The 72,089-nt window shown below is 39.0% G+C and overlaps 1 protein-coding gene and 1 non-coding gene across 2 annotated transcripts; one reads left to right on the forward strand and one right to left on the reverse strand.

Moving 5' to 3' along the window:
- Positions 1–9,916: 9,916 nt before the first annotated feature.
- Positions 9,917–26,676, reverse strand: CLDN1 (claudin 1). The gene is made up of 4 exons (XM_081537032.1): positions 26,218–26,676; positions 17,154–17,318; positions 14,248–14,332; positions 9,917–12,533 (listed from the first exon to the last, which is right to left on the reverse strand). Exons 1-4 carry the CDS (start codon positions 26,438–26,440, stop codon positions 12,374–12,376), a joined length of 633 nt encoding a protein of 210 aa, XP_081393158.1. The 5' UTR covers positions 26,441–26,676; the 3' UTR covers positions 9,917–12,373.
- TRNAR-CCU (transfer RNA arginine (anticodon CCU)) lies at positions 23,973–24,045 on the forward strand. Its single transcript has one exon. It is a non-coding gene; the product is annotated as a tRNA-Arg (tRNA).
- Positions 26,677–72,089: the final 45,413 nt, after the last annotated feature.

Consider the following 72,089-nt stretch of genomic DNA (forward strand, 5'->3'; position numbering starts at 1 on the left):
AATTTATTGGTTTCATTAAGTTGATTACTCACATAATTATTTATTTGAACTTTACAATGAGACAGTTACTATGGGGTTTTAGATATCTGTGATACAATGTGAACAAACTTAAAGTATATAAATATATAAATACCTTGCCTCCATAAATAGAGTGGGACAAAGCAGGACAAGGAAAGAGAGTGATAGGGTCTATTTTGCATATAGTGGTCAGACAGGTCTTTTCTGATATGGTGATATTTGTGATTCTTCTAGGAAAAAAGTGATGCTGGGAGAAAACAAATCAAGAAACTTATTGTGCCCTGGGAATAACAAGGGGACTAGGGTGGTTGGAGCAGGATGATTTAGGAGGAAAGTGGCAGTACGAGGATAGGAAGGTAGTGTCAGGTTTTATTTTTAGTTAGACATTCTGGAAGACTGATAACAGTACAGAGAGAGGAGAATTATCCAACTTATATCTTCAAAGGATCATTCCTGTTACTATTTTGAGAATAAACTCTAGTACACAGGACTGGAATGTAGGGACCATTTGGGAGGTTATTCCACTGGTTTTGGTAGAAGATGATTGTGATTTAAGCTACAGTAGCAGGTGGAAAGAAATAGTCAGATTCAGGATGAATTTTGAAGGTCGAGTGGGTGGGGTTCAGTGATGGATTTAAAAATCTTCCTTTAATTGAGAGACCAAGAATCATGAATATTATTCACCAGACTCTCCCATCTTCCTTGGCACGTAATGTAGGTGTGAAATTGGTTACAATTCTTTAAGTGATTCTTGAATATATTTCTATATTCTACAATAACATTCATAATGATATTTACAACACTGTTACGGATATGGAATATACTGTTGCTTCTCTCCCCCACTGGAAGTGGGTAGTAGGGCAGATTATTTGAACCACACCTACTGAGAGTCATGTACAATAGTCTCTGAAACTAGCCATCGGGCTGTTACTAAGGGAGCGTGAATGCTGGACACACACACACGAATCACAGAAAATTTCTAGTGTAAAAGGTGTTTAGTGTAAAATTTTCTTAAACTCTAGTGCTTATACATATCTTTCCATTAATTCTCAGAAAAAAAGTTGTTTTAATTTTTATTGATAGTGAGGCATTTACTCAAATTCCTTAATCTGAAATTTGAACCCTTACATGTGCCTCATCTCTATTACACTTTCTCTTCCACGTTTGCTTCAAGTAAACTGAGTCACTTTCCATAACTTACACATTTTGTTCACTGCATTGTTTACCCCCCACATCTCTGTACACCCTTTTCTCTACGGGGAATGCCAGTGCTTCTTTTGTCCACCTGGTAGATTCTTTATTCCTCAGTGTTTCCCTCTCTATCAACTTTCTCAGACTCTCTAAAGCTCCTCCCTCCTCTGGGCTCCCCTTAGCACTTCAATATCAATAGTTTCACCTCTATTATACATCATCATATTATGCATATGCATTAGTTTCTCAAGGATATAGATCTCAGGTTGACTTTGCTGAATCACAGTGAAAGAATCAGCTTTTACTAGATATTTTAAAATTGGCTCTCTAAAGTAATTCAGCAATTTACTCTTTTAAATGAGAGTGAGAACCCCTTTCTTCATATCCAAGCCAAATCTTGTCATGTAGATTTTAAGATTTTTTTCCAATCCAAAGAATATGAAATGAATGATTTTCCCTTTGAGTGGTCGTTCAAGGTTCTTCTCACAAACCTGATTTGTAGCCTATCTGACTTATGTTTCTTTCTTTATTTTTTTCTATTATTTCTGTTTTTAAGATCCCCGTGTGTAGGCACTGCCTGCAGGGGGCATCATTCATGTAAACTACCGTGGTTACAGTTTATGCTTCTGCAAAAAGGTAGCCCTGAGCAAAGACAATGTTTTACTCATCTCTCTATACTAGTTTTGTTTAGATCAGGATTTGGCATAGACTGAAGCCTGTATGCAGGTCAGGAAGCAACAGTTAGAACTGGACATGGAACAACAGACTGGTTCCAAATAGGAAAAGAAGGATGTCAAGGGTGTATATTGTCACCCTGCTTATTTAACTTATATGTAGAGTATGTCAAGAGAAATGCTGGGCTGGGTGAAGCACAAACTGGAATCAAGATTGCTGGGAGAAATACCAATAACCTCAGATATGCAGATGACACTACCCTTATGGCAGAAAGTGAAGAAGAACTAAAGAGCCTCTTGATGAAGGTGAAAGAGGAGAGTGAAAAAGTTGGCTTAAAGCTCAACATTCATAAAACTAAGATCATGGCATCCGGTCCCATCACTTCATGGCAGATAGATGGCGAAACAGTGGAAGCAGTGGCTGATTTTATTTTTCTGGGCTTTAAAATCACGGCAGATGGTGACTGCAGCCATGAAATTAAAAGATGCCTACTCCTTGGAAGGAAAGTTATGATCAACCTAGATAGCGTATTAAAAAGCAGAGACATTACTTTGCGAACAAAGATCCATCTAGTCAAGGCTATGGTTTTTCCAGTGGTCATGTATGGATGTGAGAGTTGGACTGTATAGAAAGCTGAGTGCCGAAGAATTGATGCTTTTGAACTGTGGTGTTGGAGAAGACTCTTGAGAGTCCCTTGGACTGTAAGAGCTCATTAATAAGATTGAGCATATTTTCATACTTTTAATGACATTTTAATATTTATCTTTTTGAAATGACTTTGCATAATTTTTGCTTATATATCTATTAGGTTGTAATTTTTGACTGATTTATTGGTGTTCTTTTTATATTCTGGATATTAAATCCTTGGTTATTATATACTATGTGATGGTTATCTCCTCCCCATTATAGACTGTTTTTTCATATTCTTATTATGTCTTTGATGAACAGATGTTCTTCATTTTAAAGTAGCTATATACATTCTTCTTAAAAAATATGGTTTGTTTTTTGTGTTTTATCTAATAAGAAAAATTGCCATAATTCATCCCCCCACATGGATACACAGTTTCCCTACAACATATTATGGAAGAATCTCTAATTTCTTCACTGATCTGCTATACTGCCATGTCTTATATCACAGTTTTTTATATGCTTGGACTGTATTGGACTATTCATCCCATTATTCCCATTCCACTAGTCAGTTAGTTGTTCCTTGCAGTTGGGATTTCTGAGAAAGTTTTGGTTTTCTAATATGCTTGCTATTGTTTCTCCTTTCTTCCTCTTTTTCTTCTTCATCTGTGTATGGTTAATAAGGTAATAAGGATGAAGGAAGAGAGGCATTCTTGAAGCCATGAAGTAGCTATGGAAGCCACAGGCTAAGAATGATAAAGTAAGAAGACAGAATATGCATGGTTATCTGGCTATATTACATATTCCTCATGCAATCCTTGGATTATCTACTTCTGGATGACTTGTTACATGAGATGAACAAAACTCGATTTGGTTAATTCTCTGTATTTTTATGTGAAATCCAGGAGGTGCACTATTTATATTTCTCTTCAAATAGGAATTTGCCATAGTGGGAACAGTTTGCCTGCAGCTTTCAGCTGCAGTGCCGTTGGGATCTGCTGCATCCTTCCAGTTGAAGCCAACTCTTGCTAGACAGCTCTCAGATGAAGACTAAGTGCCACAGGGGTACTGGAGCCTGGCCGTTTCTGCCCAGTTCAGGACTTTATATGGACTTCCTTTAAACCACAGCTCCCATGGGCTGGCTCCAAGGCTTTCTCAAAGCTACACAGCAGGTTGAGGCTTTTCCTACAGAATTTCCCCTTAATGCTCTTCTTTCCCAGGTGTTAGACTAGGCTATGTTGACTAGTTATGGCCCACAGATCAAATTTGGACCATGGCCTTTTTTTTTTTTCTTTTCTTCTCTTTTTTTTAATCTCTATGGTCTACAAGCAAAGAATAGTTTTTGCATTGTAGACAGTTAAAAAAAAAAAAAAGGAAGAATATGTGATACAGGCTGTATGTATCCCATAAAGCCTAAAATATTTACTATCTGGCTCTTTACTGAAAGACTGCCTGCCCCTGTATAGGCTTTCCTGTCTTTTCCTGCTTTCTTTACCCTTTCTTTCCAACAGGAATTAACATTCCATCTCTTGCAATCCTAACTCCATCTTGACATCTTGCTCCCCAGAATACTTACACTGAAACAGTTAGTCTTTGCTACTACATTAAATTATTAAAATGTAATCATTAAAAAGATTAGTAAAGGGCAGAATTGGAACCAAAATCCAGGGCAGGCCTATGCTTCTAATACACCAGACTTCCATGAGGATATTTTTGAGAATACTAGCATGAAATATTTGGAAGTTAATAAAAGATTCAATAATAGGTAAAATAGATTTGGTTTCTACTTTTGTTGAATTTTTAACCTAGTGATTATAGGTATCAACTTAAGTGTCTGAAGTTTGGGGCATATTTTTAACTTGTTAAGTCATATGAAAATAATGATTGATTACACTCTTCTTTTGAAAGTCCTTTCTTCATTTTAGAGTTCCACAACCCTGTCTTCTCCCACTGCCTCCTGATCATCTCTACTTGAATGTGCAATAGGCATCATAAACTTAACATGTCCAAAATAAAACTTCTGATATTCTCTTCCAAACATACTTTCCTGCAGCCTTCCATCTCTGGCTTTTAGCAGCTCCATCCTATCAATTGCTCGGGCCAAAAATCTTGGAGTCATTTTTGACTCTTATTTTAGCTTGCCATCTCACATTCAGCTAATTAGCAAAACCAGCTGGCTCTACTTTCAAATATTATCCAGATTATAATCACTTCTTACTACACGGCTATCACCAAGCCATATATTGCAGGATTATTGGTAATAACTTTCTATCTGAACTCATGCTTTTCTCCTTACCCTCCAATAGTCTATTCTCAACACAATAGAAAAAAGGGTACATCTTATTTTAGATCTCATGTCTTCTCTGATCAAAACCTAATATTATCCTTTCCTTTTATTTAATGACAGATGAAGTCCTTACAGTAGTCCACCATGCCCTATAGTTTAAATTCCCCTTCCCTTCAAGCCTTCATCTCCTATCAGTCTCTTCCTAGTTTAAAGCATTCAAACTACACTGGTGTTCTTACTCTTTCATCCCTGGTAGCTCAACTGGTAAAGAAAGTGCCTGCAATGAGGGAGGCCTGGGTTTGATCCCTGGGTTGGGTAGATCCCCTGGAGAAGGGCATGGCAACCCACCCCAGTATTCTTGCCTGGAGAATCCCATGGACAGAGGAGCCTGATGGGCTACAGTCCATGGGGTTGCAAAGAGTCGGACACAACTGAAGGGACTTAGCACAGTGTATATATGTCAATCCCAATCTTCCAATTCATTCTACTTCCTCTTCTTCCCTTGGTGTCCATAAGTTTGTTCTCTACATCTGTGTTTCTATTTCAGTTTTGCAAATAAGTTAATCTATCATTTTTATAAATTCCACATATAACTGATATTATACAGTATTTGTTTTTCTCTTTCTATTTCACTCCACATGGCAGTCTCTAGGTCTATCCATCTCTCTGAAAATGGCACTATTTTGTTCCTTTTAATGACTGAGTGATATTCTACTGTATGTATGTATCACACCTTCTTTATCCATTCCTCTATTGATGAGATTTTTAGGTTGCTTCCATGTTCTGGCTATTGTAACTAGTGCTGCAGTGAGCACTGGGCTGCATGCGTCCTTTTGAATTATAGTTTTCTCTGGGTATATGCCCAGGAGTGGGATTGCTGGGTTATATGGCAGTTGTGTTTTTAGTTTTTTGAGGAACCTCCATACTGTTCTCCACAACGGCTGTTCCAATTTACATTCCCACCAACAGTATAGCAGTGTTCCCTTCTTTTCACACCCTCTTCAGCATTTATTATTTGTAGATGTTTTGATCAGAGTCATTCTGACCAATATGAGGTGATACCTCACTGTAGTTTTGATGTGCATTTCTCTAATAATTAGTGATGTTGAACATCTTTTCTTGTGTTGGTTGGCCATCTATATGTCTTCTTTGGAGAAATTTCTATTAAGGTCTTGTTGTCTGTTTATTCATTGGGTTGTTTGTTTTTCTGATATTAAGCTGCATGAGCCATCTGTATATTTGTAACACTTGTCCAAGCTTCCCAGTTCTTGCCTACTTTAGTTTTTATCTATATAGTTTATTACCATTTCTTACACTATATGTTTAGCATGTTTATCTTATTGTCTATATTCCCCATATAGAATGTAAGTTCTAGAAGTGAAGGGCTTTTTGTCTATTTTATTCATGGTTGGTTACATTGTACAAATCCAGGTCCACTGTTTCTTTTGTGGCAGAAAATATTTGGCTTCTTAAAATTATTATCAGAATGAAAGAATGAATGTTTATGAAATCTGAATGGTAACAGTATATTACCATACACTTGAATGGAAGAAGAAAAAGAAATCAAAATTATTTTTACTGTGTGATACTATGAAAACAGTGAAAAGGTAACAACCTCCAAAGCTTATCTTTGGGAAAGAAAATATGATTAGAGAAGATTGCATCAAATTATTAATAATTTTTCTTTTGAGTAGCACAGCACAGTATAGCTATTACAATATTTAAAATAATTATTTCTGCCTTTCTATATTTTTCTACTTTATTATTAGCATTAGTTTTCATTTGTATTAGTTTTAATTTTATTATCAGGAAAAATAAATATTGTGGTGAAAATAATCCTCAAAAATAAATTCTTTTGTCCATGCTCTATTAGAGGTCATTTTTCTGCTTGTATTCCACTCTCATCTAGAAGGAAATGTTCTCTGCTATCCCTGGCCTTTGTTTCAGATGTCTGCTTCTTTCAGAACTCTCTTAGGTTGTTGGATTTTTTTAAAAATTAAGCAGCATCAGTAGCTACCTGATGAAACCACAACATTAATGGAAACAAGAAACTTAACAGACAAAACGATTAAAAGAAAAAAAATGCCCCTTTAGGAGAAGAAAGCGCTCTAGTTCAGGTCATCTCATTTAAGAAATATTTGTACAGTTTTCAAACTTTCTCCCTGCAATTGATTTGTGTGTGTGTTTACTTTTTTCTTTTGGAGGGAACAGACAATCAAAGCAATAAGTTAAAGAAATTATGACATAAATAAAACCACAGATATTTTATACAATTAAAAATAAATGCAGCAAGATTATGCTTTGGCTAAGGACTTTTCTGAAATTTTCATATAACAAAGGAAAATAACTCAGTGATTATAATACAATAAACACTTACTTCCTTGAACTAATATTATTTGTTAAACAGAAGGCTTTCTTTAAAAGAGAATTTGCTTTGTATTAATGACTATTATGGTGAATGACTTAAAAATGATAGAAAATGACAAAAAAGAAGGTTATTTACCAAAGAAACATGACAATAGCTTCTGAAGACTACCTCCTTGTAACTCCTTCCCTTCTTCAGTGAGCAGGACCCCTTGGGGCATTGTGGGGGACAGGGACAGGTCTTTCCCCATATCCTCCGTTTTAGCTCCTCTCTGAAGTACCCAGTTTTTGATGTGATTTCCAGAGTTTTGATATGATAACTCACATGATGTGATTGTTTTGATGTGAAGTATTTGATGTGATTTCCAGAGTTGTTTTGCAGATGAGAAAACCCCTCACCAAATAGGAAATGTTCATTACTCGATGACAAAGAGCACATAACACCAGGCCTCCTAGAGCCTGAAGACTGTCAATATTAACCTCTATTACACCACCCTGTTACCTCACCATCAGCCAATCACAGAATTGTGCACAAGCTGATCACATACCCTGTGACCCCTACTCCCCCATCTGGCTTTTAAAAGTGCTTTGCTGAAACCCTTCAGGGAACTCAGGGTTTTTAGGACAGGAGTCACCCTTGCATGGCCCTGCAATAAAGCATTCTCTGCTCCAAACTCTGATGTTTCAGCTTGTTTGGCTTTACTGAACTTGTGCTAATACTCTCACCAAAACAAACAAAAAAATCTAGAATCATAAAATAGAACCATGACCTTAGAGAAAAAGTAAATAAACAACATTGTCGTCTATGAAGTGCTTGGATGTGTGTTTACACAGAAAATTTTTTGAGCACACTTGGTCCTGAGAGATAACGTAGCCCAGTGGTTTGCAATTCAGAATGTGAATGTGCATTGGAATCCCCTGGGAAACTCATACCTAATATACTTTTCTCAGAAATTCTGATTCCCCTAATCTGGGTTTAAGTCTTTGGAAGTCAGAGGTTTCAAAAACCTCTAATAGTCAAAAGCTTCCACGTTGTTATGCATAAGAACCACCGAGTGGGGCCAAGCTCTTCCTTTTACAAATGAAAAAATAGAGAATAGAGATCTCTATAGTTCACCAAGGCTGATCATTGGCAGAACCAGTGCTGATTTCAAGTTCACTTTTCTTCCCACTTAATACTTTTCACTCTGCTGGGGCCTAGGAAAGGGTCTTATTTATTTCCTATACCCTTTATCCTTCTCTGCATTTAATGGCACTAGTCTATGGTAGGTATTTAATAAATATTAACTGAATAAATCCATATCTCTTGCCTAATTGCTGATATTGGCCATATGGGAAAAACCTGTCAATGGAAGATGAATATTCAAAATACCATGAGTTCCCCAGAGTTTCAGAGCATTTAGAATGTTTCTCATTGTGTTTTTAAATCCAACAAGCTGTCCCTACAAAACCCTGGAAACTGCAGTAACTTCTGAGTTTCCATGGTACCAGCTAATTGTAGAGATTTTAGGGCAGGTTGGGGATACCTGAGGGTATATCTGGGGTAGGAAGAGAGACTGCAGAAATCTTATATCTGAGCCACATTCAAAAGGAAGGAAAAAAAAAAATCCATTACTAGATTTTACTAGGACCAACAGCAGGCTTTCAAAGGTGGGAATATGGGGATGGCACGGAGTTGTCCCTGGACACAGATTCACATAGAAAGTACTAGTTGATGAGGAGGAGAGACTGCTTGGTTTGCAGGACAATGGCATCCAGAAGGAGGAGCCTACACAGAGGTGGTGTCTACTTGGTGTGACTGACAATCCAGCTTTTCTCTTCAGAGTTTTTATCAGCACCTAGGGATTTTATTTCCTCTCAAATTTCATGGGCCTGGACCCATCCAGGAGATTTCAATTTTGTAGAAAGAGTGGAGATCTGACACATCTGTGTAATTTAAAGAGACTGACAGTAATCTTCATCTCTCACCCTTAAGGCTAATGTCCCCACAGAGCTCCACATAGAACTCAATCCTTTGTTTACTAGTCTGTCTCTGTACTATGCAAATTGCTTAAGGAGTGGTTACAACTAAGGCTGTATCAATCATTGATATTTTTAGATAATGAGTGACTAAGTTTCATCACTTGCTTTCCTGAGAAGTAGTTTTGGTAATGTGTGTGTGCTCATGTGTTCAATCCTGTCCAACTCTTGGCAGCCCCATGGACTGTAGTCCGACAGACTCCTCTGTTCTTGGGATTTCCCAGGCAAGAATACTGTAATGGGTTGCTATTTCTGCCTCCAGGGGATCTTCCTAGCCCAGGGATTGAACCTACATCTTCTGCATTTGCTTCACTGGCAGGCAGATTTTTTACCATTGTACCACCTGGTAATTATTACAAAAACAATAATGGATTTCTAGCTGTCTTTCACTCTGCCAACTTGTAGGAAACACAATCAACTTAAGTTTTCACTGTGCTTTACAGTTGACTACTTTATCACTTAGTCATTTATTGTAGTATGTCTCCTTTCTATGGATGAGAGAAATGAAGCAATCTCTCCTGACATTCTCTTCTATCACCACCCTTGATGAGGAAGAAGCACAGTTGGAGAGCAATAGGGCATTCCAGGGGGTGGAGTCACTCAAATACTTGACAAGTGGCCCAGAGGCACCATGGCTATTTCCCAGAAATACATGGTGAGTCGGATCCTATCCTGAGCCATCTCGTCTTCCACGTGAAATAAATGATGAAAAAAAAAGAAAACAAAAACTAAAGATTTATATTAAAAAAAATTTATTGAAAAAGAGTAATGCTTTATACAAATTCCCATTACAAAACCCTGAAATATCTGTTTCCAAGTAGGGTAGCAGAGTACAAAAATATCAAAGTCAGACAGATTCTGGTGTCACAATTCTGTTGGCCATTTTGTACTATGGATTTCTTTTCAGAGTTTACCAACTAGTAACCACGTGTATTAATACTTGCCCATCATTAGGATTTATGAAGGTAGCAGAGATTCTTTGAATTATACATTCTAGGAGCATAGACTTTCAGGTTTGGAAGACACACTAAAATTTACTAGTTTCAAGTCCTATGATTCAATCCTTTGGATAACTTCCCCTAGGTGATTTCACTATGAGCTACATTTCTAAACTACCTATCCTAGCCATGTTAGCTGCCAGCTAGTAGCAATACCTCTGATGACATCACTTAACCAATATCCATCTTGTATACCCTTACAAGTTATTAAAACTCAAAAAATCTTCCATTCTTTGGTCAACACTTACACTTCTATTTTACCCATTACATCTGCAAACTTGTTCTAGGTCAAGTCTGCATTCCTGAAAGGAGAAAACCTTAGCTACACAAAAAGCATCAGGCCACACTGACCAAAGAAAACTAAGACTTCCTTAAAGTTTTTTTTTTTTTCATTTAGCAAGCTGAAATTCACTTGTCTCCTCACTTGAGAGGTTGGTTAAGACAGGAAATCCATTTCTTAAAATTTCTCTTTTCAGTCATTTGAAATGTAGTCTAAAATCTATGCACTTAAATTCCTTAATTCTTTCCCCCAGTACAGTACTTTTCACCTTACAAAATCACATTTACATCTATCCTGTCTCACTGGATCCCCACAATAGCCCTGTGAGGTAGGCAGGTCAGACATTACAATCCTCTTTTTAGAAATGAAGCAATAAATCTAGGGCAACCTGTGCCTTGCCCAAACTCACACTGTAATTGATAGCACCAAGACTCAAATCAAGTCTCCAGACACTGAAGTCAACACCCTTTCCATTACAACATCTTGCTGAAGTAAAGGAGTTATTTTCCACAAACTGGAAAACTAAGAGCAATTGTTAAAATGGAAGAGTGCCAACAAAATGGTGGCCACACCTGAAAGGAAGGGAACAGGCCTGTGGAGAGAGGAAGGTGCCTAGCCATGGGAAGGCCTGTGTGTAGGTTTTGTTCAACGACTTCTTAACAGCCAATTTAGCAAATAGAAACACTACTTAGGCATATTTCATGTTCAAAGAATGAGCATAATATCAACTAATTAATACTTACACCACTCTACCAGCTGGTTAAGTATCATTATCTCAATTTGACAGATGGGAAAAGAGGAGAAAGATTAAGTGACTTGCCTATAAACTACAGAGGGAATATTTGTCATCAGATTATCACTATAGAAATTATAGTACTTCATTCAAACAGTCTGTTCCTCTCTGGAAAGAGGTAAGCTATACAAGAAAACAATACAGTAAAGGGGACAAGAACAAGGTAGTTTGGGAGGGTATATAACTGTGAATGAGTAGCTCAAAAAATTCAATCAATAGAATTGTGTTACAATACTTGGAAAAGCAGCACACAGTTCCTCAATGGGACAAATATTTTCAAAGCAAATAAGTGTGTTAGAGGTCAGGGTACAGGAGGCGTATGGGAAGGTCAACAGGAACATACCATCTAGTCACACACACACAGATTTGCTCCCAAAGCTCTGGTCTGCGAGAGACTCTTATTGACTTTAGGAATTAAACTACAGGCATATAAAATGTGTTATCAGATTCAAGAGTTAAGCTCAATCTCACAAAAAACAAAGGCATGAAGAATGGCTGAATGATGACACAGCAAGTGCTAAAAGATCATGGTAAAAAAAAAAATGATACAAACATATAAAGAGGGCACATGTGAAGAACTGAAATAATTCACACTTGGTAAAGCAGGTCAGATCTTCTGTGAAAGACACTAAAAGCTGATGAAGGAGGGTAAATGATATTTGACCTATTATATATGTATACACAAAGAAAGAAGAATTTGAAAAATACCAAATAAATGACTTAATCAAGAATTAAATATTTTTTTCATTTTTTAGATATATTTTAAGAATGCTGGTAGCAATATAATGAGAATAAGAATTCTTACTATCTAATTTTTTTTTAGAAAAACATGTTTATGTACATATCTATATATATTTAAGGAATGCTCTCTCCCCTCATTTGAGATGATTACTCAGTGGGAAGCAGTAATACAAATGGAAAAGGCTTCCCTCTGTATTGAGGAAAGGAGAGAAGATAAGGCTAAGTTATTTTTAGCAATGGATATTTAAAAAATATGGTTTTTGTTTTAATACCACAGTTCAGACTACAATAGTCAAAAGCTGAGATCTTAATGTCAATGCCAGTATTTCAATGTCCATTTTCTGTTGGTTTCAACAGGGTTGTCAGCTTTCTCTTCTGTGTCACACATAGTCTTTCCCACTGGAAGGTGCTGGCTTGGGATAGGGCCTGGGTGTTGGGTAAGATGTTTTCCGGGGACAGGAGCAGCACAGCAGGGCGCCTCCCAGAAGGCAGAGGGAAGCAGCAGCCCAGCCAATGAAGAGAGCCTGACCAAATTCATACCTAAAAAAGAAAAGGTGATACATTTGCTTAATCAATGACCCATTGGAAACTTCTCTAATGTAATTAAAGAATAAAATCAATATCACACTCATATTTTTTCCACTGAAAAAAATCCCCTGTGATCCCTTTAAGTTTTATGAAGTACATTAAGGTTTGTGGACACACACACGAGAACGTTCACATTGCAGCTGTTGACAACTTGCAACAGTAGATCACGCAATGTGGCATGTAACACCAGGTTAATTACACAAATATTTCCAAAGACTTTTCCATGTGTAGGGGACTTTTAAAGCATGCTATATACCTTAAAATCAGGTTTGGAACATGGTTCCTAGGCTAAAACTTAACAAGTCATGCTATCACCAAGTAGCAATAGTATTCTATAAAAAAAAAAAAGAAACTGCCAGAGTGTTTTGGAGACTATTAGACTTTTCAACAGTTAAACCCTAATAAACACTGAAATCTGATCTATGGTTTTGAGGAAAAAACTTCTAAACAACCCATAGATTGTTCTAGGTTAAACTGATTCGGGTGGATGTGTTAAGCCATACTTCCGGGAGAAGATCTGTGACTGATGGTGGACAATAAGGAAAGAGAAGGGTTGGATCTAAAATGATAAGGCCCGAGTTTGAATCCAGATGCAAACTCTCAGCTGCTGAATTTTAGGCCATGAACTCCGTGTCTCAACCTCAGCAGCTGCTTCTCTTAAAGCACAATGATCCCATTTTCCTCACTGTACTGCTTTTAGGATCATGTGAGACACTGTAAGTAAGTATACAGTGCCTGGCAATTTATAAAATGCTTTCATATCCAATAGGTAAAATTTTAGCCTATTGACCTCCAGCAGTTTCTGTCCCTACTTTGTAGTCCTATGGGATGGGTTCCAACACCATCATGGCAGTATGTGTTTTCCTATACATGGGTGATTATAAACAAAGAAGCACACCTTATCTCCCACCACTAGCATTTTTCATCCATTCATCTTAGCACTCAACAAACAATAATTACACCTTAACATCCCAACTCTGAATATAGTTATTAGGCTTTAAAGAAGTGAACACAGTGAGACAAAGAACCTTGTCTCTGATCAAAGGGTGTCATTACATGAGAGCCAAGAGTCAGCTCTTTAACTTCCACAACGTGCAATGTTAAGAAGGATGATCTTTCTAAAACTATTTTATGGACTTGATGAAACACAAAATTTCATAGTGGTAACTCATCCTTTTCATAAATAAAATTGTTTTTTTCATAAATAAAATTGTTAGGAATGAAGTTTCTAACTGTTAGAGGTTATTAACCTCTACAATAGAACTGTGTTCTCGATCAGTCATAAACTGTGTTTTGTTACAAATAATCACAATTAAGTGTTGTATCAGAATATACTTCAAAAATGAAATTTCAAATATATTGGTATCTTTATTAATATTAAAAAAAATAAAAAATATGAAAAAAGGTCCAGCATACATTTGGAAAGTATACAGCTTGGAACTTTTCTACTTTGAAGTTTATTTTGTCATCAATACATGCGGTTAAAGTAATTATCAAACTATTTTTAACATGTCACAGGCCATTCAAGTTATTGTCAGTTTTGGCAGAAAATTCCATAAAATTCTGGATAGCAAGTCTGGGAAGTCACGATACTAACTGGACTTTACTTTGCAGAACATAAAAGGGTATTTTCTCAGAGAACAATTTTTTATGTCACTATCATTACCTGGCATTGACCGGGGTCATGGGGTCATAGAATTCTTGAACAATTCTATTGCCATACCATGCTGTGGCAACTAAAATAGCCAGACCTATGGAAATTCAAAACAAAAGACTGTTAATCACCATGCAACACGGAGCATAAATGCATGGCTCACTAAATTTATAAGTATTTTACAAGAACGAAATTTCATCAATAATGCTGACATTTTTAATTTAGTCCATTTTAATTCAGACGTTATTAATCTAGGATGAATAGAGGTTCAAACATGATTTTTTATAAGTGTTCTCTTAAGACAGACAAAAATACTAGGTTGAAGTTAGGCACATGACTGTTCATGTCATCTTATTCACTTACAGTTTAAGGTCCCTGGCACAAATAACATTCTTTTGGAAACATTCAGGAGATGCATGTCATTTAAGATCTCTTTTAAATACATTGTTATAAACTAGTGTGCTAGACTACTTTTGATAAAACCAAAGTCCTTATTTGTAAAGCTCGTCATTTACAAAAGGGAAGATGAGAACTCTTCTACATTCTTCTTGGCCAAAACTCAAAATTCACATTTCTGAAGGATCAAAATGAATATAAATAGCTAGATAGTGGGAACACGTTGGACCTGGCTCAGAGTACACCAATCATCTAAATTCCTACACACCTATTGGCCAGATGTTCCAGGTCTTGCCATGAGATTCACTGAGGCGCCCCATCAGATCAATGTATGCAGCACACTCTCAATTTCTCATGTCTCTCACATTTCAGTGCATGTGTGCATGCTCAGTCTTTGTCTGGATTGTAGCCCGCCAGGTTCCTCTATCCATGGGATTTTCCAGGCAAGCATACTGGAGTGGGTTGGTATTTCCTCCTCTAGGAGATCTTCCAGACCCAGTGACTGAACCCACGTGTCCTGTATTAGCAGGTGGATTCTCTACCACTGAGCCACCTGGGCAGCCCCACAGAAACCACTTAATCAAAATAATCTGCTCTATCATTTATTAAAATAAGTATACAATACCTCAATTTTTCTTATCCAAAGAACTTAAATAATTTCTTTTATAGTCTGGGCTTAGGTGGTGCTAGTGGTAAGGAAAATGCCTGCTGACGCAGGAGATGTAAGAGACATAGGTTTCGATCCCTGGGTCAGGAAAAACCCCTGGAGGAGGGCATGGCAACCCACTCCAGTATTCTTGGCTGGAGAATCCCACGGACAGAGGAGCCTGGCAGGTTACAGTACATAGGGTTGCAAAGAGTCAGACATGACTGAAGTGACTTAGCACACAGTCAGTCTAAAAATTCATCAATTTAGACAGATTAAATATTTCTGTGCTACGCCCATTGCCCTCTTCTTCCTACAAGAAAAAGTGGTCCAACCTAATTGCCTCTAATACTTGAAAGAAAACACTGCTGCTTTTGGCTGCTCAAGTAGAAAATATGAATGCTCTGGAACTTGCAACCCTCACTCCTAGGAAGTCCGTGAGACTGCAGGAGTGATGGATGGGAGTTATTAGAAGATCAGCAGAGGACAGGTTCTACTCAGTAAGTGTATTCTTAGCCTTTGGTATAAAACCTAAGTGTTGGGAATAAAATGCTCTGCAGTAGTAATTTGCATAATCTTTAACCAAATGTTTAGTAAAGCCACAGGCATTCTTCCTTTATTGTTCATGATATCCACATACTTTTCTTAAAGAGAAAATGAGGAAAAAATCTAATTCTAGTTTTTCCTAGTGGTAGATTATACTACTAATGCCATTTCCAAAAACAATAGGCTACCATATATAGTTTATGTAATAGTCTTATTGTTGCTGTTTAGTCTCTAAGTCATGTCTGACTCTTTGTGACCCTATGGATTGTAGCTTGCCAAGCTCCTCTGTCCATGGGATTTCCCAGGCAAGAATACTGGAGCGGGTTTCCATTTCCTTCTCCAGGCAATCTTCCCATCCCAGGGATCAAACCCGTATCTTCTACATTGGCAGGCAGATTCTTCACCATTGAGCCATCAGGAAAGCATATGTAATAGTCTATTTCAAAACAATAGACACCTACTATATATGACATATAATAGTCTATTATTTTATATACATACACAATTTTATATGCACACATTATCGTATTTAATATTAACTTTATTATAAGACTTTACAAATGAACTGTCCATGTGTTCTTCTGGCTCTCATTTTCTCAAAGGTCACATAATAAGATTTGAATAAAGCAATAAATATGCATTTATTTATTATGGAAAATGTAACCTCACTCTTTTATCAAGGTTTTTATTTCAAGACTTTTCTGTGTTATTTTCTTTTTTAACTCATTTTTTTCTCATTTCCTACCATTCCAACATTCCACCTGAACTCCAAATGCCCTTTCTCTTCATTGATCTATGGGTAAACCCTGTTCATTCCAGAATCAGTCCTGCTTACATGGAATAATGTCCTCCTCTTCCTCCAATGATCCCAGCTCCATTCATTCCATTCATTCACACCTGTATGATTACACTTTCTTCATGGTCTCTCTCATCATTCCCCATCTTTCCCACGTAGTATCAGTAGAGACACCACAGAAATTTTCTGAATTACACAGAATTGGTCTTCAGTATTTGCTAGATAGAAAAAATCTCTCCCTCCACTTGAGGAGACTGTTTTTAATGAACCAGTTGGCACCTGAAACCTCAGGGAATAAACCTGTCCACTGTGAACACAGATCTCAGATTTTTACTCAGTTCCCGTTTGCGAATGTGAAAGTCAACTGGATTTGAAGATTCTTTGTCTTCATATTTTACAGGAACTGAATTCAATTGATTCAAGAGCAATAAAGCCAACATAAATCCAACATAATCTAAGGAAGCTAAAAACTAGACCTTAAAAAATGTCAGAAAAGAGTTTAATAAGGTCTAAGAGGGACAGGGCCTCTCTTACCTGAAATAAGAAAGATCACGCCCCCAAAGACAGCCATCCGCATCTTCTGTGCCTCGTCGTCTTCCATGCACTTCATACACTTCATGCCAACGGTGGCGACAAAGATGGCTATTAGTCCCAGCAGGATGCCAATCACCATCAAGGCGCGGGTTGCTTGCAGAGTGCCTGACAAAAAACATTTTAGAACAGGTAACAATCATGCCTAGACCAATAAGAGAAGAGTGGTAGAAGACCAAGTATATTTCAATGTTGTATGGAAGACAGAAAACATAACCAGGAGTCAGGAGACCCCAGTTCTAGTGATGCCTTTGCAGGAAACCAACATAGTTTCTCCTCCAGAAAAACAAATGGCTGAATGGTGAATAAGAATTCCTCCAGCTCTAACAGTTTATGTTTTTGACATTAAATTCAAATCCTCTGGAAAATAATTAATGATTTGATTGAATAGGCTTAAAACACATTAATTCTTACTAATGGAGAATTTTAATTTTGAAATAACAATCATATATTATCCTTAATGTTAAAACATTTATACTTTAAATGGTTTACAATATATCTTGGTAACAGTCAACACCTTTACATTCCAGTCTTCAAGCTGGGGAAAATCTGGGAAGGTGAATTTGGCAGACAAGAAATGAATTTCTCATAGATTATCTTGGCTGGATAAGCAACACATATCTCCAGTGATGGGGGTGGGGTGGGAGATCTGAAAACCATTTTCTCAGAACAAAATTATTTTGGAACATAGTAGGTTTATATTCAGAAATATCACTGGTGTTTAAAACTGTTTAAATTACTATGTTGTAAAATAGCTGACAGTAATTCAATGTAGCACTTCTTAGGATTCCAATAATTTTCTAATTTCTTGTTCTTGTCATTGGCATACTAAGTCATGATCAAATATATAGGGCCAGGTTTGAGATTACACCAGTAAATATATTAAAGAGTAAAAGCGTGATGCCATCCCTATGGCATAAAGGCACAAATTCTCAAAGAAAAGTGAGTTGAAACTACGCTGGTTAGATGAGTTTGACTTTAGATTTATTTCCTCCTTCAAATAAAGATCATTATCTCTTTGACAGTGTTAACATGTCAGTGACAAGTCTCAGTGACAAGTCTTTTTGCAAATATAAAAATTATTTACATTATAATAATAAAGTGTGCTATCATACGGGTAAGCCAGATACTATTGTTTGGGACCATGTTTTTATTATGTAAAATATGAATGATGATATCTCTAAGGAAGGAAGGAACAATTGAAGGAAGGAAGGAACAATCAAGGAAGGATGATATCTCCAAGGAAGTTGGAACAATTGACTTCCTAATGGTCTCAAAACTGGCTGACATGAAAAAAAGGTTTTATATCTCAGTATCTAATTTAGACTTAGGCTCGGTGTCAGTATTTTTAGGGTTGAGAATTTAGGCTACAAATCAAATTAACACTAAAGATTTCTAAAACATCAATTTATTTAAATTTGTTAATATTTCCATCCTTGCCATAAACAGGCAATCTATGATAAAATCATAGTAACCTCTTTCTGAAAGTATCAAAGACATTTTTTGACTGTATATGAGAGATATTTGGGAAGCCAAGATAAATTTTTACTTGTTTTAATCAAAAAGCAAACCAAAGGCACTCTCATGCTCCCCTCATAGATTTACTTCCCCATAAATGCATGGGGGCAAGTGTGCACCCAACTTATACACTTATTTGAAGATGGAAGGTTGGCACAAGAACTTCTGAATCAAAACACGTTTCATGGATCATGGATTACCAGGAACTATAGCTGCTTATGAGATTATTGTGAAACCTTCCTTGAAATCACAAACGATACTGTGGTATGAAGAGAAAAGTACCAAGGACTCCATAATTATGGTGTGTCCTTCCTTCTGGTTTGCGAACAGTTTTGCAAAGGCAATCATGCTCAGAAGGAAAATAAAAAATAAAATAAATAATCTCTCCTACATAACAGAGATTTCCAATCTGGTCCTAAGTGCCACTCCGAAAGAAAGCATTTCAGTCAAAGGAACACTGGAAAAGGAGATGCTGAAAGTCACTGAGATGATCCATGTGGAGGACAGGGTGACCACTCATCCATTTGGCCTGACTCGCTAGGTTTTAAAACTACAAGTCCTGCCTTCTGAGAAGGTCTTCAATCCTGGACAAACTGGGAAAGCTAGCCACTATTGGAGGATGGTTGGATGTGGAAAGTAAAATGAAGAGGGTTAGCAAGGTAAGCAGAAGGCATTTATCATGTATGATTTTGCAAGCTAGGGAAAGGGGTTTGGAGTTTATTCTAAATGTGAGCAGGAGCCATTTAGGGTCTTAAAGGAGGAATGAAAAGATTTTTTACCCTCTGTCTTCCTCTGACAGCCCTTCAAATATGTATAGCCTTTTACTTCTCTCAACCACCTTTTGCTCTGTCTGTCCATTAAGCTCAATTTTCCAATCTTTATTCATCACTTTCGTTGTTTTCTCTGATGTCTAAGTTTTCTACTTTGAGTTGTAGGGCTTCAAACTAGATCCAGCTTCTATAATCATTCTGATCTGTACTTCATGTACAAACAGCAGGCCACCAGCCCAGCAGGTCTGAGCACTTGGATCACAAGGTACTCTTCACGAGGAGTCTGCCGGGCCTCAAGCTCCTGAGTCAGGCCTGTATAAAACCACCCAGGCAGAGAGCGTACATGGATCAACCACTTCAGGACTCCACCTGCACTCGCCTGGGATTATCTCGTTTTCACAGTCTTTGTCTCTGAGTTTGTTCTCCTTTCAGTTCTCAAAGAAAACACATTCAATTCACACCCCATTTTACTCTTTCCACTACTTTACAAAATTTCTAAGGGGAAAGGAACAGATATTTTGTTCTGTGTGTTACAAACCCTAGTAAGTCTTATTTTATAGTATAATGAATTGTTTGCATAATTCACAAAAATAATGGAGAAAATGGGGGAAAACCTATACTGAGGAATCATATAAACCGTATATTGCAAGGAGATCATGTTTCATTTTTAAAAATCTGATAAAGCAATAGTGTTATTTTGTGAAGCAGTATTTTTTCATTTATGTCCTGACATCCACTGACTTAGGAAATGTCTGTATTTTACAATACTAGATGGGCATCAAACACAAAATCTCATCTTGCATCACTGGAGACATTTGGATGAATTCTTAACTATAGTGATATGTGGGGAGAAATGTAAACATAGGGAAAAAAAGGCTGAGAATCATAATAGCATGAAAACTCACTAGTTGGGTACATGGAATAGTGGATTACAAATCAAAGTAAGCAAGTGTTACGTTACAAGTTATGAGGGTTTTACATGCAGATAGAATCTAAATTGCACAGTTTTAAGCTGGAACCAGATGAATCCTTCAAATTAACATCTTATGGAAGCCTTCTAAGTCAGACAGCAAAAATATGTAATTGTGGGCTCCTTGATAACTTGGCCAAATATTTGTTCATATTTCTATTCAAGGCACTTATAACAGTACCTGGCAAGCTTCATGGATTATTCAATCTGGGATCAATTAATTTAAATTTTTATCTTTTAAAAATTCATATATAATAGGTAAAAATACCTTTTGTGTTAAGCTTAATTTTTGAAAAATAATACTGAGAAACACCTCTTAGAAAGCCTCAAGATACTAAAATCTTGCTACATAAAGCTAGATCTAGTTTAGATTATTAAAAGCTAGAAATTCACCTACGGAGGAAAAAAATCATACTTTTTGTTTAACTGAATCTCATTTTTAGAAACTTTCTAAATTATGCATCTAATGAGCTTTCAAGATGAAGTTTTTTTCTGGTGGAACAATGACCAGCAGGGCAGAGAAGTTGAGAAATATTTGAAAGCCACCAAATATTTTAGGCCAGAGAGATAAAGTCTTGAACTATTAACTCTGAGTTGACCTGAGTGGCTCCAATCTGAAGCAAATATGTTCCTTTCTGGCCCATTAAATTTACCTCTACAATATTATTACCACCAATTAAAGCCGTCTTTGGAGAAAGTGGTTAGCAAACATGCAAAAAGGTACACTATTTATTGTTCCTCATAATTATTCAGCAGTACATGGAGAAGGCGGTCTTTTAATTATACTTAGCTAGACTGATAATCTTGAGATTAAAGACTCCCTAAGGAGTTCTTAACACTTGCAACCTGAAAGTATAATTTGAAAACATACTTACAAAGATCTCTACTTACAAGACAAGAAATGAGTTAGAAGTTACTGATCTACTACAGTGAGGTTAATCAACATAAACGTAGAAAGACAAGCAGAGACAAGTCAGTGGAATTTTTGTTTTTTTAAGCATTTCTAAAGTCTTACTATACAAGCAGCAGAACTTCTTTAAATACCTGACATTGTTCATGCTATTTACTAGCCATATTACTATATTATTACCCTATTATATGTCATAAATAAAGAAGATTTTAATTATATCTCTATCTTCATGCAGACCCTCTTGGCATCAGTAGGTGCTTAACAAGTATTAAGCAGATAAACTGACCACTGGGTGACTAGAACAAAAATCCTCTTTTCTCTTCTGCAATTAAATGAACTCCTCACAGACTGTCACAGAGCTATACTCCCATGACATCTTCACTTATTAAATTGTTCACTTTTAGTCAAGTTCAAAGTTTCTCAAGAGTCTTCACTGTTAGCATTTCCATTTGATTGATGTATGAACTGGTGGCCACTGGGTGTGACCTTAAGACTCCAGCAGAGTCAATAACTGTGGTCTGGGATAAGGCAGGACTTAACCAGTTTTCAGGATGTTCCAAACATTTTTGCTTTTTTTGTTTCTTAAGAGAAATTGTCTCATGATTAAATGTACACTTCTATGTTACTTCTGTGCCACTTAGCCATCACTCCAATCAAGGAAGCCTAAACTCTGCCACTTGCCTATGCCCTTCGCATCACTGCAGTTAGTAACAAAGACTGTTGGCACTGAAAGGAATCAACATTTGCACACTATCAATCATCTTAGCTGCATTTCTAGGAACAAGGATAGGGCCTGGCTGATGCTGGTTGAATGTATGAATGAGTCATGGATTCATCTCCCTGTTCCTCCCACTCTGCCCTACTTTATAAGTGGGGAAACCATAGTCCAGAATGATCAAGTGGCTCACCATTATAAACATGGCTAGTTAGTGTAGAACCAGGGTCAGAACTGAGTACTCAAGTTTGCGTTTGGGATTTGACTTTCATCATTCCAAAAATCAGAACTAATTCTCAAAACAGATATGAACACAAATGGCCCCTTAAACATCAGTGGTTCAGCAGGCCTAATGCAGTCTAGGGAAGTGTAAGGAGGTGCCCCCCTCTCTGCCTCTGCGTCAAAGACCATCCAAGTCACTGATTTTATTCTTTGATTGAGCCTGACATCATGGTGAGAGTTCTGGGAAACTTCACCGACAACCAATACTCATTAAAGCACACCTACACACATGCGGATTCATGTAAAGCAAGTTGAACAGGCCAGAGGAGCTTATAAACAAATTACAGAATCCTAAGGTTAGATGAGACTTACAGAGAGTCTAGCCTAACCTCCCATTTGTCTGGGACTTGGATTTTCCCTACAGCATTCCTTCAAAATGCTTATTTATTCCTCTGCCTGCACACCTCCCACCACGCAACCTCCTGGGGCAATCCAGTCTTTGGACAGCTCTAGCTATTAAAGTCAAGCCAGGAGAAGCAATTAACTAAGCACATGAAATAGGAACTAGCTTGCCAAAAGTTTGAAAACTGAATCAAAACAAGGCAAGATGTACAGTTTAATCAAGAAAAGCAACTCTATCTGGCACTCTCTTTTGCATATTCCAACTATCAGTCATCAGTGTCAATAAACATCCATTCTTGGATGGAAGTGAAACTGTCTCAGCCATAGTAAAACTACAATCCATGGTGTATTATTTGTTTACCCAGGAAGTTCCCCAGTTACATTTTCATAAACTGCTTTGCAAGAACCATCTAAAGAAGCCTTGCTGTATCTCATTTTTGACATTGCCTTAAGCACATCGTATCCCTTTAGACACTGCCATGTGCTCTTTGTAGCTGACACTAGTTAAAGAAGGGGAACCGGGGATTTTAACACATCTAGTGCTATAACCTTTATAAATCCCAGAATCTGAGCCCCAAATTGCCAACTGGGCTCCACTGGCAAAGAGAACAAGCTACAATTTTAAGAAACTTCTAAGTTTTTCACCTAAAAGCACTTTGTGGAGTGCAACTCGTTTCAAGGAACTCTAGTTATATGTACAGATAGGCCTGTTCACCTCTGGATATCATGGTACTAAACCAAAAACAGCCAATGAATTGCCTCCCAGGTCTCTACATCAGGTGGGCATAAGCACAACTGTCCAGATGGAGAAACGGAGACAGGTAGGTTCTCTGGGCTCCATACAAAGGCATCTAGTGAGTCACTGGCAGGTTGGGAAGTATATCTGTGAGTCAAGACTCTCTCTTCTGAGAGTCAGTTTTGAGAGAAAGGCCTCAGCCCCACCTTTGATAAACTCTGGCATTAACCAAAAGGAAAATAGGAATTGACATGGAGTTAAAAAAAAAAAATTTCATCAGAATGCAATCTCCAAAACGGGTAGAGGAAAGGTATTGTTTAGATCTTCCACCATAGCTTTAAAAATCATAACAGTTATGTTAACTAGGAATAAATGAAAATAAAAAATTTTAACACATCCTCACGTGCAGGGATAACCTGTTTTGCTATTTATAACATGGATCGATCTGATTTCATTTGGCCGTTTAAGGAAGGTAAAAGGAAGTCTATTTGAACATGTTGAAAATGGACTACTAGTACTTCCCTGGTGGTCCAGTGGCCAAGACTCTGCACTCCTAGTGCAGGGGAGCCAGGTTCAATTCCTGGTCAGGGAACTAGATCCCACATGCCACAAGTAAAACATCCAAGATGCCCCCAAAATGATTGAAGATCCTGAGTGGCACAACTCAGACCCGGGGCAGCCGAATAAATATAATTTGAAAGATACTTAAAAATAAGAAAATGAATCATTTTGATCAGAGGAATCAGAGATCTATCTGGAATTGTCCTTAGAACCATCTCCATCTGCCAGGGCTTCAATATGACATGCCAAATGCCATACAATTTCTTACACGTATTTATCCATCCATGAGGAGATTCAATGATTATATAAAGGCATATACTTAATGTTCTCCTTATATTTGGCATAAAAGAATCCTAATATGGGAACTCTGAAAAGCTGAAATGGCAACACTAAAAACCACCATGTGTACACTGACTCACAAATTCCACAGGTACTTGAGAGTTTTAAACAGATTTGGAACAGAATGAACAACTCTAAAGGGCATGGCTTTTGACAAAACCACACACAGGAGGTGGACAAAGCAATTGAAGTAAACTTGAGCAATGACTTGAACACTGCTTACCGTCAGCACACAAAGAGGACTGGTGGGCAGACTTGTTTGTCTAGGCAAAGGCTAAGGAAGCTTTTATTCAAGTTAGTTCAAGTGCATGACAGACACAAGTTCAGGACGACTAATGTCATATCTCAAGGAAGCTACTCTAGTGATGAATTGTTATTATCTAAGTAAGTAGGAATTTAATGAATTTCTGACAAAACACTCAGAAGTTTTTATTTTAAAAAACAAAAGAAAAAATCCATCCTGTCACCCTCTCTCCACCATATCTAGGACTATTTCTCTCTATATAATCCTGTCCAAACTTATGAAAGAAAGAAGCCAGCATTCGTTACATAGAAATTCCTCTGTGGAAGACAGAAACTCAAAGCCCCACCCTCTCTCTCCTGACCTCTGCATTCATCAGCTGTATCTCCTTAGTGGCTTCATTTTTCCCTTTATATGATGCAGGGAGGTAATTTTTGAACTTCTCTTTCTTCTCATCTTTTTTCCACCTGCCACCCACCTTCACTTTCCAAAATAAGACTATACAGTCTACCTCCTCTGAAGACTCCTGGTCTGAGAGCTAAACCTTCTGGGGAATCTTAAGAGACTTAACTTCTTCAAGGAGTCACTGGAGGGAAAGACTTCCTCACACTTGTTTAGTCCTTCAGTCGTATCTGAGAGTCTGCAACACCATGGACTGTAGCCTGCCAGGCTCCTCTGTCCATGGGATTCTCCAGGCAAGAATACTGGAGTGGGTTGCCATTTCCTTCTCCAGAGGATCTTCCTGACCCAGGGATAGAACCCAGATCTCCTGCACTGCGGGTGGATTCTTTACCACTGAGCCACTGGGGAAGCCCCTCTTCACACTAACTGGATCTTAGAAGTCAAAAGAATCAGAAGATTCAAACTCAAGTGTGAGAAGACACTAGGTTGAGACAGTCTGTGTAGGAATGTGATTTATTCTCATGATAACTCAGCAAAGACAGAGAAAAAAGTTGTATCTAATAACTGGCATTATCTATTTAATTTTACAAACTGGAGAAGCTTTCGGGCTCCAAACTTTTCAAGGCACATCATTTTCTTGTCCTAACCCTACAGTTCTTCAATTTTCACAGAATCTGCGACTGTCCAGGAAAGGCCTAAGAGCTCAAATTCGAGTTTGGCTTCCACTCGCTCAATTGCCGCCTCACTCATGGGTATGTAAGATGAAACCCACACCTTGAGAAGAGTGTCACCCAGGAAGTTAGAGGGAAAATTAGAGCTTAGGTCTGGTTGTCCCTTTCCCCAAACCAGGGTTCTCTCTACTACCTTACAGCGGGGCACATGATCAGAAGACTTGATCCACTGAAGGTTGACAGACATGTAATCACACAACAGAACCGTTTGATAGCCACTACTCCAAAAGGGAGCCATTTAGGGTTGGGTCCCTGTAGCTCAGACAGTAAAGAATCTGCCGGCAACGCAGAAGACCCGGGTTCGATCTCTGGGTCGGGAAGATCCCCTGGAGGAGGAAATGGCGACCCACTCCAGTATTCTTGCCTGGAGAAGCCCATGGACAGAGGAGCCTAGCGGGCTACAGTCTGTGGGGTTGCAGAGTCGGAGACGACCGAACGATTAACATTACACCACCCTGAGTCACAACTGGGGAGTGGGGAAGGCACTCACTGTTGAGATTCAGCAAGGAGTCGAAGACTTTGCACTGGATCTGCCCGGTGCTCTGCGAGACGCAGGACATCCACAGCCCCTCGTAGATGGCCTGGGCCGTCACGATGTTGTCACTAGCATAGGAGTAAACCTTCCACTGGGGCAGCGCCGTGCTGACGATGGAGCCGATCCAGCCCAGAAACGCCAGGATGAAGCCCAGCAGCTGCAACCCCGCGTTGGCCATGACTCGGTCGGGCGCCCGCGCTGGCTCAGGGGCAGCAGGTGCACAGGCGGAGTTTGCAGGTGCGCACCCGGGGCTCCCCGGGGTGACGGAGCCTAGCGGAGGAACTTATTGCAGGGAATCCTGCTCCCTCCGCTGACGTCGGAGAAGCTCTGGGACCGGGTTTGGGTCCGGGTCCGGGTCTTGGTCGGCGCTGCAGTTCGGAGGCGAAAAGCTGAGGCTGCTCCCGGACCGCGACTGAGATGCAGGCCCGCTGGGCGCCGCGATTTAAAGCAGCTCCGCCCCCGGCCTTACCCGGCCGCCGCGCAGCTCCCTCTGGCGGTTTCTGGGCGGGTTGCGGGGAAGCGAGAGGGAGCGCGGGAGCCCGCGATGGGGCCCGAACTCTGGCGGGAAGGTCCTGCCAGCCAAGTGGGGACTACTCGAGCAGGATCAGGTACTCAGAGTGTTCCGGGGCTGCTCGTTTCCTCTCTTTTCTCCCCTCGCGCTTTTCCTCTGTGAGCCTTCACAGGCTTTCCGTTCATCCAATCCACGTTTATCCAAAAATGACTACGTATGTTTAAACACTAAAAAAATGCCAAGATGAAAATTTAAGACCTCAAGGGACTCACAGTTTCATTTTCGACTTTTCCCCCGCCGATTAAAAGACATTTCTATGGCTCTCCACCCCTCTAACCTCCCTCACACACTTTCCTCCCTTCCCGTTCAGCCTCCTCCCCATTTTCCTTTCTTCCCAATGCCCTTTCTTCCCTTCGAGGTCTCTCTTAGAACCATAAAAGAAATGTTGATACTTTGTTTATTAGGAAACTGAGACCCGGAGAGGAAACGTGATTTCCGTTAAGACCATACAGCAAGTTGATAGCATGTGCAGTACTCTGGTTCTCAGCCCACTCTGCCCAACTACATCTCAGCTTGACCGAAATATATGTCCTTTGAGCTTCCCCGGTGGCGCAGCGGTAAGAAGAAAAAAAAAAAAAAAAGCATGCCAATGCAGGAGACGCTAGAGACATGGGTTCAGTCCCTGGGTCTGGAAGATCCCCTGGAGAAGGAAATGGCAACTCACTCCGGTATTCTTGCTTGGAAAATTGTGTGGACAGAGGAGCTGAGTGGGTTACAGTCTATAGGGTCTCAAAAAGTACCTCAATGAGGAGGACTTGACTGAACACACACACCCATCCTTATGGAAATGCAGCCTACCCTCCCCTACCCCTACACTTGTACACACCCACACTCACACCCAGCCTACCCTCCACCACCCCTACACTTGAACACACACGCACACACACGCATCATCATCATCCTCTTTCTCACAGCAGTTTGTCTTAGAGCAGTGATTCATTCTCAGAGGAACCTGCCATCCTGGCCCTCTGCCCCTCCAAAGGGTGTTTCATTAATGAATTCTCAGATATTATTCATCAGAGGTGACAGCATCTAAAAAGTCCCCCCGAGTAGAAAGAGACCTGTCCTGGGATTAGAAGTCCAAGTTCTGGCTTTTGCAATGTGACTGGCTGTGGCCAGCATCTCAGATTTTTGTTTATTTAGCCTTTAGTTGTGCTCTGTGGGTCTCTAAACCTTCCTTCTTTGTAGTTACTCAGGAGTGTACCTCAGATGCTATGGTTTGGAATAACTAAAATGTTTTCCCAACCTCTTTGTGTGTGTGGTGCCAGTGTGGTTGGACTTGAAACTTATATGGTTTTAATAAAAACAGAAGCGCCTCCCAGCAGAAATGAACTTGCAAAAGGGAAAACAAGATATGTTTCAATATTTCCTATGGCAACTGCCAGTTTGTATCAAAGAGGGAGTTAAAAAATATTTCATAGTGTTAATGAGAGGGGTGAAGAGAACTCTGCCACTTGGGAGAATGTTGGTGATGCAGGAGGGGAAGCTATGCATGTGTGAGGTGAGGCAGAATATGGGAATCTCTGCACCTTCTGCTCAATTTTGCTGTGAGACTAAAACTATACTTTTAAAAAATATATAAAAAAGCAAAACCCCCAACCCCCACCACCCTCATTTCTACCTGGTTGTCGTCAGATACCTTTGGAAGGTTTAAATCCAAAGGACAAGTCTGCATGGAGATTTAAGGACTAGCAATGAAGAGGATGGCTTAGTAGTAAAGAATCCTCTTGCAATGTAGGAGATGCAGGTTTGATCCCTGGGTCGGGCAGATCCCTCGAGAAGGAAATGGCAACCCATTACAGTATTCTTGCCTGGTAAATCACATGGACAGAGGAGCTTGGTAGGTTACAGTCCATGGGGTCTCAATAGAATTGGATACAACTTAGCAACTAAACCACCACTACCACCAATGAAAAGAGTAACACATAAGCTAGTTGAAGAGATTTAATTTGGGATAAGCAAGCATTAAGCAAGTGGTGTCCTTCCTTATCTGAAAGCCTCCTCAGACCCCAGGAAGGCTCTCAGGCTGCTCTGTAAGGCAGGACCACATCCAGGCTAAGTCCTCAGAGTCTGGGCCCACAGTTATTAATTCTTTCTATACCCAGATGAATGTTCTGTAGGGTTCTGTGAGAGATATCAATCACATTTGATTTATTTATTCCCCAAGACTATTAAGCTCAGGGGAGGTTCTCAGACTTTGCTTAGGACTAGACCACCATCATGTGAATCGAATAGTCTTATCTTTTTGTTGTAGTCAATTCAGAATTAAGACTATTAAATTTTTTGTCTTTGTTGTTTAGATTAGAGTAATAAAGACATGATCTTAATTCAATGAAAGCATTTGTGCACAGACCATTTAATGTACATTAGGACCTGTTTTTATCAACCTACAGTTGTCAGGGAATTAGAGGGATGAACTCTGTGGTCAGTATGGCCCCATGTTTTTTGTTTTTTAAGTCCAGGTCTGTGTGAGACTGATTACTTCATTGCCCACAGCATATTTGTGAGACTGTGGTTGATGCTGTTTACTCCACTGTGATCCATGCCATCTCTGGCATATCTAATCCTGTCTAGTTTTCTGTCCTTCCCTCAGAGCAGATAGGTGAGATAATGGCTCACCATAAATCCATCAACTTAAGGAGAAAAACAACTTACAGGCATTGGTCTTTAAATATGAAATATAAACAATATAGAAGGCACTGTGACCAAGAAGTTTCTAGAAAGGCTGGTGATAGTATGGCAAATACCCTGGCCAGCTGAGTAGGAAAATCTGGCTAGGTTTCTTCAGACAAATTACCTCCCTTCTCTTTCTCAGTTTCTCTATCAATAAAATTAGGAATTGACTTCTAGAAGGTCACTCAAGGCTAAAGCTTTATAACTCTAAGTAATTATAGCTGATACTAGTGGGTAACATACTATCATCCGCAAATGTTTAGCTCAGAGGTTTATATATACCATCTCCTATGTGAGGTGACAGAGACACAGAGATGTCAGATCACATTCCCAGGACTGGATTCGGTAAATGCTGGGGTTCCAGACTATACACTTTGACCCTACAGCTTATGCCTTTAAGCACTGTCCTAAGGAGTTCCCTTGTCAATCAAATCAAATAAGGATTCTTGGCTTTTCGGGGTTAGGCATCCTTATCATGTATTTCTCTCCACACTATAACCGCCTTCCTGCTTCTTCCTGTCTCTTCTTAATCTCTGCTGCTGATCACTAAGATTGTGCACTTCGGGGATCTGGAAGCATGTTGGGGGAGTGTTGTTGTCAAGGAGGGAAGTATGAGTGAAAACAGCAAGTGGTCTGCTGGTTTACTCCATATGTGACTAATACTTGGGTTCAACCATGATCCTGAGAACAGCAATCAGTACAAGACATACACAGAGAGATGGAAGTAAGGGTGATAGAAGAGACTAAGGGTGATAGAAGAGACAAAGAAACACAATCCCAAGAGGTAGCATCCCAGAAATGGTGAATGATGAGAAATGCAAAAGTTGTTGGAAGGTAATTATTTCACTTAGGGACAATATGTGTTACTATTGACTTTTCAGGGCTTCTCAGATCGTAAAAGCAGAATGGATGAACATATTTCTAAGTAAACAATTGGCTGTAGAATTATTTAGGGCTTCAGAGAGGAATCAGAGTATGAATGTGAAAGTTTAACATGAATTCTAGTATTGAACATGAAAATTATTAACACTAAGAGTGTTGGTGCTTTCCCTTCATGCTGCTACATGGCAAATACCCTGGCCATGCAGCAGCAGCATGACAGAAAAGCACCAACATTCTTAGTATTAGTAATCTTCATGTTCAATACTAGAAGTCAAGAACATTGGTGCTTTCCAGTCATAACCACTACTTAAAACAGTCCTTTGAATCCCCTTGGGGTTTTAGAGGAGGTTACAAGGTTATGATTTAAACCACAAACGTTTGAATGCTAGTTCTATCACTTAGGAGCAGAGTAACCTCAGAAAATTTATGCAGCATGTTTGAGCATTAGATTTTTCCTCTTTTAAATGAAGAAGTAAAACTTTACTTCATTGCGTTTTGATGGTTAAGTAAGCTAATATGTGTACATTACTTATGACAGTAGTTAGTACATAGTAAGCACATGAAATGATGGTTATTATATCAGGTATAGCAGATATATTTATTAACCCAGCCACTTACAAATGATACATTTGTTCAGAAAGACTCTTTTTCTTGCCTTGATTCTATTAGAATCTCACTTAATGTCATTGATAGTTGAATCATGGTGACAGGATATGAACTGTTACTAGGAGGCAGATGTAATTTTATGTTCAGAAATTGAAAAGGCAACGATGAGAGGGGTGGGGATTTTAGATGAGATGTCTAAGCCCCTTCTCGTGGCCCTGGACAGTTTTCACCTCTGAGTCCTTGGCAAGTGTCCTTGGCAAGTACTAAATGCCAAGGGGCTTTTTCTGCAATGGGGTGAGCCAGGAGCAGAGAGAGGATGGAGTCATGGTACCAAATGACTGCAGATCAGCATAGCTCTTCAAAGGGTTAAGTGGGAAAATCCTTAGTTTATGAGTTGTAACAAGTCTTTGTCTTGTTATGTGGACTTTAATTTCCTTCTTATGTCCTCCCATAAGCTCCCAGTATAGAAGATCTATCTCCCCAGAAAAAAATGAAAAAAAAAAAAAAAGATGGAATTCTGCTATAAAATTGACTCCTTGAATCATAAAAATTTACTTTGAAGCAAGTTGGTGAAGGTCTGTTCACTTACTTTATCCCTTTGTTTGTGTTCTGTTTGGGGGAAGGTTTCCTTTTAAACATCAGGGAGGTTAGAAATAGCTCCCTAGTTTGATAATCAAGAATCAAGGTCAAATTGTGATATTTTACTTTAAATCTCCTTAACATAATCATAACTAACTGTATAAGGCGAGTTCTCCAGAGAAACAGAATAAATAGGAAATATAGATATAGGTAGATAGATCATCCTTATATTGAACATAATGTTTGACAAGTTATAACGTGCTCATGTGTGTTAACTTGTGTCTGACTCTTTGTGACCCCATGGACTGTATCCCATCAGGCTCCTCTGTCTATGGAATTTTCCAGGCAAGAATACTGGAGTGGGTTACCATTTCCTTCTCTAGGGGATGGAGCTTCCCGATCCAAGGACTGAAGCTATGTCTCTTGTGTATCCTGCATTGGCAGGTGGATTCTTTACCAACTGTTCTAACTTGGAAGCAGGCAAGATACTAATAATATCTTATATATATTATAATATTATATGTATATATAGAGAGAAGGATAGATGTATTTCAAATAATTATTTATTTATCCTTTATTCATTCTAATTATTCTTTATTTTAGAGTTGACTCATAAAACTGTGAAAGCTGCCAAGACCAAAATTTGTAGAGTTAGGCCAGCAAACTGGAGACTCAGGTAAGAGTTGATGTTGCAGTCTTGAGTTCAAAATCTTTCAGTCTTGAGGATTCCTTTTTTATACCCTGAAACATCCATTCTGTTCTTAAGGCTTTCAACTGATTAGATGAGGCCTGCCCACATATGGAGAGCAATCTACTTTACTCAAAGTATAGTGGTTTAAATGTTGATCACATCTAAAAAGGAGCTTCCCTGGTAGCTCAACTGATAAAGAATCCACCTGCAATGCAGGAGACCCCAGTTCAATCCCTGGGTCGGGAAGATCCCTTGTAGAAGGGATAGGCTATCCACTCCAGTATTCTTGGGCTTCCCTGGTGTCTCAGACAGTAAAGAATCTGCCTGTAATGCAGGAGACCTGAGTTCGATCCCTGGGTTGGGAAGATCCTCTGGAGACAGAAATGACTACCCACTCCAATATTGTGGCCTGGAGAATTCCATGGACAGAGGAGCCTGGCATGCTACAGCCCATGGGTTCACAAAGAGTCAGAACATGACTGAATGACTTTCATATCTTTAAAAAATACCGTAACATCAACATCTAGACTGGTGCTTGACCAAACAACTGGCCACTACAGCCTAGCCATGTGGAGACACAAGATTAATCATCACACTAAATAATACTCACTAATTTATTTGGATCCTAAGAGCTTTATTTGTATGAACTCACTAAGTATTCAAAAAAGCCAGTGAGTTAGATTTTGATCATAACAGATAAGGAAACTGAGGCCCAGATAAGCAAAGTATTAATAGTTTGCCCCAAGTTACACAGCTGGTAAGGGCAGAATTGGCATCCAAACTCAGTAGATGTGGCTTCTGAGGCAGAGGGCTTAGGTGGTGGCCTGCACCTAACCTGAAGCACATGTGTATCTTTACCTCCTTTGTGACTCTTCCAACCACCCGTACAGGGACATCCACAGACTGAACCCTCAACAAGTCTCCAAGTCAGAGTCATATCAGAGTGAATAGTAGGTGCTCAGAAAGTGTTGGATAATTAAGTAAGTGAATGAACAGATGAATAGACTGATGGAGGAAGGATCTGTAATCTTGATGATGAGGGATCTGAAGCATTGGTGAGTAAATGGTGAGTAAAATCAGTTTTGACTCTTGAAGAGATCCAGATTTTTTGTGGTGTTGGTGGGAGATCAAAACAAAAAGAAATTGCAGTGTGATAAAGATTGTAATTTTTAATACCTTTGTCTTTGGGATAAGACTAAATTGATGTGAGACTGCTTTCTTTCTTCATTAGACATGATACTAGGTAAGCTAGTTAATCTCTCTATGCTTCTTCTTCCCCATATGTAAAATAAAATAAATAGAGGTAAAGCAGAGAGTTGTGGAAAGCAAACAGATTGATTGACATCGTGTCTATTGTATGCTGAGCCCTGTACCCAGAATGTGGACAACATTTGATCAATGACAGCTTTATTGTAAGAACCTCAGTGATTGTCCCAAGGCCAAAGAATAGAGAGTGGTAGGCAGGCTGGCTGATTTTATCAGGCTGAACTAAATATTTGAACTAAACTCCCAACTATATATGGGAAAGAACGTTTCTGGTAAAAGAAAGAATTTATACCAAAATGTAGAGCAGAGTTACAGCCTGGTGAACAGCATTTCAGATTTGGCCTAAACACACACTTTGTTTGAAGTGCCCAGGGATATTCTAAAAATTAAATTCATTTTAACTCTGAGAAATTAGAAGAGTCCTCTTAAAAAAGTCTAGAGTCTGATCAAAAAGAGATGACCATACTGCATAGCTCTAGATAGGCTCTCTGGTTTCCTATTTCCCCACAATGTCTACTATTCTTTCTTCATTCATTTGTGTTTCTTTTCTGGATACTGTAGGCTCTTGATGCCAGTGTGCACATAGGAAGTACATGTAGTAAGTAGCCAAATTGCAGGACTTGTATACTATGCTAACGAGTGTGGGGTTTATCATATCCTAGGCAATCAGAAGCAGTCACAGAATTTTAATCATAGACTTGAGCAGATTTGTATTTTAGAAAGATTTTTCTGGGCTGCAGGAGCCAGAGATAGAAATCAGTTAATGAAAGGCTGTGGAAATAGTGCAAGAATAGGTTGATGAGAGAGTTTGGTCAGTGTCAAAAGCAGCAACATGGGAGACAGAAAGTAGTGTGTACCTGCCAGTGATGAGCTGAGATGAATCCGTATGCCTTTATGTGATTTAAAATGTTTATGCTGAGCCAAGAGTGGTAATTTTTGAAAATGCCGGATGGTTTTGTCCATCAACACAGGACAAAAATATTATATATGTCTTAGCATTCAGTGGGAAACAGAACTCTGATTTCCTCTGTAAGTTTTAATCGTTTCAAAGATGGAGGAGAAGCTGGACCTTTTGGATTGACACAGAATAAGTCGTTACTGTGGCTCCTTCCTAAGAGATTTTCAAGAACAATTATATTATGCATGACTGTAAACTGTAAAATGCAGCTCTGCTTGTTGTAGAGGAATAGGATTTGGGAAAGGGAGAATTGGTGAGGAAGAATGGGTATTAATGATTACTTCCAATGAATATATATATATGTGAATGATTAATTCTACTTGGGATTATTTGGGTTTTCTTCTTGAGGATGATAGAAAGACATGACAAGGTTTTAAGTAGGAGCAAGACCTAGTCGGGTTTCTTTGATAATGTTTTTAACAATGCTACTCTGAAGAGTAAGGGATGGATGATGGAGGGGAAGTGTGGGTAAGGTACGGCAGTACATTCCAGTTCGAAGAATTCGACTGTGATGTGGATAAATGCTGGAGGTCAGGACATACAGGATCCAAATTAAATGGAAATAACTGGTTGGAAAAAGTATGATGGGATTAGTTCATTGGTATGCTTACACCAGTTAGCTACCAAATTAAGGGAAAATTGAAATATTATAGAGAAGAGATTTCAACTCCCCCCTCCCACCCTCTTAATCATATGCACTCAGTCCAGTTCAGTTCAGTTCAGCTGCTCAGTCCTGTCTGACTCTTGGTAAACCTATGGACTGCAGCATGCCAGGCTTCCCTGTCCATCACCAAATCCTGGAGCTTGCTCAAACTCATATCCATCAAGTTCATGATGCCATCCGACCATCTCATCCTGTCATCCCTTTTCCTCCTGCCTTCTCCACCAGCATCAGGGTCTTTTCCAGTCAGTCAGTTCTTGACATCAGGTGGCCAAAGTATTGGCGTTTCAGCTTCAGCATCAGTCCTTCCAATGAATATTCAGGACTGACTTCCTTTAGGATTGACTGGGTGGATCTCCTTGCAATCCAAGGGACTCTCAAGAGTCTCTCCAACACCACAGCTCAAAAGCATCAATTTGAGCTTCAGCGTTCAGCTTTCTTTATAGTCCAACTCTCACATCCATACATGACTACTGGAAAAACCATAGCTTTGACTAGCCGGATGTTTGTCAGCAGAGTAATGTCTCTGCTTTTTAATATGTTGTCTAGGTTGGTCATAGCTTTTCTTCCAAGGAGCAAGCGTCTTTTAATTTCATAGCTTCAGTCACCATCTACAGTGATTTTGGAACCCCCCAAAATAAAGTCTCTCACTGTTTCCATTGTTTCCCCGTCTATTTGCCACAAAGTGATGGGAGTGGATGCCATGATCTTAGTTTTCTGAACGTTGAGCTTTAAGCCAACTTTTTACTCTCCTGTTTCACTTTCATCAAGAGGCTCTTTAGTTCTTCTTCACTTTCTGCCATAAGGGTGGTGTCATCCGCATATCTGAGGTTATTGATATTTCTCACAGCAGTCTTGATTCCAGCTTGTGCTTCATCCAGCCCAGCAGTTCTCATAATATACTCTGCATATAAGTTAAATCAGCAGGGTGACAATATACAGCCTTGATGTACCCCTTTCCCTATTTGGAGCCAGTCTGTTGTTCCATGTCCAGTTCTAACTATTTCTTCCTGACTTGCATACAGATTTCTCAAGAGGCAGGTCAGGTGGTCTGGTATTTCCATCTCTTGAAGAATTTTCCAAACTTTATTGTGATCCACACAGTGAAAGGCTTTGGCATAGTCAATAAAGCAGAAATAGATATTTTTCTGGAACTCTCTTGCTTTTTCGATGATCCAACGGATGTTGGCAGTTTAATCTCTGGTTCTTCTGCCTTTTCTAAAACCAGTTTGAACATCTGGAAGTTCACGGTTCACATACTGTTGAAGCCTGGCTTGGAGAATTTTGAGCATTACTTTGCTTGTCTGTGACATGAGTGCAATCTTTGGCATCATCTTTCTTTGAGATTGGAATGAAACCAGATCTTTTCCAGTCCTGTGGCTACTACTGATTTTTCCAAATTTGCTGACATATTGAGTGCAGCACTTTCACAACATCATCTTTCAGGATTTGAAATAGCTCAACTGGAATTCCATCACCTCCACTAGCTTTTTTCGTAGTGATGCTTCCTAGGGCCCACTTGACTTCGCATTCCAGGATGTCTGGCTCTAGGTGAGTGATCACACCATCATGGCTATCTGTGTCATGAAGATCTTTATTGTATAGTTCTTCTGTGTATTCTTGCCACCTCTTCTTAATATCTTCAGCTTCTGTTAGATACATACCACTTCTGTCTTTTATTGTGCCCATCTTTGCATGAAATGTTCCCTTGGTATCTCTAATTTTCTTGAAGAGTTCTCTAGTCTTTCCCATTCTATTGTTTTCCTCTATTTCTTTGCATTGATCATGGAGGAAGCTCTCCTTGCTATTCTTTGGAACTCTGCATTCAAATGGGTATATCTTTCCTTTTCTCCTTTGCCTTTTGCTTCTCTTCTTTTCTCAGCTATTTGTAAGGTGTCCTCAGACAACCATTTTGCCTTTTTGCATTTCTTTTTCTTGGGTATGATCTTGATCCCTGCTTCCTGTACAATGTCACGAACCTCTGTCCATAATTCTTCAGGCACTCTGTCTATCAGATCTAATCCTTTGAATCTATTTGTCACTTTCACTGTATAGTCGTAAGGAATTTGATTTAGGTCATACCTAAATTAGGTCTAGTAGTTTTCACTACTTTCTTCAATCTAAGTCTGAATTTTGCAATATGGAGTTCATGACTTGAACCGCAGTCAGCTCCCAGTGTTATTTTTGGCTGACTGTATAAAGCTTCTCCATCTTTGGCTGCAAAGAATATAATCAATCTGATTTCAGTGTTGGCCATCTGGTGATGTCCATGTGTAGAGTCTTCTCTTGTGTTGTTGGAAGAGGGTGTTTTCTATGACCAGTGCGTTCTCTTGGCAAAACTCTGTGTCTTTGCACTAACATATCAGATGCACTAGCTGTATATGTATAGTATACATATACACATAATATATAATATGCATGAATGTATACGCAATATACATATAATATAGTGCATAATCATATCCACTAGATGTAAATGTTTTCCAATTCAAAAACAGGATGCCTAACATTTATTGAGTCCTAAGTGTGTGTCCTCTACTTGAGACTTTTTAAAAACTAATTTATTTGACTGTGTGGGTCTTCAATTTTTGTTGGGGCATGTGGTATCTTCAATTGCAGCATGTGGGATCTTATTCCCTGAGCAGGGATTAAACTAGGGCTGCCTGCTTTGGGAGTGATAAATCTTAGCTACTAGACCACCAGGGAAGTCCCTGCCTGGGACTTTTAGAAGCATTAATTTGAATTATCTCCATTCTATTGAAAAAGCATTATCTCATTATCCACTGTTTGTTCAAGGTATAAACTAACTAGCTATTAAATTATTATATTAACTGCCCTATTTCATAATACTAGCACACTAATTATGATTTGTCTTCTAACACAGCTCACTGATGCTGTGTCTTGTGAAGTGGTTGAACTCAGTTTGACCACAATGGCTGAGAGCAGTGGTTATATCTGCAGATTTCCTTCATTCCAATCCTGGCTTTGCTGGTTGCTATCTGTATAACATAGGCAAGTTAGCTATTATCCTTTGGATGCCTCATGTCTTCATCTTCAAAATACCAATATTAGTATTACCATCATCATTGGGTAAAGAGAAGGGTGTTAGAAAAGGGTCTGGCACATACTGACTGCTTATAAGTCTTTTCTCTTATAATAGTTGGTATTAGAGGAAGATGATAGGGATCTGAATCAGTACTAAACAGTGAGAATAGAGAGCGGAGGTGAGAAATTCTGCAATGGAAGAAGCTGCCTTATTGTGCTATGAAATGAAGTATAAGTACATACTGAAAATTCTATAACCCACTGAAAAATAATCAAAACTAACTGAAATTAATTTTCCGAAGGCATGTGTGTATATACTTTTATCTTCAAATTAAAAACTTAACTCTCAAAATAAAATCTGCTGCTGTTTCAGTTCTCCTTCCCATCCCTTTTTTCCTCCACCTGTCAAAGTCTTAGAAAAGACTACTTATTCTATGAAAGTTGCACAAGGTAGAGGTTAAACCAGGCAGAACCAAACTCAATGAGTAAACAGGAGAAATGCAAAGAGGACAAAGAACGGGACATTGCAAAAGTCTGACAGTTGGGAGTGAATTTTAACTGATTTTCTGTTACTCTGCCCTGCACTATCAGACAGCTGTGTGGGGTCAAGGCCACACTGGATATGTGCAGATTGCTGGTTGGATACCCTTGACCTTGTTGCTGGCAAAGGCCAAGCCTGCTGGAATTTGGCTGGAAAAAGTTATCTTCCTTCTAGTAACTGTCTTCCTCTACACTAACCCTCCTTGATTTTAATGGTGGTTGCTACCACATTCCCACGAACTTCATTAAATATTTACCGAGTGCATAATCTACTAAACATGACTTTCATACTAAGAGCAGGCAAAGACTTGTTTCTGACTTGCTACCTTATTATTTTGTGAGAATTGTCTTTGAGTCCCTTGGCAGGATAGGGGAGAAGCATTAATTATAAACCAGTCACTAACCATAATGTTCAATTTATTAGCCACACATGGCTACTTAAATTATAATTAAAATTAAATTTAAAAATTTAGGTTCTCTGGTGTCTGAGCTCAGTATAGTGAAGGGCTAAACACTGGACAGTAAAAATGTGGAATATCTCATTATCTCAGATTCTTCTACAATTTAACACTGTACTAGAGTGTGCTGGTCACTCTTCTACAATTGATTTGACCAAATGCACAACTTCTACATTTAAGAATGTTCTTTTTATATTCCTCCTAAAAATTAGTATATTCATTTCCTATGGATACTGTAACAAATTACCACTAATGTAATTACACATTTATTATCTTTCAGTTCTATAGTTTGGGAGACTGCAATGGGTCTCACTGGGCTAAAATGAAAATGTCTCCAGGGCTTCCTACCGCTCTGGAGGCTCTGTTCCTTTTCCTTGCAGATTCTCCATGCCACCTGCCTTCCTCGGCTTTGGCTCTTTTCCTCCATCTTCAGAGTGAGCACCTCTGAGCTAGTCCTTTTCTCACTGCCAGCTCTCTCCTTCTCCCTTTTTTTTTGCCTCTCTCTTACGCTAAAAAAGACCTTTAAGATAACATTGGTCTCATTGGGATAATCCAAAATAATCTCCTCAACTCAAGGTCAATTGATAAGCAACCTTGATTCCCTCTACAACCTTAATTTTTCTCCCTTTGCCATGAAATATGACATATTCAGGTTTGAGAAATTAAGGTTCAGACGTCTTTGGGAAGGGCTATTATTCTACCTTAATGAGTTTTTATAAAGTACAGTGATTCTCCTTGAAGGGCGAGGCAATGTAAATATATTATAGACAATTATTCATATGGTTCTGATTTAACAAAAATTCTAATTACCTATAATGAAATAATTAAATAATAGTTAATTATAAGAAAAATAAGATATTAATAAATATTGTGTGCAATAGGCACTAAGTTCTAAGATTCTAACAGCTTACATGTATGAACTCATAAAGGGGTGGGTGAATACAGACATTACTAGTGTCTTAATAGTAGTGTGGGATAAGTGGAGACACAGAGAATATTAATCAGGAAAACAGAATTCCCTTCCTAGCATAGTCACCTACTCACTTGTGCACTTTCTCTAGATTTAAATTGTTGACACAGATAAAAGTAGAAGACCAGATAAATCTATCCTATGGTTCCTTCCAACTCTTAAAATTTTCCTTTATATTTTAAGGTAGAAGAAGTCATAAGATTGGGGGGAAAAATGAACAATATTGAGCAATGAAGAACCTCCACACGTAATTTCAAAATAAAAGAGTAGGTACAGGAAAACTAAACAGAGCTGATTTAATTATAGCAAATAGAGCATGTTTTTATTTTTGTTTCTGATAACATATAGAATGATTGAAGAGGTAAAGAAACTGTATAAAAATAATCAAACTGAGCCTGGGAATTGTGGGTGCATGCACATTGCTTTACTAAGGATCAAGATGAGAAGAAGGAACACCAAGAGAACACTCTTGTCTTTCCAGTTAGTTTAGACTGGCATTATTAATTAGTCTGAAACGTGTTTAAACACCTTTTCATCTCCTCACTTTATTTTAATCGGGTGCTTAGAGAAACAGATGACTGTTATTGCCATTAGAAGAGCTACAATCTTGTCAAAAGCTATTAGACTTTATGCAAATAAACCTTTGCTCTCAACAAAGTTCATAAACAACTGAGACTGTGCTGTAGCATTCACACATGTGGTATGCAGCAGCTCACTGAAAGATGACCCCAAAGAATAACATAACGGCTATTTCTATAAGAGAAGCTTTTTGAAGTAAATAAATCTTGAATTCGTAAAGCCACAACTTTCAGATCAAGGTGTTTAAAAGCTATTGTGTCTAAAGGCTGTTATTCTAGAGATTAATCAGATACTGAGAAATCTTTGTGCAAATAATACTCAAATATATTAACAAATTAGCAGTGTTGAGGGCATAAAACACATTAACTTAAATGTTGTTCCATTGCCAAGTTGTGTCTGACTTTTTGTGACCCCATGGACTGTAGCACATCAGGCCTCCCAGTCCCTCACCATCTCCTCGAGTTTTCCCAAGTTCATATCCATTGAATCAGTAATGCCATCCAACTGTCTCATCCTCTGTCACCCTCTACTTCTTCTGCCTTCTAACTTAGATATATGTATCCTTACTCCAAAACTATAGTTGATATTACATATACCCTAAATTGGAAAAGTTCTCTGATTGGAATTGAAACCTATCAGATAAAACTACTCTAAGTCTATCTATTTTTCTTTTTCTCCTTTGCCTTTCACTTCTCTTTTTTTCACAGCTGTTTGTAGGGTGTCATCAGCCAATCATTTTGCCTTTTTGCATTTCTTTTTCTTGGGGATGGTCTTGATCACTGCCTCCTGTACAATGTCATGAACCTTTGTCCATAGTTCTTGAGGCACTCTGTCTATCAGATCTAATCCTTTGAATCTATTTGTTACCTTCACTGTATAATCATAAGGGATATGATTTAGGTCTACCTGAATGGTCTAGTGGTTTTCCCTACTTTCTTCTATTTAAGTCTGAATTTGGTGATAAGGAGTTCATGATCTGAGCCACAGTCAGCTCCTGGTCTTGTTTTTGCTGACTGTATAGAGCTTCTCCATCTTTGGCTGCAAAGAATGTAATCAATCTGATTTCGGTATTGGCCATCTGGTGATGTCCATGTGTAGAGTCTTCTCTTGTGTTGTTGCAAGAGGGTGTTTTCTATGATCAGTGCATTCTCTTGACAAAACTCTATTTGCCTCTGCCCTGCTTCATTCCATACTCCAAGGCCAAATTTGCCTGTTACTTCAGGCATTTCTTGACTTCCTACTTTTGCATTCCAGTCCTCTATAATGAAAAGGACATCTTTTTTGGGTGTTAGTTCTAGAAGGTCTTGTAGGTCTTCACAGAACCGTTCAACTTCAGCTTCTTCAGCATTACTGGTCGGGGCATAGACTTGGATTGCTGTGATATTGAATGGTTTGCCTTGGAAACAAACAGAGATCATTCTGTCATTTTTGAGATAGCATCCAAGTACTGCATTTCGGACTCTTTTGTTGACTATGATGGCTACTCCATTTTTTCTAAGGGATTCTTGCCCATAGTAGTAGATATAATGGTCATTTGTGTTAAACTCACCCATTCCAGTCCGTTTTAGTTCACTGATTCCTAAAATGTCAGTGTTCACTCTTGCCATCTGCTGCTTGACTACTTTCAATTTGCCTTGATTCATGGACCTAACATTCCAGGTTCCTATGCAATATTGCTCTTTACAGCATCAGACTTTACTTCCATCACCAATCACAACCACAATTGGATGTTGTTGTTGCTTTGGCAACATCTCTTCATTCTTTCTGGAGTTATTTCTCCACTGATCGCCAGTAGTATATTGGGCACCTACTGACCTGGGGAATTCATCTTTCAGTGTCCTATCTTTTTACCTTTTCATACTGTCCATGGGGTTCTCAAGGCACGAATACTGAAGTGGTTTGCCATTCCCTTCTCCAGTGGACCACGTTTTGTCAGAACTCTTCACCATGACCCATCCATCTTGGGTGGCCCTACACAGCATGGCTCATAGTTTCATTGAGTTAGACAAGGCTGTGGTCCATGTGATCATGGCATCTGGTCCCTTCACTTCATGCAAAATAGATGGGGAAGCAATGGAAACAGCGTGAAACTTTAATTTTGGGGGCTCCAAAATCACCTCAGATGGTTACTACAGCCATGAAATTAAAAGACACTTGCTACTTGGAAGAAAAGTTATGACCAACCTAGACAGGATGTTAAAAAGCAGAGACATTACTTTGCCAACAAAGGTTCATCTAGTCAAAGGTATGTATTTTCCAGTAGTCATGTATGGATGTGAGAGTTGGACTATGAAGAAAGCTGAGTGCCAAAGAATTGATGCTTTTGAACTGTGGTGTTGGAGAAGACTCTTGAGAGTCCCTTGGACTGCAATGAGATCCAACCAGTCCATCCTAAAGGAAATCAGTCCTGAATATTCATTGGAAGGACTGATGATGAAGCTGAAACTCCAATACTTTGGCTGCCTGATGCGAAGAGCTGACTGATTGGAAAAGACCCTGATGCTGGGAAAGATCGAAGGCGGGAGGAGAAGGGGACAACAGAGAATGAGATGGTTGGATGGCATCACCGACTCAATGGACATGAGTTTGGTGATGGACAGGGAGGCCTGGCGTTTGCAGTCCATGGGGTTGCAAAGAATTGGGTACGCCTGAGTGACTGAACTGAATTGACTGAAGTCTATCTCTATTTCTATCTCCTTATCTCTTTCTATATAGGCTATCTATCATCTGTATATCTGTGATACTCTGTAAAATATTGTGAAGCCATTGAACATGCCACACATTAAAATTCCATTGTAATTTGCAATTCTTCCTTTGATTCTAAAAAAGAAACATGTGTTCCTTTTCCTGGAAATTGTATGGTTTGTCACTGTCTATTATACTCATTCACTCATTCAATCATTTATCCATCTTTCATATTCTTCAAGGAAATATTATTTGCCAGACACTGGAAATGTAATGATGAAAGGCTCATATTCCAGTGCAGATGACAGGCACCTGACCAAACCTATGTAATGCCCTGTGGTAAGTCCTGTGAAAAATATAGGTAAAGGGTTATGAAAACAGGGGGCATCTCAAATTTGAGACAGGAAGGAGAGGCTAGAGTTGGCTTTAAAATTATGTTACTTAAAATTGAATCTTGAAGGCTATGAACGAATCATTCATTATTTCTTTCATTCATTCACTCATTGCTACTCTTTGTCAAAGCAATGCAAAAACAAGCCATCCCTCTTCTCAAGTAATTCAAGATCCATTTGGGAAATGGACTTATTAAAAAAAAAAAAAAACTAGAGTAGAGTGATTGTTGTTAGGATAAAGCTATGTATGTGTGTGTTTGGCACAGTAGTAGTTGTGGTGGGGTGGTAGGAAGATGTAATGAGATTGAGAAGGGGAATACCAGGCAGAAGATAAGGATTTCAGAAATAAAAGTCTGAGAAATGTTGGCCAGAGCATATGTTATATCAGGTAAATAACCATGAAGTATAAAGCTTTAAGGCAGACAATGAAAAGCCTTCAGTGCTGAGGACTTTGGTTTAATCTTCTAGGTTGTGAGAGAGCCCCAAACAATTCTACATAGAAATACAGGACCATTTCTCCTGTGTGCTCCTCTACATTCTTTCTGCAATCATAGCCTGCTCTGTGTCCTAGGAAGTGAATCTTCATACTTGCATCTCTGGTCTCTCTTACCCTCTAATCAAAGAGAAGCATTTTTAGGAAATCAGAGAGCTTGAAGGAAGTTGGACTGGTGTGTCAGATATTTGTTGTCGTTCAGTTGCTCAGTCATGTCCAACTCTTTGCGACCCCTATGGACTGCAGCATGCCAGGCCTCCCTGTCCTTCACCATTGCCCAGAGCTTGCTAAGACTCATGTCCATTGGGTCAGTTATGCCATCCAACCATTTCGTCCTCTGTCATCCTCTTCTCCTGCCTTCAATCCTTCCCAGCATCAGGGTTTTCTCTAATGAGTCAGCTCTTGCTGGTGCCCAAACTCATCTTGTTTGTCAGAATGGTACAGTCATCGTCATCACCCAGATGCTGCAGGTGTTGGTTACTGACAACTTATATTTTAGCTGTAATGGGGAGGGCCTTTGGACTTCCCAGGTGGTGCAGCAGTAAAGAATCTGCCTGCCAACGCAGGAGATATGGGCTTGATCCCTGGGTCAGGAAGAGCCCCCTAGAGTAGGAAATGGCAACCCACTCTACTATTTGGAAAATTTCATGGAAAGAGGAGCATGGTGGGCTACAGTCCATGGGATTGCAAAGTGTCAGCCACTACTGGGGATACATACATGAGCATGAGCAAGGAGAGGAGAGCCTTTAGCTAGTGAGCACTGCCTAGAAAGTTATGCAACCCTCCACTTTAGCAGTTATCAGAAATCAGTGGGTGACTAATACAAGAGTATAACAGCTCAACACACTTAGATATCAGTAGTGCAACCTCTGTAAACAGTTGAGACTCCAAAGCTCTTCATGAGTTCAGATTGAGGGTGAATTTCTCCTGAAACCACATCTTTGTCTAGCTTCTTCTCTTGCCCTGTCCTCTTTCCCTCCCCTCTTTAAATGTTGATCTCGAGAGCACTCTAAATAAATCACTTGCTGAAGATTTTCTGCCTAAGACTCTGATTCTAGGGAACCCATTTTAAGATAACTTATGTCAGAAAAGATCCTATCAAGCAAACTCTAAAGATGTAATTTTGAAGTTGGATCATATACCAACTAGACAGCAATGAAGATCCTGTCCCTAGCAATAAATGGTGACTTGATAGTTCCTTGGATATTGTAGCAGTACAGTTGCTAAGATGATGGAGATATGCTAGCTTTTACAGGGTCACTGACATTCAAAAGGTACAGGAAAAATAGTAAAATTAAGGAATATGGAATTGGGTAGCTACTGGTGAATGGCTGCTGGTACAGTAAGGAGACAAAATAATTAATCATCTATTTAAAGATAAGTGTGAAAGTGAAAGGTCCTCCTTGGCAGTCTTTAAAGAGATCCTTGTCACCTGTAGCTGGAGAGCATACTGAACTGGTGAATAGGCAAAGGTCTTGATAGTGAGATGAGCAGAATTTCAGAGAAAATGGAATACACCGCCTAGGTGATTCTGGATGCCATGATAAGACACACATGCTTCAGAGAGTAGGAAAGATATGTTATATGAAGATCTGGTGGCTTGTCACATCTGTGACCCTTTTAGCAAGCCAATGATCTGAGGCACTGGTCTAAGGTAAAGGGGAAATTACTATACCTTGTGCATCCTAGCCTTAAATTAGAAGCAATGAGCAGCAAACATCACACTGTACTGAATGATTTAGCAAGTAATGTGGAAAGCTGCCAGGTTTCAGTAGGGGCCCTGAGCAAGACAGGACATGTGGAGGCTATAGTACGAGTAGTCATACCACTTGGACCATGTGGCCCAGAAGATCTTATAATGGTGCATACATTATTTGTGCATGGAGTCTCTGGCAGATAAGATGTGCATGAAGTCTCTGGCAAGCCCTAACAAAATAGTTTCAAACAGGCAACTGAGACTTTTGGAGAAAGAGCATGCCAGCTGTAGCAGAGAACATTGTTCAAAATGCAATTGCTGGAATGCTGTTGGACATGGTGTATTATTTTGGGCTCTTTGGCGAAACAGAACCAATGATATACAAAATACATTTATATTTTACAAATATAAATGAAGTTATATATATCTGTGTATTTATAATAGGACTTGGCCTGTGTGATTGTGGAGGCCAAGAATTCCTACAATCTGCCATCTGCAAGCTAGAGATCCAGAAGACCTAGTGGTATAATTCAGTCAAAGTCCAAAGCCCAGAAAAATGGGAGCACCAGTGTCTGAAGGTAGAAGAAGATAGATATCTTAGCTCAGGCAGAAAGCAAATTAACCCTTTCTTTACCTTTCGGTTCTATTTAGGTCCTAAGTATATTGGATGATGCCAACCTGCATTGGTGAGGAACATCTTCTTTACTCAATTTACTGTTTCAAATGCTAATTCTTTAGAGATACCCTCATAGACACACCCATAAATCATGTTTTACAGATATCTGGGCATCCCTTAGCCTAGTCAAATTGACACACAAAATTACCCATCACAAGTCCACCTCTGACAACTTGGCATCTACATATGTTTAATTTCAGTTTTATTTTATAATTTTATTGAAGTACAGTTGATTTAAATGTTATATTAGTTTCAAGTGTACAACATAGTGATCTAATATTTTTTTAAAAACTATACTGTATTTAAAGTTATTATAAAATATTGGCTATATTCTCTGTTCTGAACAATGTATTTTATAACTTGTTTATTTTATACATGGTAGTTTGTGCCTCCAAATCTGCTACACCTATCTTGCCCCTCCCTCATTTTCTCTTCTCATTGGTAACCACTATATTGTTCTCTATATCTGTGAGTCTGTTTCCGTTGTTTTATATTCATTCATTTGCTTTATTTTTTTAGATTTTACATATAAATGATAACATACAGTGTATGTCACTCTCTATCTAAATTATTTCATTAAGCATAATACCTTCCAGGTCTGTCTATGTTGTTGAAACTGGGAAATTTTCATTGATTTTTATGGGTGAGTAATATTCCATTGTCTATTCAGGTTTTTTTCCCCATTTTAAACTTGAGGTGTTTTTTTTCCACATTAAGTTGTATGAGCTGCTTATATATTTTGGATACTAATCCTTTATCAGTTATATCATTTGCAAATATTTTCTCTATTTAGTAGTTTGTTTTTTTCATTTTGCTGATGATTTTCCTTGCTGCGCAAAAATTTTAAGTTTAATTAGGTCCCATTTGTTTATTTTTCCTTTTCTTTCTTTTGCCTTAGGAACAGATACAAAAGAAATATTGCTATGATTTTTGTCACAGTTTTCTGCCTATGTTTTCTTCTAGGAGTTTTATGATTTACAGTCTTACATTTAGATCTTTAATCCATTTAAATTTTACTTTTGTCTGTGGTGTGAGAAAATATTCTAACTGAATTATTTTACATGTACTTGTCCAGGTTTCCCATCACTGCTTATTGAAGAGATTGTCCCATTGTCTATTCTTGCCTCCTTTGTCATAGATTAATTGACCATGTTGCATGTGTTTGTTTCTGGGCTATCTATTCTGTTCCATTGATCTATGTGATTTTTTTTTTGCCAATACTATACTGTTTTGATTATGGTGGCTTTGCATTATTTTCTGAATTCAGGGTGTGTGATATTTCCAGCCTTTTTTTTTTTTTTTTTGATAGCTTTAGTAATTCGGGATCTTTTGTGGTTCCATATAAATTATTTGTTCTAGTTCTATGAAAAATGTCATGAGTACTTTGATAGTAATCACATTCAATATGTTGTTTGTTTGTGGGTAGTATGGACATTTTACCAATATTAATTTTTCTAATCCAAAGGCACAGGATACTTTTCCATTTGTATCATCTTTAATTTCCTTCATCAGTGTTTTATGGTTTTCAGGGTATAGTCTTTCATCTCCTTGGTTAAGTTTCTTTACAGTTATTTTATTCTTTTTGATGTAATTTTAAGCAAGATTGTTTTATTCCTTCTCTTTCTGATAGTTATTAGTATATAGAAAAGCAACAGATTTATGTGTATTAATTTTGCATCCTACAACTTTACTGAATTCATTATTAGTTTTAATAGTTTTTTTGTGGAAACTTTAGGATTTTCTATATATAGTATTGTTTTATCTATAAATAGTGACAGTTTTACTTCTTTCCTTCCATTTAGGATACATTTTATTTCTTTTTTTGTCTGATTGCTTGGCCAGGACATTCAGTGCTGTGTTAATGGAAGTGCCAAGAATGAGCATCCTTATCTTGTTCATGATTTTAGAGGAAAAGCTCTCAGCTTTTCACTAACAGTATGTTATTAGCTGTGGTTTTCTCATAAAGGGTCTTTATTATGTTGAGATATGGTCTGTCTATACCCATTTTGATCAGAGTTTTATCAAGTGATTTTGTTTATGTCTGTTGAGATGATAGTGTTAGTTTTATCCTTCTTTTTGATGACATGGTTTATGGTATTGATTAATTTGTTGGTATTGAGCCATCCTTGTGTCTGTGGAATAAATCCCACTTGATCATGATGCATGATCTTTTTTTATATACTTTTGAATTATATTTGCTAATTTTTGTTGAGGATTTTTACGTCTATATTCATTGAAGATATTGGTCTGTAATTGCTCTTCTGTATTGTCTGGTTTTCATACCAGGGTAATGTTGACCTCATAGAATGAGTTTTAGAGTGTTCTGTCCTCTTCAATTTTTTTGGGATAGTTTGACATATTAGCTTTTCTTTAAATGTTTCATATAATTCACCTGTGAAACCATAAGATTCCAACCTTTGATTTACTAGAAGATTTTTATTCTAAATTCAGTTTCACTATTAGTTGTCAATCTGTTCTGATTGTCTGTTTCTTCCTGGTTCAGTCTTGGAAGATTGTATATTTCTTGAAATTTATTTGTTTCTTCTAAGTTGACCAGTTTATTGGCATGTAACTTTTCTCAGTCTCTTATGACTTTATATATCTCTTTAATATTGCTTTTTATTTCTACTCTTTCATTTCTTATTCTGTTTATTTGCACTCTCTCTCTTTATTTCCTGATAAACCTGACTAAAAGCTTATCAATTTTGCTTATCTTTTCAAAACACTAGATTTTGATTTCACTGATCTTTTTATTGCTTTTATAAAAAAATCTTTATTTCATTTATTTTTCTCTCTAGTCTTTATTGTTTTCTTATTTCTGCTTCTTTGGGCTGTGTTTGTTCTTTTTCTAATTCTTAATGGTGGTAGGTTAGGGTTTCCTTTTTGTTGAAGTTTTTATTTCTTGAGACAGTCCTGTTTTGCATAAACTTCCCTCTTAGAATTGCTTCTGCTGCATTCCATAGATTTTGGAAAGTTTTGTTTTTATTTTCATTTAAGACTGCTATTTCCTTATTAATTTTCTGTCTAGATATGTCAATTGATGTATCAAAGGTGTTAAAGTTCCATATTATTTTTACATACTTATAAATCTCTCTCTTTATGTCTGTTATAATATGCTTTATATATTTAATACTCATATATTAGGTGCATATATAATAACACATTCTGTATTCTTTTCTTGTACTATCTGTTTTTCATTATATAATTCCTCTCTTTGCTTTATGTTGTAGACTTTGTTTCAAAGTCTATTTTGTCTGATGTAAGTACTGCCACCCCAGGTTTCTGGTTGTTTCTGTTTGCCTGAAATGTCTTTTTCCATTCCCTCACCTAAACTCTGTGGGTTTCTTTAGCTCTGAAGTGAATATCTTATAAGCAGCATAATTTTTTTTTTCTAATGAGTCACCCTTTGTCTTTTGATCAGAGCATTTAATCCATTGACATTTGAAGTGATTATTGATAGGTATGTGTTTACTGCTATTTTGTAACTTGGTTTCTGGTTGTTTTGTAGTTTTCTGTTCTCCTAGTTTCTTCCCTTGTGGTTGATAATTTTCTTTATGGTATACTTGGTATATTTATCTTTAGTTTCTGTGTATCTATTATAGATTTTGATCTGTTGTTACCATTGATTTCATATATGTTGATCTATAACTATATATATTTATTTTTAATTGGTAGGTGTTTAAGTTCAAGCACCTATAGATCTATGTAGATATTCTAAGATATCTACATTTTTTATTTCACTCCCACATTTTGTGTTTTTAATGTCATATTTCACATCTTTGTGTTTATTCCTTAATTGTTTATTGTAGTTATAGTTGATTTTACAGTTTTTGTTTTTTAATCTTTCTACTAGATTATTTAAGTAGTTGATCCACAGCCTTTACTATATAGTTAGCCTTACTAGTGGGATTTTTCCTTTCTATAAATTCTTACTTCTGTTGTAGCCTTTTGTTTTTCACTTAAGGAAAATCCTTTGACATTTTTTTCAGTGTCAGTTTGGTATTGATGGACTGCTTTCATTTCTGCTTGTCTGAGAATTTCCTTATCTCGCCTTCAATTCTGAATGATAATTTTGCTGACTGCAGTATCCTAGGTTGTAGATTTTTCCTTTCCAGGATTTTAAATACATCAAGGCACCCCCTCATGGCCTGCAAAGTATCTTCAGAAAAATCAGCTCATAGCCTTAGGAGGTTCCCTTATGTGTTACTTTTTGTTTTTCTCTTGCTGCCTTTAGAATTTTCTCATTATCTTTAACATTTTTCATTTTAATTATAATATGTCTGATGTGGATTTGTTTCTATTCATCTTATCTGGGACTCCCTGTGGTTCCTGTAGGCTTCCCTGATGGCTCAGACAGTGAAGAATCTTCTTTCAATGCAGGAGACCTGGGTTTGATTCCTGGGTCGGGAAGATCACCTGGAGAAGTGAATGGCTACCCACTCCAGTATTCTCGCCTGGAGAATTCCGTGGACAGTGGAGCCTGGAGGGCTACAGAATTCCTTCTTCAGATTCAAAAAATTTTCAGCCATAATTTCATCAAATGCATTTTTTACCTTTTTTTTTTCTTTCTTGGATTACATATTACAAATATGGTATTGATGTTGTTCCATGGGTTCCTTAAGCTATTTCCCCCTTTTAACTTAGTTTTCCTTTTGCTGTTCTAGTTGAGTGATTTCCATTATTTTATCTTCCAAATCACTTATAGAATCTTCTGTTTACCTAGTCCACTGTTAATTACATCTAGTGTGTTTTGTATTTCAGTTATGACCAGTTCTTTTTAATATTTCCAGTTACTTATTAAAATACTCACTGTGATCATCTATTCTTTTCCAAAGTTCAATTACCGTTTTATTACTAAGTCTTTGAACTATTTATCTGGTAAATTATGTATCTCTCTTTTGTTAGTTGTTTTTCAGGTTTTTTTCTTATTCTTTAATTTGAAATAAATTGCTCTGTCTTCTCATTTTGCTTAAATTAATTTTGTCTCTTGAAATTAGGTGACATAGTTATCTATCCTGGTCTTGAAATGGTGTGCTTATATGTGAGCATCCTTATTGAGTCTGTGTGTGCCCGGTGACTTTGGTGGGATAACTGGATCTGCACTGAGCATGAGTCATGTCTTCTCTCAATATGTGCTACCAGCCATCACCTTAGTGGAAGGTGGGGCTGTAGATGGGGAGTCTAGAGCCAGAATCAGGTGAGAGCTTGAGTTTCTCCTCTGCTTAGTGATCAACACTGCCTTATTGGGAGTAGGATTGGGTCCCAAGTTGCTGGAGTAGAAGCCCTAAGGATCTGGTCTGAGCTATTTCTGTTCCCACTAAGTGTGTTCTCTTTTAGCTCACAGCACCAGCACAGTCACCGCAGAGGTGAGCAGTTACGGAGCAAGAGGAGCTGGAGTGAGCACCGGATATGGAGTGGTACGAGCATACCAGTTAGAATCCCAGACCAATCCTGATTCAATTGCTTTCATGTGCTCCAATAACGACTGCCCTTGCCCCACTCATGTGCTGTGCTGAGTCCAAACTGGCTTTGCCCCCCTCAAAGGCATTCTTTTCTTGGCTGTGGTTACCTTTGCCCTAGTCTCAGGCTGGGGTGCACACTGGAATGGTTGTGGGAAACCAGCTAAAGTCCTGGGCAGTGTTAATCTGGTTCCCCCAGCCTATTTGAGGTGTTAGCAAGTGTGTGTGTGCTCCTCATGACTGGAGTCTAGACTTCTTACAGCTCCTCAGTCAGTCCATGGTTTTCAAACCAGATAAGGGGTTTTGGGCTCCAGATCTCTGACAAATGTGCTTCCAACCACTAATTTGCCAGGCTGGCTCTCAGAGCCTGTATAATCCTCCTTCTCTTCTGTGTCACTTTTTAGGGGCAAAGGTCCCTACATGATCACTTTTCTTCCCTTCCTACATGACTCCATGTGGATCTTTCTTACAGCCTTGGATGTTTAAAAGTCTTTCTGACCATCTCCAGTTCTAAGTGGACATTGCTCCACATGTAAATGTATTTTTGATGTGTTTTGGGGGAGACTAGCTCTGTGTCCTCCTACTCTGCCATTTTGGTTTCCTCCCCTTTACATATCTTCTTAAACCACACTTAATCTCCAAGTAATAAAAAGATCATAGTTCCACCTTATATGATACAACCACCCTGCATACAACTGAAAATGCACTAATATTTTCTCCAAAAGAGGAAGTAAAATCCTTGAGTGATGTTTACTCTTCTCCTGCTATCCCATAACTTAAATGCATGTGTGCATGCTAAGTAACTTCAGTCGTGTCTGGCTCTGTGCAACCCTATGGACTGCAGCTGGCCAGGCTCCTCTGTCCATGGAATTCTCCAGGCAAGAATACTGGAGTGGGTTGCTGTGCCCTCCTCCAGGGAATCTTACCAACCCAGGGATTGAACCTGCATCTCTTTATGTCTACCTGCATTGGCAGCCAGGTTCTTTACCACTAGTGCCACCTGGGAAGCTCCCCATAACTTAAATACTATGATTTAAAATTAACAATACTTAAAGACTGATAGAAAGTAAGTAAATCTAATATTACATGGTAAGGAAATATGAAAGGAAAGAAAACAAGGCTATTTGCTTAATACGTGTATAATACACACTAAGTTTATTCATAACAAAATAAGAAAGAAATGCTCAAGGTAATTATAGTCCTTGTTTCTGATGCTAGGCACATAGTCATAACCGGTATTTATAAATACCTGCTTCTGCTATTCAGTCTGTATTTCTTTTGCCTTCAGCAAGCACCTCGGCTGGTCATGGTTCTTTATGTGGTGGGGTGACCCAAACCTTCATCTCCAAAGGATCTGTGCTATTGCTAGTTCTGTCTGAATTAGGTTGATGTGCTTTTCCATTGACCTTAATTACAGGGTAGAATAATACTAAGAGATGCCGTAACAGATTTCCTGTATTTCAGACATACTCTTCCGTACTTCCATTGTGGAATAGTAGTACAGTTTCTCCTTGGTAGTCAAGATCACAGGCAGAATAAATATATGGCTAAGGGACATCAAGCACCTGTGACACTAGAGCTGCTCACTGTCAATTGGTGGTTGTCAGACTAACTGAGCCAGAAACTTTAGCACCTAAGCAGCAGTTTCTTATAAAAAATGGAAGGTTTACCTCTTAGATCAGCCTTAAATGTATAAGTAAGATGGACAAACAAGTATCTGGACTTCCATGTCACCCAGCACAGTCTCAAAACATACCACTCACAAAACTCACAATTGTGGTCTCATGGGTGATTCTTTATGACCAACTTAGGGAAAGAAGAAAACTACGCAGACTTGGTCCATGCATAGTTTAGGTTGATGTTTTAGTTTGGGTCCAAAATGGGTTGCTGTTACAGTACATCCCCACTGAGAGGCTGCCTTGAGAGATAATAGTGATGAGAAAATTTGAACAGTAGAGAGGACTTTGGTCAGTACTATTCAACATCCAATTTTGTTGAGAGACCTGTGTCTTCAAATAAAGATATACAGGAATGCATAGACAGTGATTGGCTTGGCTAATTGGTTGGAGGCACATAAGAAGTAAAATTGCCAATTTAGGGGCAAGGATGTCCAGGGAAGAATATGGATAGACAAAAAGAAATAGACATAAAATAAGAAGAATTTATTATGTTAACCAGGTATGGAGGATGACTGGTCTGATAGATTATAAACCAACTTCTGTGCTTGCTGAGTAGTCTCTTGAATGGAGTAGCCATGATGACAGAGGTAGGGACTATCACTGAACTGAATGGCTTCCTTCTCACACCGGAGAAGGCAATGGCAACCCACTCCAGTACTCTTGCCTGGACAATCCCATAGATGGGTGAGTCTGGTGGGCTGCTATCCATGGGGTCGCTAAGAGTCGGACACAACTGAGTGTCTTCACTTTCACTTTCATGCATTGGAGAAGCAAATGGCAACCCACTCCAGTGTTCTTGCCTGGAGAATCCCAAGGACAGGGGAGCTTGGTGGGCTGCCATCTATGAGGTTGCACAGAGTCGGACACGACTGAAGCGACTTAGCAGCAGCAGCAGCCTTCTCACACAAACTGATCTAGCTAATGCCACAGCTAAATGTCTATCTGATCTAGAAACAGTTTCTACTGCTGAACACCTGATATAATACCATACTTTGAGAACACCAACCAGACACTTGATGATGGTAACTGGATAAAACTGGGTCTCTCTTATTCTGACAAGGGCAATAATTTGTCTTAAGCAGAACGACAAATAATCCAAATATGTGTTTACCTTTTTTGCCATCACACACCTTCTCTTGCATTGTCGGGAGCCGCGATAGGCATTACTGACAAAATGGAGGCACGGCCCCAACCCCCTCTCCTCATCCCGCAGGCACAGTCCCGGGATGAAGGAGTTAGGTCTTGTAATTCTGACTTGTCCTTTCCTTCCTCAGGTTGAGTTGGCTGGAAAGAATGTTATAATCCATAACGTTAACTATTGACATTTGTTCAAGGATCCTTGCAAAGAATGCTCCAGGATGAGCACACAGGCTGCAGCCTGAGATCATGGGAAACATTGTTATCTGAAACCTGCCTGTAAGGGGAATGTTTATGGCAAAAGAAGTTTGCTGAGTTTAGGGGTTAGGAATAATTAAGAATAGTTAGAAGCTAAAGGTTTAAGGTATGTTGTAGTGTTGGCATATTTTACTATAACTTATGGAAACGAGGTATTTTAGAGATACTAATAGCCAAAAGCCTTTTTAGGAGATGATGAGCTTAAGTTACTAGGGGATAGCAGGATTTAAAGAGATAAGAAATAAACTGAGGAATGTAATATACAGACCAGAGACAAACTTGAGTTACAATGTTATCACAAGGACACTTAAGAAGAATCTCTGAAGGACAACAATGATTTATGGAGACAGTAAATATGGGTGAGGGGAAACTGAAGATGTCATACCTCTGACCTAATGCTTTTGTAAAAGTATAAAAGAAAACCTGATGCTTAAAATAAACATGCAGCCCAGTGCTTTGAGCGAGAGACTGCATCATTTTCGTTCGCCGACCCCGTTCATCCCTTCAGGGCGTTTCCCTGGCTGCTGGAGCTGGACTCAGGCAAGTGGCCACTGAACAGAGAACACCTGAAGGGTAAGTAATTAATCAAGTAGGTAAGTAATTAATTAAGCAATTTCATAAATGCAAAGCGGGACGGGTAGGATTGTGTTTGTGGTTGACCGGGACCCCTCTGCAGTTTAGGCAGGGTGAGGAGAACACAGAATTAGTAAAAATATTCTCTAGGAAAATGGGACTCTCTGCATCCAAGAATAGACAAATGTTTATTGAAACGTTACTCACATGTTAGCCCATAGAGGTGTTAAACTTCTAATTTTTGTGTTCTCTAAATGTTTATTAAAATATTACTTCACATGTTAGCCCATAGAGGCATTAAACTTCTAATTTCTGTCCAAGAGCAATGACCATGGTTTCCTGAGGAAATCTGAAAACCTGGGCTAAGGTTGGAGATCAGTTACATTTGGTTTTTACTTTGCATGGGCCAGAAAAGGTTCCGGTAGATGCTTTTGCTCTGTGGAATATGATTAGGGACGTACTGGATCCTCGGCATGAGGCTGTTAGACAGCCTATGGGAGAGGCTGCAACGGTGGATGGTGGGCTTCCGCCTTCTGCGCAGAGTATGTTTTCTGTCATTGGCGAAGAAAAGGAGGGAGACTGTACTCAACCTCCCGAGGAAGGAGAGGACTTGCAGAACGCTGCGGCCGAGCGCTCTAGCAAGGCCCCTCCTCCTCTACGCAAACCTTTAAAAATTTATCCATCACTTTCTGATTTAAGGCGATCGCAGCTGCCTCCGTTTGCGCCTCCCAGGGCCCAGGAGTTCCCCACTTTGCCCCCAAAGCCTCCCAGAGCATTGCCTGAGGCTGAGAAAGATAAGTTTTCTGAAACAAAGAAGCTTTTAAAGCAGACGCATGCATAATATACAGAGCGTGCTCCTTGGAGAAAGCCCCTTCAGGGGGTCCTCACCCAGGCTAAAAAAAAAAAAAAAAGAGTAAAACAACAGGGAGACTTAGAATTCTCTATGGCCTTTCCAGTAGTTTTTACCAAAACAAAAAGGGAAGGCGAGGAAGCTCCAATTCCAACGGGAGTGGCTGGTCCCCTGCCTGAGGGCATTTTAAGACTTGTGCTCGGTTGTGGCTCGCTTTCCCTTCAAGGAATTTCGATGGTGCCTGCTGTAATAGATTCTGATTATACTGGGGAAATTAAAGTTTTGATTTTGAAGCATGCCAAAACTGTGCAAATTAATAAAGGTCAAAGAATAGCACAACTTCTGCTTTTACCTTATTATCAGATAGGAAAAACCTTGACTTCTCAAGCTAGGGGCCCCAGAGGATTTGGATCTAGTGATCTAGCCTTTTGGGTGCAAAAAATTACAGCTTCAAGGCCTTTGAAAGATCTTTTAATTCAAGGAAATAAAATGTCAGGGCTGTTAGACACTGGAGCAGATGTCTCTTGCATTGCTGGAAAAGACTGGCCCTCGTCCTGGCCAACACGTCTGACCAATGCCGGCTTGGTAGGAATAGGGTCAATGCCCTTGGTTGTTAAGAGCTCACAAATTTTGACATGGTCAGATGAAAAGGGGGCACAAGGCACCTTTTGCCTATATGTGATTCCTTCACTGCCTTTTTCTTTATGGGGGAGAGATATATTATCTCAGATGGGAATGCTTTTATATAGCCCAGATGAAAAAGTTACTAACCAAATGCTGCAAATAAGGTGTAATTCTGACAAGGGGCTTGGTAAAGATCAGCAGGGAATTGTTTCTCCATTAGAAACGGTTCCTAACAAAAATAAAAAAGGTTTAAGATATTCAAATTTATCCTAGAGGCTGTTGCTCTTGCTGCCGATCCTATTATCTGGAAATCTGATGATCCGGTATGAGTGGAGAAATGGCCCTTAACAGCTGAAAAGCTGCAGGCAGCTGAAGACTTAGTTATGGAGCAACTGGTGGCCGGCCATACAGAGTCTTCTAATAGTCCCTGGAATACTCCTATTTTTGTCATTAAGAAGAAATCAGGAAAGTGGAGATTGTTACAAGATTTGAGAGCTATAAACGCAACTATGGAAGACATGGGGGCCCTTCAGCCAGGTCTCCCTTCCCCAGTAGCCGTACCTTTTCAATATAATGTCATAGCCATAGATCTACAAGATTGTTTCTTTACCATCCCCCTGGCTGTTCAAGATTGTAAGAGATTTGCCTTCAGTCTTCCTTCAGTTAATTTTAAACAGCCCTATAGAAGGTTTCATCAGGCACTCTGTCTATCAGGTCTAGTCCCTTAAATCTATTTGTCACTTCTACTGTATACAAAGAAGTGACAAATAGATTTAAGGGACTAGACCTGATAGACAGAGTGCCTGATGAACTATGGACAGAGGTTCGTGACATCCTATAGGAGACAGGGATCAAGAAACTCCCCAAGGAAAAGAAATGCAAAAAAGCAAAATGGCTGTCTGAGGAGGCCTTACAGATAGCTGGGAAGAGAAGAGAAGTGAAAAGCAAGGGAGAAAAGGAAAGATATTCCCATCTGAATGCAGAGTTCCAAAGAATAGCAAGGAGAGATAAGAAAGCCTTCCTCAGCGATCAGTGCAAAGAAATAGAGGAAAACAACAGATTGGGAAAGACTAGAGATCTCTTCAAGAAAATTAGAGATAACAAAGGAACATTTCATGCAAAGATGGGCTCGATAAAGGACAGAAATGGTATGGACCTAACAGAAGCAGAAGATATTAAGAAGAGGTGGCAAGAATACACAGAAGAACTGTACAAAAAAGATCTTCACGACCCAGATAATCACGATGGTGTGAGCACTCACCTAGAGCCAGACATCCTGGAATGTGAAGTCAAGTGGGCCTTAGAAAGCATCACTACGAACAAAGCTAGTGGAGGTGATGGAATTCCGGTTGAGCTATTTCAAATCCTCAAAGGTGATGCTGTGAAAGTGCTGCACTCAATATGCCAGCAAATTTGGAAAACTCAGCAGTGGCCACAGGACTAGAAAAGGTCAGTTTTCATTCCAATCCCAAAGAAAGGCAATGCCAAAGAATGCTCAAACTACCACACAATTGCACTCATCTCACATGCTAGTAAAGTAATGCTCAAAATTCTCCAAGACAGGCTTCAGCAATACGTGAACCGTGAACTTCCAGATGTTCAAGCTGGTTTTAGAAAAGGCAGAGGAACCAGAGGTCAAATTGCCAATATCCGCTGGATCATCGAAAAAGCAAGAGAGTTCCAGAAAAACATCTATTTCTGCTTTATTGACTATGCCAAAGCCTTTGACTGTGTGGATCACAATGAACTGTGGAAAATTCTGAAAGAGATGGGAATACCAGACCATCTGACCTGTCTCTTGAGTGCGTCAAGGCTGTATATTGTCACCCTGCTTATTTAACTTATATGCAGAGTACATCATGAGAAACGCTGGGCTGGAAGAAACACAAGCTGGAATCAAGATTGCCGGAAGAAATATCAATAACCTCAGATATGCGGATGACACCACCCTTATGGCAGAAAGTGAAGAAGAACTAAAGAGCCTCTTAATGAAAGTGAAAGAGGAGAGTGAAAAAGTTGGCTTAAAGTTCAACGTTCAGAAAACTAAGATCACAGCATCTGGTCCCATCACTTCATGGGAAATAGATGGGGAAACAGTGGAAACAGTGTCAGACTTTATTTTTTTGGGCTCCAGAATCACTGCTGATGGTGACTGCAGCCATGAAATTAAAAGACGCTTACTCCTTGGAAGGAAGGTTATGGCCAACCTAGATAGCATATTTAAAAGCATAGACATTACTTTGCCAACAAAAGTCCGTCTAGTCAAGGCTATGGTTTTTCCAGTGGTCATGTATGGATGTGAGAGTTGGACAGTGAAGAAAGCTGAGCGCCACAGAATTGATGCTTTTGAACTCTGGTGTTGGAGAAGACTCTTGAGATTTCCTTGGACTGCAAGGAGATCCAATCAATCCATCCTAAAGGAGATCAATCCTGGGTGTTCATTGGAAGGTCTGATGTTGAAGCTGAAACTCCAATACTCTGGCCACCTCATGCGAAAGGTTGACTCATTGGAAAAGACTCTGATGCTGGATAGGATTGGGGGCGGGAGGAGAAGGGGTCGACAGAGGATGAGATGGTTGGATGGCATCACCGACTCGATGGACATGGGTTTGGGTAGACTCCGGGAGTTGGTGATGGACAGAGAGGCCTGGCGTGCTGCAATTCATGGGGTCGCAAAGAGTCGGACATGACTGAGTGACTGAACTGAACTGATAGAAGGTTTGAATGGAAGGTTTTGCCTCAGGGAATGAAAAATAGCCCCACCTTGTGTCAAAAATTTGTGGATCAAGCTGTGCAAAATGTTAGAGGGAAGTATAAAGATTTATATTTGATACACTATATGGATGATATTTGGCTGCCCATAAAGATAGAGCCTTATTGCAACAAATCTTATCTGAATTGATTGAGGCCTTGGAAAACTGGGGTTTGAAGATAGCTCCAGATAAGATACAAGTAAATCCTCTGTTTTCTTATTTAGGGAGGGTGTTAAATACCCGTACTTTGAGTCATGCTCCTTTGCAGCTGCTAAGAGATCATTTACTAACTTTAAATGATTTCCAAAAATTATTAGGGGATATTAATTGGATACGCTCACATTTAAGACTGACTACTTCGGATTTAAAGCCTTTATTTGATGGCTTAAGGGGTGATCCTAATCCCAGTTTTAAGAGAAAATTGACTAGTGAGGCAGAGTTGGCTCTTGTTAAAGTGGATGAGGCTTTGAATGATCAGTTAATTAGAATTAATATTACCAGAGGATGGGATTTAATTATTCTCGCCACAGAACATACACCTACAGGATGCTTGTGGCAAGAAGGCCCATTAGAATGGCTCTATCTACTAGTGACCCTCCAAAAAATAGTTTTATCTTATCCCAGCTTGGTGGCACAATTAATTATAAAAGGTAGAATAAGGAGTGTGGAACTTTTTGGAAAAGAGGTAGCAAATATAGTGATTCCATTCAATAATGATCAACTGCAATTTCTTTTACAAAATAGTGATGATTGGCAAGTTGCCTTGATAGATTTCAGGGGGCAAATTTTGTTTCATTTACCCTCAAACCCCCTTTTGCATTTTTTAAAAACACATCCCGTGATTTTTCCGAAGAAATTTTCTATTCAACCTTTAGAAGGGGCAATTTTAGTTTTCACAGATGGTTCCTCTAATGGTAAAGCAGTTACAATTATTAATGGAAAATCCCATGTTCAGGTAACTGTTGAGACATCTGCCCAAAGAGCTTAGTTAAGAGCAGTTATTTGGGCTTTTCAACATTTGAGAGACCATGCCTTCAATCTTTTAACTGACTCCTGATACATTGTAAGATTGTTTCCTCATATTGAGACTGCTAATATTCTGGAAAATAAGACTACTATTTTCTCCTTGTTACTCAATTTACAGAAAGAGATTAAGCATAGAGTTAAGAAATATTTTGTGGGACATATTAGAGCCCATTCTGGCTTGCCCGGCCCTTTACATGAGGGAAATGCTTTGGCAGATGCATTAACTAAAGTAATTGCCTTAAACTTACATGAAAAGATTGACAAGGCTAAAAATTCTCACAAAATTCACCATCAAAATGCAGCTGGTTTAAGGCATGAGTTTCATATCCCTAGGGAGGTGGCTAGACAAACAGTCAAGTTATGTCCAAACTGCCCAACATCTAATCCATCTCTACCATTAGGAGTAAATCCCCGAGGCCTTAGGCCTAACGCTCTCTGGCAAATGGACGCAACTCACACCCCGGGCTTTGGGAAACTGTCCTGTGTGCATGTTACCATGGAAACCTTTGTAATCACTTAAACGTAGATACACAGGGGCAAACTGCAATTATGAGACACTGGATTCCTGAGGGGGCTGCGACTCGGCCCCTGGTCAAGTGGAAAGACCTCCTTACCGGAGAGTGGAAAAGGCCAGATGTGCTGTTAACTTGTGGGAGAGGGTATACTTGTGTGTTTCCGCAGGACTCCACTTCTCCTGTTTAGATTCTGGACAGACTGATTCGACATGTCCAGCCCCATGAGATCTCCAAGACCACAGAGACCGCTGAGGTCACTGAGATCCCTGGAGTCCTGGAGTCTGGGACTGAAGGATATTGGGGAGATCAGAAGCTTGTCGAGTCCGGACCTGAGGGAACCAAAAAAAGCCGAAGGGCGGGTGACCCTTCACCTGAGGCTTCACTGCTAGGACATCGCTTCAGGCACCTGGCACTTCAAAAGAGACATGCTGATGGAGTCCAACCGTCTGCTCCACCTCGTCGCCGTCATCGTACTCAAGCAACTACCTCCAGCACGGTGCCAACATGGGGCCAGCTGAAACACCTCGCTCAGCAGGCTGAAGAATTAATAGAAAGGGGGAGATATGAGGCCACTCCTATGGTAATGTTTGTGGCTATGCTTGTTGTGTTGGCTTGTCAGCCGAGGCCCTCCAGCACAGAAAAAGTTCATTGGACCTATTTGCCTAATCCACCTTTTTTCCAGCCTGTAGATTGGATAATTGAGCCCATTCGTGTTTTTGTTAATGATACTCATCTTTTGGGCGGGGCTTCCATCTATCCTAATAACGTTAAAACAGTGGTCAGCGCTCCCTTCAATTTTTCAGGCGTGTCCGTTTACCCACCTATTTGCTTTGTCATACCTTCCTCCTTACTAGGATCAGCTCCGGTTTTGAATGGATGTGTTAGCACTTCCTTGAAAGGCATGCTTACTGATTCTCCGAGAAACAATGGCAAGAGAGACTTTTGGTCCTCATAGCTGTTGATGCTGGGGGCGCAAGAAAGACAATATGATGCCATAAAACAGGCAGCCCGTCATTTAAAGGACTTTCCAAGCTGTGCACTCCCCACCCTGGATTCTGATGAACAAGGACTACAGGCCTGGGAAAGTATAAGCAAAATTTCTGGCTTTCCTCGTTGGAAAGAATTCATGTATGCCCTAAAATTATTTATTCCCATTGTTGCCACCAGACATTCTCTGATTGAATGGGGGTGCCCCTATCTTTTGGATCAATGGTTAAATTTAATTTTTGAAGAACCTTATAGATCCATATGAAATAATTCATTTATCCCTTATCCTTTAGCAGTTACTAGGTGGCATGTTAATGGATGGGTTCCTCCTTTAGTGAGTTTCGATGAAACAGGTCCCATACAACCTGAATTATGGAGAGCATTGGCTGCTACGGTACCTGTGATTTTACACAGATCTTTAAATGAACAAAGATATATTGTACGGGCCTGCATGCATTCTCCCTATGCCTTTCTGTTGGCCAAAAATTGGAATGATTTGAGAGTTCTTAAAGGAGAAACTGTTATAATGTTGAATGTGTGAATTGTTTTATATCAAATTGTGTTGATGGGAACGATTATAGTAATTATAAGGCTGTGATGATTGTAAAGCAACCACCGTATTTGATGGTTCCTGTAAAATTAGAGGGACAATGGTTTGACGATTATGCATTGAAAGTTTTGTATGAATTTAATGGCTTAATTTCTCAACCTAAGATATTCATTGCAGCTCTGATTGTGGGAATAACTGCCTTGATTGCCACAATTGCTTCAGTTACAGTTTCTGCTGTTGCCCTGTCAAAACAAGTGCATACTGCCTCGTTTGTCGATCACCTGTCCAAAAATGTCTCCGTAGCTCTTGCTACACAGGAAATTATAGATAGGAAGATAGAAAATAAGATCAATGCTTTAGAAGAAGCAGTCCTGCTTGTAGGGCAAGAAATTACAAATTTAAAAATTAAGTTGTCTTTAAGGTGCCATGCTGAATTTAAATAGATGTGCGTTACCCCTCTACAAGTGAATGATTCTGTGCATTCTTGGGAACGCATTAGAAACCACATTTTAGGCGTTTGGAATCACTCAGATTCTAGTATTGATATTTCTAAGTTACATCAAAATATCCAGAATATGAACCAGGCAGAGTCTGACTTTTCCTCTCAATGGCTTTCTAATTCCCTTTTTAAAAATCTAGAGGGATATCTTTCCCATGGATCCTTTTTTACAATAATGATTAATGCAGCCATGTGCTTATGCCTGTTGGTTCTGATTTGTCTATTAGCCCCGTGCCTTTTCAGAATACTCAACCGAAGTGTTTCTGCTTTATCTACTGAGTTTCACACTTATGCTCTAAAAAATAAAAAAGGGGGAGATGTCAGGAGCCGCGATAGGCATTACTGACAAAATGGAGACACGGCCCCAACCCCCTCTCCTCATCCTGCAGGCACGGTCCCGGGATGAAGGAGTTAGGTCTTGTAATTCTGACTTGTCCTTTCCTTCCTCAGGTTGAGTTGGCTGGAAAGAATGTTATAATCCATAACGTTAACTATTGACATTTGTTCAAGGATCCTTGCAAAGAATGCTCCAGGATGAGCACACAGGCTGCAGCCTGAGATCATGGGAAACATTGTTATCTGAAACCTGCCTGTAAGGGGAATGTTTATGGCAAAAGAAGTTTGCTGAGTTTAGGGGTTAGGAATAATTAAGAATAGTTAGAAGCTAAAGGTTTAAGGTATGTTGTAGTGTTGGCATATTTTACTATAACTTATGGAAACGAGGTATTTTAGAGATACTAATAGCCAAAAGCCTTTTTAGGAGATGATGAGCTTAAGTTACTAGGGGATAGCAGGATTTAAAGAGATAAGAAATAAACTGGGGAATGTAATATACAGACCAGAGACAAACTTGAGTTACAATGTTATCACAAGGACACTTAAGAAGAAACTCTGAAGGACAACAATGATTTATGGAGACAGTAAATATGGGTGAGGGGAAACTGAAGATGTCATACCTCTGACCTAATGCTTTTGTAAAAGTATAAAAGAAAACCTGATGCTTAAAATAAACATGCAGCCCAGTGCTTTGAGCGAGAGACTGCATCATTTTCGTTCGCCGACCCCGTTCATCCCTTCAGGGCGTTTCCCTGGCTGCTGGAGCTGGACTCCGGCATTGCATCACAACTAACATCACACACTAGGGCTCACAGAGTGATCTATAGAATCAGATCCCAAGTATTATCTCCTCAGATCAAGATACATGTTTAATGGCAAAGGAACCATGATGATGAGAACATGGCAAACAAATCCTCTAGTGTTACCATATATTGACTCGTCTGGAGGCTGCTGACCTGCTTAGACCATGGAAATGCCCATTTAAGGCACATCTGCAATACCAGTTTGGAGATGATAACCTGTAATGAGGACACTATACTTTAGAAAGTAGTACACTTATCTTGAACCAATGACCATATATTTCAGTGAGAACAGAAACCAACAGATGGAGGAAGGAATGACTCTACTTCACAATCACTTCAGGCCTGACTAGAAGAATTTTTGTTTCCTGTTTGCTCAACTGAAGATCCTGTGGGCCTATTTCCCAGAAGAGGGATACATGCATGCTAAGTTGCTTCAGTTGTGTCCCACTCTTTGCGACCCTATTGACTGGAGTTACTATACTGGCACAATTGTATACACATGGGTATTTTAACCTGATAATCCCAAGGAGGTATGGTTGCTGTTACTTAATAGGAGCATGGAGGAATATGTTTGGTACCTAGGTGAACTACAGGATATTCCTTAATACGTCCACGCCTAACCAAATTATAAATCAACTAGCACAGCCATCATTGCCTAGTAAGGGTATAATGATGGCAGTATCAAATCTCAGCCATGAGAATGAACGTCTCACCAAACAAGCTACTGAGGCCACCTGAAGTTCTAGGTGAGAATAATAGGAATTTAGAAGAAGGGTTAAGTCCATGGTGTGACAAAGAGTTGGACTTGATTTAGTGAATAAACATCAACAAAAAGAAGCAGAAGGTGATGGTAAGTATCACAAATTTTAAACCAACTGAAGCAAACAATTCTGCAATTCGTCCCATTAATGCTTATCTTACAAATTCTCCCAGAAATTTAGACCAAGCCAAGTTCTGAGGAAGCTGAAAACAGATGGGAAGAGCTGGGGCTGGGCTGGTACACCCATCCCCTAGTGGCTGTAGGGCTCGGCTGATAACTGTTCAAGTTGGCATATTTCTCTGGAGGATTGCCCTAGGCTGTCTAAAGCTGTCACAGGGAGACTTCTGAGAAGTTAAACTCTCTCCTCCCCCAGGGTCAGTCTCCAATGCCTGTCTAACGCACTGATAAAGAAGTGAAACCCTTCTTTCTCTGGGCAAGAATACTTCTAGCTATGGTGTGTGTCCTGAAGTATCCCATGGGATTAGATTGAGCCTAAACCTTTCCTGAAATCACTTTTTTTTCCTTTTTTTCCTAGCTTCATCCTTTGCCTTTTTCACTCCCCTTACTCCCTTATTGAAGAAGGAAATGACAACCCACTCCAGTACTCTTGCCTGGAAAATTCTATGGATGGAGGAGCCGGGTAGGCTACAGTCCATGGGGTCACAAAGGGTCAGATAGTACTGAGCGACTTCACTTCACTTCACTCCCTTGTAGATTCAGCTGAGTACTTCCTCAAAGATCACTTACACAAGACTATCTGCCTTATGCTCTACTCGGTTACCTGATGCAATCAGTGAGGTTTGGCGATGTACAATCAGTGAGGTTGGGCAATGGCTGCCTTCCTCTACCTAGGACCACAGTCTCATCTGGTGGTCACTTCCTGTGGCTATAGCTCTCTTGCCTGGTTTTGGTAAAGGCCTTCTCCTTTTCCCTTTTAGGATGCCTTGTGGTGATGGCTTTCTTCTGTTGAGAGTCCTGAGGTCTTTACCATTCCTTTGATCTTGCTTATGTCTTTGTGGACATAAGGAGGGGACATAAGGACAGTCTCTTCATTTAACTCTTCTCCATTGCCCCATTTGTGTGTGGCATCGATGTCCTGTCAGGGTCCTGGTTAATAAAGTAGGGGCAAGCAGAGAGTGATCTGATCAGATTAACATTTAGAAAGATCAATTTGGCAGCAGTGTAGAAGATAAATTGTAAGAAAGGCAAGTCTAGGTGCAGAGAGATTATTCAATGGGTTATAATTCAGAAAATAATTGAAAAAAATTAAATTTCAATATCCATGGAGATAACATGTTGGGGGTAAATTTGAGAGATATATAGGCAGTAAAATCGGTTTAAGGATTAAAATACCCTAATGTCCTGAGAGAACAAAATCACATATGATGTCTTATGAATTCATTAAACAATAAACAATGACTGTGTTACTACATCAAATACATTTACTCTTACCCTGTAAGACCCTGTGGTCTTAATGGAGAATCATTCCTATTTTGATAGTTACTAAAAAAGGCAAAACTAAGTTAAATGTTATACTAGAGTCATAAGCCAAGTACTGTGGAAGCATGTAATAAGGAATAGCCATCATTCTAAGGTTATAAAACACAGATTTGCCTAATTTCTTTAACTAAATATATGTCTTCAAAGAAATTACTACATTACCCAAACATCTCTGATTAATTTCTTAAATTCATCCAAAACTTATACATGGATTTTTAGACATTCATTTCCCAGGGACAATATTTAATTATCTTAATCATATTCACTACTACTGTTAAAAATTGCAAAAAAAATGCCTATTAAATATTATTTAAATTGTCATTAGCATTTGATGAGCTTAATGTGCATATAAATTTCTAACTCTAAATTTTCATATAAGTATAGTGGAATAATGACTAATGAGTATAATATTGCATATAGACTTCATAATTAAACATACTAGATACTTTATTATGCACTATATATTAAATATATATGTTAAAACATATTAAAATATATATTATATTAAAATTGTGCATGACTCTATAATTTTAGACCAAATTTTTGTGTTGGCAAAACATTCAGAATTAAATTACTAAATTATCCTTGCTCCTCCTGAAACAAGCAAAAGTGTGAAAATGTAAAAAAATAGTCAGTCCCCTACCTATGACTGAGTTCCATTCCAAGGGTGTGTTCGTAAGTCCAATTTGTTCATAAGTCCAACAAAGTTAACCTAAGTATGCATCTATTGGTTTTATGATACTGTACTGTAATAGGTTTATAATACATTTCACTTAAATAATGCATAAAAAACAAACACAAGAAATAAGGAATACATTTTTAATCTTATAGTATAGTACTTTGAAAAGTAGTATAGTACAACAGCTGGCATACAGGGGCTGGCAACCAGTGAATAAGCAAGAACAGTTACTGACTGGAGGAAGGAGAAAGGGTGAGAGATGATAGAGTTGAAGGACGTCAGCAATAAGAGGTGGAGGGCAAGCTCCAATTTCACTCATGCCGGACTTTGACGCTGCAGTTGTAGTTTCTTGTTGGTTTCAATTCCATCTACCTCTTAAAAAAAGCAGTCCTGTGATGTCTTGGTAGTAGCTCTTTTTTTCTTGTCATAGATGACATGGTAGCATTGGAATGCATTCTGAATGGCTGCTGCAACTTTCATGTACCATTCTACGTTCTGGTCCAGTGCCTCAAAAACTAACATTGCCTCCTCAAGTAAAGACAATCCCCTTGCCATTGCCTGAGTCATGAATCTCTTCAGTTATTCAGTTACTTCTTCCTCTGTCTCTCTTCATTCTTCCACTGGACCTCCAATTCCCTCGGGTCTTCATTAGTGAGCTCCTCGTGATGCACAGCAAGGAGTTCAATGAAGTCTTACTCCTGCAGATCCATCCTCCTCCAGATTCCACTGAGGGTCACTAGGTTGCTGAAGACCCTTTCTTGCTTCATCCACCTTCTTAAATCCATGAAAATCAGGAACAAATTGGGCAAAAATTCTTCCAAACTCCATTCATGGTGATGGCCATAACCTCACTCCATGCACAATGTTTTTATGACCTTGTAGATGTTATAGCCCTTCCAAAATTATCACAAGATTGTTCCTGATTCATCACTTGCCTTCACTGGCTGGCAAAAAAGTGTGATCTGCATACTATTTCTTGAAAGTTTCAATGACTCCCTGGTCCATAGATAGGATGAAGAATGTAGTATTTGTGGCAGATATATTACTTTGATGTTGGGATGAAAGTCATCCATAAGTGGTGGGGGAGGGGAGGGGTGGCCCAGAGCATTGTTGAGCAGAAAAAGAACATTGAATGGGGCATACTTCTCTAAGCAATATTTCTCTAACTTCAGGATGAACTGATGGAAAAACTAGTCCTGGAGAATGACCTATGTAACCCAGGGTTTGGGGTTACTCTTCCACACAACCTTGGTTTTGTTTTTAAAGGCTCTTGAGTTCTCTGAATGATAAACTAAGAGAGACTTCAGCTTCATATCACTGGAAGCATTGCCACACAACAACAGTTAGCAGTTAGCCCATCCTTTGCTGTTTTATAGTCTGGCATCAAGTTTTCCTTCTTACTGATGTGACTTCCCTCCGGCATCCTCTTCCAGCATAGTCCTATTTCATCCACATTAAAAACCTGCTCAAGTAAATACATGCCTACATCAATAATTTCTCAAAGCATTTCAGGAAATTCCCAGGCAGTTATCATATCTGAATTTCCTGCCTCGCCACTTACTTTTACATTATGAACGTTGGCTCCAGCCTTGAACCAATGAAACCAGTTATGGCTGGCATTAACAAATGTGCTCTCTGAGTCTTCACCATGCTTCTTCTTCAAGTCTTCATAAAGGCTTTTAGCTTTCTCTTGAATCAGCATTAAGCTGAGCAGGACACAACACTGATACTGATCCTGCATCCACACACTGAGAAGTTTCTCCATCTCCTCCATCATTTTCTCCACTCTTTGATATTATTGTTGACATCATCACACTGCTGATTTCACATGATCCACCATCTTGTCCTTGTTCTTTAGAATCATGCCAGTGGTTGAATGACTCATGTTACAAGAACAAGAAGTGTCTACCACCTTTTCACCTTGCTCCACTTTCTCAATTATTTTCACTTTCGTTTCCATCATTATTGCTTGGTGCTTCTTAGCAGTACCAGCTGCATCACTGCTGTTTTTTTTGCTTGCTTCCAGACATCCTGGGCTTGAATTAAAGATTCTATTCTGTACTCTGTACAGTACTGTACAGTACACAAGACCACAACCATTTGTAGAAGGTGCACACACATGACAATATATGCCAGACATGTGGACTAACTTACGTGACTGGACATGCAAATGAAAGTTTCTGTCTTTGAAAGCTCATATCTTGAAGGTTTGCATGTAGAGGATTTATTGTATGTCAAGATTTCAGAGGACAGTGTGGCCAGAGTATAGGGTTTATGAGGATAAATGTCTGGAGAAAGGCTTGTAACAATTAGCTGAGATCAAGCTGTAAAAAGTCTTCTTGTCTAAGTTAGGAATTTGTTTGTGATTTAATAACTGATTGGATATTGGCAGAGGAGAGTCAGATAACTGTGAATTTTCCAGATTGGTTGATTGAATTGATATAATGCAATCTACCCAGAAGTATAAATAGAGTGACTAGGAAGACTGGGCTTTTACTCAGAGAAAAGTGTAGGAAAAATAGGCAGAATTCCAGGATAAAGGAAGGGTTAATCTAGCAACTGTGTTAACACTGGAATTTGTGGATTTAGAGTGTAAAGGAATCTGACTAAAGACACTCCTTCCTGCCCTGATACACACAGTGCTGCTCTGTTATCTGAGTTAAACTGCATCGCTACTTCCTAGTTCTTGGTCTTATCAACTCTCATGGCTCTCTCATGGAGAGAGCTGGGGAGAGCTATTAGATGCAAGTAGGCAAGATTTGGACTTGGATGGGTACTTATCAGATTATCAATTTTTCATAAATTTTCTGTTCCTTCTGTGGTATATCTATATTTAGGGAATTTTTCTTCTCCTCCTCCCCGGATCTCACACTTGCTGCACTTCAGGAATTTAATTTAACCTCCCTTAGTTACACATTCTTTGACTGCACTTAAGGAATTTGAGTTACTTCCTATCAGTTTTGAATCACCCTATTTGGCAACCTAGGAGTCATTTGGACATACTCCTATCTCATAACTATTATTTCTGTCCTCTGTAAACAAGTCTAGTGTTTTCCCCAGTTTCATTCCTTCAGTTGCATTATCTCTTATTTCTTTCTTTATTTTTTTTTTAAAGATCCTGGCTTCATCTCTCTTTAGTGTAAGCAGCCTAATGCTATGAAAGAACTCTTTGGAGAGGAAAAGGAATTCTGGTTCTAGTTTTGCCATTGATGGCTATTCAGCTTTAGGCAAATGCTTTACTTCATTCAGTTTATGGATCATAAAATACAGGAAAGGGATAAAATAAATGTGCTTCAGAGACTTCCTATCCATAAAATTCTATGACTCGTAGTTTGTCCTAAATGGCCTGAGAGCCTGCCCATCTGTTTTCCCTTTATGGGCTATGACTGTACCTTTATTATTGTATTTAGGGCATTGTACTTAAATAATCACTGTTGTGGTTTATTCATCAAGTCATGTCCGGGCCTTGCAACCCCATGAACTATAGCCTGCCAGATTCCTCTGTCCATGGGATTTCCCAGGCAAGAATACTGCTGTGGGTTGCCATTTCCTTTTCCAGGGGATCTTCCTGACCCAAGAGTCAAACCCCAACACATTTGAACACCCATGGACAGAGGAACCTGGTGGGCTACAGCCCAATGGGTTGCAAAAGAGTCAGACACAGCTTAGTGACTAAACAACAACTTACATAGTCATATTTATTTATTTGTGTAATATATGTTTTCTGAGTTACTGCTGACTATATCCCAGGTACTGGCAAGCGCAAAAAACAGAACAATTGTGGCCAGTCCTTTTAGAGTTTACAGGGTAACTAGGAATGTGATGTGATGATATAAGACTTGATGCAAGTAGCAGAAGATAAAAGCAGAGAATATTAAGGGATTCAAGAGGGATCTCTCCTGATCAGGAAAGTCTCCTTTAATACATCTTATACGAAGCCCTAAAGGAGCAGAAAGGAAAAGGAAGAATGCTCAAGACAGAGGGAATAGCATGTTAGAATGCCTGGGGATGGGAGTACATGAAGATTTGAAGGAAAGTCTGTAAAGTGGAGAAGACAGGATGGAGGAGAAAGAAGTACACAGAAGTGGCTGTGTGATTAGATTTTGTTCAGATCAGTTTGAATTGTCTTAAGGTTTTGGATGGTATCCTGCGGGCAAAAGAAAGACTGAAAAGTTTAAAGTAAGAATGTGCCCTGGTCATATTTAGATTTTGAGTTTCAATCTGGATTCATAATGATAATGAAAATAAAATAATATTGCATGCTTACTGTAGACACAGTTACAAATTCTCTACTAAGTTGTGTTATTTAATCTTCACAATAATTATATTTGTTTCGTAGGGCTGCTGCAACAAATTTCAGCAAACTGAGTGACGTAGAGTAACAGAATTTCTTCACAGTTTTGGAGGCCAGAAGTCTG

Source organism: Giraffa tippelskirchi, chromosome 2, assembly GCF_054371585.1.
Source record: "Giraffa tippelskirchi isolate mGirTip1 chromosome 2, T2T-mGirTip1v1.2.pri, whole genome shotgun sequence".
Classification (NCBI taxonomy): Eukaryota; Metazoa; Chordata; class Mammalia; order Artiodactyla; family Giraffidae; genus Giraffa; species Giraffa tippelskirchi.

What these genes read in the sequence shown, in the direction of transcription:
- CLDN1 (XM_081537032.1), bottom strand. Translation starts at nt 26,440, where the DNA reads ATGGCCAACGCGGGGTTGCAGCTGCTGGGCTTCATCCTGGCGTTTCTG. An exon ending in CTCCTTGCTGAATCTCAACA is followed by an intron (nt 17,319 to 26,217) that starts GTGAGTGCCTTC and finishes GTTTTTTGTCAG; the next exon opens with GCACTCTGCAAGCAACCCGC. An exon ending in CGTGATCTTTCTTATTTCAG is followed by an intron (nt 14,333 to 17,153) that starts GTAAGAGAGGCC and finishes GAATTTCCATAG; the next exon opens with GTCTGGCTATTTTAGTTGCC.